The sequence below is a fragment of the Nyctereutes procyonoides genome, unplaced genomic scaffold, assembly GCF_905146905.1.
Source record: "Nyctereutes procyonoides isolate TBG_1078 unplaced genomic scaffold, NYPRO_anot_genome, whole genome shotgun sequence".
Classification (NCBI taxonomy): domain Eukaryota; kingdom Metazoa; phylum Chordata; class Mammalia; order Carnivora; family Canidae; genus Nyctereutes; species Nyctereutes procyonoides.
Window position 1 is genome coordinate 32811740 of NW_026575126.1, and position 72089 is coordinate 32883828.

Here is a 72089-nt window from a genome sequence, read left to right on the forward strand (position 1 = left end):
CAAAAGTCATCTGAATTTAGAAATGCTATATTATTTTAATATCCCCTAGTGGCTTTCTGATAAGATTGGGGGTTTGCTTGGCAAATTTAAACTGTAAGTCTAAAGAAATATATTTTCTTCTCAGAATAAAGCATCTATTCCATTTATTCCAACCAGGAAAAAAAAAAAGATAAAAGAAAATGTTTATCCTTATGACATACTAACTTCTTAAAGCAATTTTCCTTCAAACTATACAATAGCTGAGATTGACTTCAAAAATGAGAAAATAAAATTTGCCATCTAAATAGCACCACTTATGGATTTCCCTCTGACACTAATCTGAAAACAGTAATGTAATAAACTATTTTTTTCTCTTATGAAAGTGTAAGATTCGGGAAAAAAAGGTAAAAGTCCCTCAGTAACAGGGATTTGGAGACTTTTCATCCATAGACAGTACTTTTCTCCACCACATAATTATATAAAATTGATAAGAGAGACATTGTCTTTTCTAGTTTACATTTGGATGATCTATGGTACAAAGTCATTAAGAGAAAGTCTGGGGCTGAGTCAGGACTTTGAGTTATCCTGTTTGCTAACCTCTTGTTACTTACACTTAACCATGGTCCCAATTTTTTTCCATCGGAGCAGTTATGCATCTTTCAGACTCTATGTTAATTGACTGATATTTATGATAAACTCAGTGGGTTTATCTACCTTTCTCTCTGTGGTGCTTGAAGATACATGGTTAGAGCTGACCTCCTCACTTTTGTGTGCTAGCAAAAGGGAAATCTGTAATCTGCAGCCTTACTACAAGAGAGAGCTAAGAATATAAATCTTGATTCCAGTCCTACATACCTTGGAATATTTAATTCCAAGCATTTTTAATCTGACCCCACATTCTTGGGATCTGTAGGCACTTGCTAAAAATGTCAACTACGAATTCACATCCAATTCTCACTAATATATAAAGAGGTGTTTGAAAAAAAAATAAAACTTTTAAACAAATCCAAACAACAATATAATCTGTCTGCACAATTTCAAAAGGCGCTCTTATAGAAGACCCTGAAAATGTTAGTGGCATGCTTTCCAATACATCTCCTGCCCTTTTAGAAAGAATGAGACAGAAATGTTACATGTTCAGAGCTTCAGTAAGATAGGTAAGTATTTAGCTGGGGAGAAAAAGCTAATTTCTTTCACCCTTAGTGGTAGAATGAGTGGGCATTTCGTTCAGCTGATTTGGTTTTATGCACTTGTATGCTCAAGTTGAAAAATATAAATGTATAATAATAAAGTAATGATAACAGTCATGTTCCATTTTCCTTTTCTATCTTAATAGCTCCAGGTAGGTAATTTTACTGTGTATATAAATCATTAGTCTTCAGCAGCCACTCTGTTCTCTAGTTATTCTTAGGCTCCAAAGCAGTTTTATTTTGCTAAGAGCCATTTCCGATTGTCTCTGGAGTAATGGCAGGGGTGAGGGAAAATTCAAATTAGCTTCAAGGTACATTTACTTCTATTACTGAGGACTAATACCCCCATGACATATAGACCATTCCCTAGTCAAATACTAATTTACGGTTGTCCTGTATCAGTGTAACCAGCAGGTACTGCTAGATCTTTTCTGACTAGGTTTGATTTCAGGGGTAGAAACAGAACACTGTTGATAGTTCCAGGCTTCCTAGTGAAAAACAAAAACAACAAAACAACAATAATTTTAGAGCTGGGAGGGATTTAAAATTTAAAAGATAACCAAGAAAAGGCTTCAGGGAGAAGTCCAGCAGGAAAATCTATGTAATAAATAGAATTCCCCAAATGGAGCCAAATGAAATGCCAACTGAACTTCAAGGTTTAATTGATTTACTAAACCACTTCAGTCAGAGAAGTTATGAAAAGAAAATTAATTGTAATCAATAGATCCTGTACAAGCCCTTTAAAGATTCTGGGTCTAAATTCATATTAGGAATCCCTGGTTTACTAAGGTTTAATGTTAGTGTTTTCATAACTTTTGTGTTCTTACAAATGTATATTGTAAATACTTAGGTTAAAATTAAATCTAGAACAGTTTTTTTTAAGGAATAATGGAATCAATAGGATAAAAGAATAGTATGTTGTTCTTTTTGGGACTTTCTTGATCTTTGTTATTTTTAGTATATAAAAGTGCATAAATATAATGTGATGGTAAATTGGGAGAAGGGGCATTCTGTGTTCTTCTATTTCCCTCCCAGCTCTAAAAAACGATACTGCTACTGTGCAAACAAGAACAAATAAATAATGTAACTTCTGTGTCTAGCACATAATAGGCACTTGATAAATATTTATTGAATTGACACTAGCACCTAGTGGGCAAAACTTGAGAATTAAAATAACAAAAGGAATAAGAAGGTAAAGCACAGGCATAAGTAGCCATAAGGTAAGTCGGAATTGGGACCCTGGGTGTCTCAGTAGTTAGGAATCTGCCTTGGGCTCGGTTCATGATCCTGGGGTCCTGGGATCGAGTCCCACATTGGGCTCCCTGTGGGGAGCCTGCTTCTCTCTCTGCCTCCCTCTCTCTGTGTCTTTCATAAATAAATAAATAAAATCTTAACAACAATAACAAAAAAGGTAGGTCAGAATTGCCTCATTTCAAGTAGTCCCCAGTTTCTGCAAGTTAGGCGAGCAGTCCCTCCTCTAGGTAGCCCTCAATCTTCTGTGGCCTCAGATTGTCTCTTACCAGCTCCAGCTCTACCAGAGATGGGAGCTCTTGCAGAGCAGTACCTGTTGGGCCTAGCTTTGTATACCACGTTTGTCCAACTTGTGGATCTACCAGTTATTCTTTGAGCACTCATCATAGGGAATGTTTCAGTGGCTGAGGTAGCTTTTGTACCTCTCCCATGGTGTCTGAGCTCTCATGAAATCCTGCCTGTGTTTGGAGAGCTAGTTAATTCCTGCATGGTAAGAGGTGGGAGGGTGGGGTGTGCTAGGCAGTTAAGGGATTTGGCATTTTCACATTGTGGCCAGTTGCAATCACATCACTCCTATCATCTGACCGGCTTTTAGAATCTGCCTGCAAATGGAGGGTAAGCCTGAGCCAAGCCTTTCACGGACTTTCTGAGCCTTCTATGAAGAAATGTAGATTATCAGTCCTCCCTTCCCGGACAACCTTGTCTGGCCCCTTCCTCCCCTCTTCCTCTAGCACTTGAGGCCAGCACCCAAGCATGTGTCACAACTGAGAACAACTGATGTTTGACCTGACACATTCCTCTGCCAATGCTCCTACCCCCTTAGGAGGTGCTAAGTGGTTGTAATTTGCATTCTTGAAATCTACTGTATCTTGAAAGGTTCCTTTTAGAAATTTTTGGTTGTTTTTCAAATGCCCATAGTTAAATGAGGAGAAAAACAACTAGTAATTAAAAGCATGGTCTTTCACTAGAGTTGACAGATCTTTCTCACCAAATTTGTGTTTTATTTCATAATTAAATTTTCCTCTTGGTAAACGAGGCTCCAGTTCATAGATTTCAATCAAACGACATTACACCTGCCTCAGAAGGATTAAAGATAACCCTGACACAGCAAAGGCTTCTCTCATCTCCATTCAGCTTTTTCCTCGTCTACCAACAAGATCCATCAATCATACAAGATTGCATCTCCAAATCTCAGAAAAATGGAAGATACACATCCTAGACTGAAAGTACCTTTTGTTACTAATTTACATCTCTTTCCTTCCACTGAGTATATAGAACATGGCATACATATAATAGTTAATAAAACATTAAATTACATAACTTCAATTTCAGTAATCACCCTGTGCTAAATGTTTTGCATTAAGTTTCTTATTTGATATCCAAAATACACATGTGAGGAAAATATTATCCAGATTTTACAAAAGAAAAATTAAAGCTTTATGAGATAAAGTAATCAGTTTAAAATTATCCCAGTTAATTAATACAGGACCAAAGGGTCAAATCTAGTTTCACTGCTTTTAAAGGCCATAATGTTAAAGAAAACTAAAACTTTATCTTCCAATTTTAATTTTTAAGTATTTACATTGAACATTACCCTGGGAAGAAAGCAAAATTTGTTCTACAAAAGAAAATTACAGATTTAGCAAAGGTCTTTGTCTTTTTTTTTTATGATAGTCACACACACACACACACACAGAGAGAGAGAGAGAGAGAGAGAGACAGAGACATAGGCAGAGGGAGAAGCAGGCTCCATGCACCGGGAGCCCGACGTGGGATTCGATCCTGGGTCTCCAGGATCGCGCTCTGGGCCAAAGGCAGGCGCTAAACCGTTGTGCCACCCAGGGATCCCTGGTCTTTGTCTTAATAAGAAAAAAAATAATGTTTTTATTATTATTTTGAGGGGGGAGAGTGTAATGATTATAAAGTACTCACAGCTATTATTTGGGAATAAAGTACAAGTTTCCCTGTTGTCTATTTTGTGATTTCTAGGAGGTGAATAGAAAATGAAAGGGTTCTCACCTGGTGTCATTTTGCTGTATTCCCTGTCACTCTCAGAGGCCAGGTTCTCAGGTAGGAGATCCACTTTGAATCTGGTCTATCACTTCTTCAACAAGAGAAAAAGCCTTGCACTCAGGGCCACTGACAAAACCTGTCCTTATATTTCCATCTGCTTTCTTGTTCTGAGCGCCCTCCTGACTCCTTAGTGAGCTTCAGGATTCACAAGGAAAGTTCAGGGTAACAGTGGTCAATGAAAGAGCTGTTCCTCCAGCCATTTCAACCAGCCCAATGAACTCTGGGCCACCCAGCCTAGGCTGATGCCATCACATCTGAGATAGACTCTGGGTAGGATTATCAACTCTTAAAGTAAGGACAGACTTTATTCATCATCTTTCTAACTTTTAATTAACAGAGGATGAAATTGAGGACCTGAGAATTTATATTAATGGTCTGTGAGATTTATATTCTAATCCTGGGTTTTTGGACTCCCAGACAAATGCTCTTTCTATCATACTACCTACCTAAAACAAACATCCAAACCCAGGCTAACTTAGAAGTTTTTTTTTTCATGAGCACACACACACACACACACACACACACACATCTATTAAACCATGAGCTGCAATAGGCAAGCACAGCGCTTATTTACTGTTGCATTCTTAATATAGGCTCGTGCATCAAAATCTAGCTAAAATTCAGACTCCAAAAGAGAGACCTCAACCCCTCAGACCCGCAGTTTTGCATCTGCATGTTTGGGGACGTGTCAGCCCCTCAGATGGCGTGGTCAGGAGCTAAACTCCAAGTCTTGTGGTTTTGCTTGTATGACCTGTTAGACCTCTGCCATCACCGAGTGCTCCAGTTGGGGATGAATCATTCCTGTGCCTGCTGTGATCTGGGGCTGGGGTCAGAGACTTGAGCCTGACAAATCTGGTACCTGAGCAGCGAGGGGCTTCTAGTCCTCATCTGCCACCTCAGCATTCTGTCTGGGCCTGTTGCCTTAAGCATTTGACCAGTTTCCTTGGAGTAGATTTCAGTGCTTTGCAGGAGGCTAACCCTTTCTCTGAGAAGCTAGCCTAGGGAGACCGTCTCCATCGAGGAATCCTGTTCTTCCCACAACACACACTTATTATCATTAGCTATTTGGCAGACATCCAGCAGCGATAGGAGAATGAACAGGGTTATTTGATTCTGAATATAAGTGGCCTCACATATTTTTTTTCAACACTAATATTCATGTTTGGCATTTCAATTAAATGGTAAGTGCCAAAGTTTCCACAATTACATCTCCTTGTTTTTTAGGATCTTCTTAGGCATAAAATACGGACCTATATGTGTTTTTAATTTGGGATTCGTATGAATCCAAATGTCTTTCTATGGGGTGCTACCACTAAAACTATTTAGTGCAGTTCCTGGTATTAATGTAGGGCTTAGTTAAAAGATGTATTGTTGGAGCAACAGTTGGTAATCCTGCCTGCATATTAGAATCATCAGGGAGGTTTTAAAAATCCAGATGTCAAGACACATCCTAGACTAATCAAATCAGTATTTCTTGACTTGGACTTTAGTCATCAATATTTTTTAAACTTCCCAGATAATTTCAACACAAAGTCAAGGCTAAAAGGCTGTTTTATGTCTCTTGTGAGTCATACAATAGCACAATAGCACATATTGTATGACTGGAAAAATGATAGCATGATTTGTGTGTGTGTATACATATATATATACAAATATATACATTATATTTATATTTTTATATGCTACACACGTGCCTGCACTTGTGTGCACTTCTTGCTAATAAAATAGAGACTTGAAAAGATTTTACATTGTCAATCACAAATGTGTCTAATACAAAGAAGCAAGTAGCAATTTATTTTTCTTTTTTTTCAATTTATTTTTCTACAGGCAGTCAACATATTAAGTTTATACTTTTCAAAGCTAACTTAGAGTATTTGCATTATCCTGATGGAAATCCAGTATCTGGATATTTTGGGATCACCTCTATTTAAAGATTTCAACAAGGGAATAACCTCCAAATTTCACATTAATCAATTCTTGAATATTTTCTGCTGTTACATGATACCTAGGAAGCTGATTTAGATAAAAATAGATGCTAACCAATGGATTTGCTTGCTGCCTTTTAAAAAGACATATATCAGCGGCCACAAAAGCACTATCATCAAATCATGGGAATTAATCAATTATTTCAGGCCACTATGTTGCAGACTCAAATTTGAAGGCATGTTAATGGAAATATATTCTCCTTGGAGCTAATTTGGGTTTTCTCCTCTGAAGTTACTTCTTTGGGGTGTACCACAAGGACTTGATTATTCATCAATTATTGAATCAAAAACTTGTGAAGTCTACACTTTGTGTTAGGCCTTTTATATGTGATGTTTGGGTTTAAAATAAGTAAAGAAAAAGCATTTCTGTTTTGCATAAAACACTTCGGATCTAGCAAAAGAGCTCATAGCTATTTTTGTAAGTATGTTTCTGCTTCTACTAAGATGCTAAGTCTTCAGTATGGGGGGGTGAGCTCTAAGATGATTCTGTATTAACTAGAAGTGCAGCACTCCCTTTCTGTTGCCCTAGAGCTACCCAGTCACTAGTGAAAATAAAAGATGAGTATTTCATTATTTGTGTATGTGAATAACCCCTTAAAGAAAGCTGCTAACTGTATTAACTTTTAAGATAAAAGGAATTATAAATGTTTATTGGTTACAACTCTTTAAAAAAAATCTAACATGGAGGAATGACTTGGAATTGATTGAATTAAAAGCAAGCTGGTTTTTAACTTTATTTGAAAAGCAATCTACTTAATTAAGTCATCAGCACCTTCTCAGCCTACATTTCTACAAAAAGCAGGAAAGATTCTCACAGTGAATAAAATTCTCTGAAGTGTCAAAATATGTAATACCAGTGTCACAAGCAGGGAATTTAAAAATTAAGGTAAATAGATCTGAGTTAGGGCAAGGAGGATTTATTAAATTAAATTGTAGTTTTTAATTATGATATATAATTTGCTTTTACCTTGAATGTCTTTAATCATAACAATCACTAAAACTTTTGAACATAAAATTTGAAAGGAAGCATGTTATGATTGTGTTGTCCAGTTAAGGAAAACTTTTGAAATAAACATTTAGGTAATTTGTCATGCATCACATAGACAAGAAGTGGTGGGTCTAATAAGAGGGAGTTGACCAAGCCCTCACCTATAAAAAATATCCAGGAAGGATAATAAATGACATGAGTCATATTCCAGAAGTCCTAGGATGGCGATCCTTTTTAAGATTTATTTATTTATTTATTTATTTATTTATTTATTATTATTTATTTATTTTATTTGAGAGAGAGGGAAAGAGAGAGAGCATGAGCAGGGGAGGGGAGCAGAGGGAGAGGGGAAATAAACTCCCTCCCCACAACTTTAAGTTCAGCTCTGACTCACAACCCCGATGTCATGACCTGAGCCAAAATCAAGAGTCAGATACTCAACACACTAAGCCACCCAGGCACCCCCCTTTTATCTTGTAAATAAGTTCTTTTAAGGTCCATTTTCTTTCTTTCTTAAGATTTATTTGTTTGTTTGTTTGTTTATGAGACACAGAGAGAGAGAGACCTAGAGACACAGGCAGAGGGAGAAGGGAGAAGCAGGCTGCATGCAGGGAGCCTATGTGGGACTCAATTCTGGGACTCCAGGATCAATCCCTGAGCCAAAGGTAGGCACTCAACCACCAAGCCACCCGGGTCACCCAGGTGTCCCTTTGGGGATCCTTTGGGGATCTCATGACTCTTATGATAACCATCACCACTTTCAATGTGTTAATTCTCATAGATTAATACACACACACACACACATATATAGGCAGTAGAGAACACATCCCATGACTGTAATGAAAGATGGGCATTTTCTAAAATTTAAAATACTCTAAAAGACACTTCTGTTGGGAGAAAGGCTGCAGACTTTGGAGACTATCTGTGAACATTACAGAAAAAAATATTAACTATTTTTCCTAAAAGGTTTTCTTCATCCTTAGTTCACACTACTAGTCTCCCTACCCAGCCTCTCCCTAAGCCTATTACACTTTGTTTCAGACGTGGAGGTGAAGACTTTTAGATGAATTTAATAGTGATGTAAGCAACTGTCACATCAATAGAGGTCAAAAAAAAAAAAAAAAGCAATAACTATTAGTTTTAAGGTCTAAAGAGAAAGCAGAGCATATGGCAACCACTTTTAACCTTTTTCATGCATCAAATGAAAAGCAGGATGGGGACTAAGAGGAAAAGTTCAATGTAGCACATGTATGTATGTGTCTATAACTCACAGTTAGAGGCCTACTCTAGACCAGCTAACTATAAGGACAGAAAGAGTAGAGCTCAAGGAAGGAATCAAAATGCCCTTTAGTTTGTTTTTCTGAAGGGATTCTTCTGCAACTGACATTTTGTATCTCCTCAGAAACTTAAGAATGGCTCAGTTAAAATAGTAGTCCCTTTGATGAGGCTGAGCGGGAGATTAGGAAAGGTTGAAGTAAGAAGAGTGTATGGGGCTCAGAGCAGTGCTTCCTGAATGTTAAGATGCCTATGAATGTCCTGGAATCTTGTTTAAAATGCAGTTTCTGGATTAGTAGGTCTGAACTGGGCCTCAGACTCTGCCTTTCTAACAAGTTCCTGGAGATACCAATGCTGCTGGTGTTTGGTTATTGATTAGCTCAGTAGAGCATCAGACAACCTGAAACACAAGACGGGGGGCCATAATATGTCCCCAAAAGCAGTGCTGTAGTTTCGGGTTAAAAAAAAGAAAAGTTCTTTATAGGATTAGCAACTCCTCCAAAAAGAGAGTTCTGTCATTTGTTAATTAATAACAAGTGCGGTTTTTTTTAAAGATTTAATTTATTCATGAGATGGGATCCCTGGGTGGCGCAGCGGTTTGGTGACTGCCTTTGGCCCAGGGCGCGATCCTGGAGACCTGGGATCGAATCCCACGTCGGGCTCCCGGTGCATGGAGCCTGCTTCTCCCTCTGCCTGTGTCTCTGCCTCTCTCTCTCTCTGTATGACTATCGTAAATAAAATTAAAAAAAAAAAAAGAGATGTAATTTATTCATGAGAGAGAGAAAAAGAGAAAGAGAGAGCATGTGCTCATGAGTAGGGGGAGGGGCAGAGGGACAGGAAGAGGCAGGCTCTCTGCAGGGCCAGAGCCCAGCTCCCGGCTGGATCCCAGGACCCAAGGACCCATGACCCCAACCTAACCAATTTAGCCACCAAGCCACCGCAAAATTAAGTGTTTCTCTTCTGCATTTTAAAAGAAACATTATTTTTAAAACAGTAACTCTTCCTACAGATGGGTTTCTACAAGTATGAACAACAAGAATATCAAGTGGTCACAAATGCATTTTCTTTCTTTCTTGTTCTAGTCAACCAATTATCGACATGTGAATTATCTATTTTCTTATAATTATGGGTTTTCCAAGACCAATTGCTTATCCCATACAAGCTTTCCGAAAATAGTGCATTCTTGAGCCTCAGTCCTGCCAGTGTGTGCACGCAGCAAACACAGATACAGTAATAACATGAGCCCAGTGAATATACAATTAGAAAGGAAGGTTTTGAGAGAAGGAAATAACTATATTGAAAGATAAAATTATATACACATACATATATGTAAAACACACACACACACACACACACACACACACACACTATAATAGACTGAGACTCCAGGCAGCTCTGTTTCAGGGTTCCCTTTATCAACCAACCACATAACGACTCTTGGCAAGTCTGAGCATCTTTAGACCTTCCTTTCCTTATCTGTAAAATGAAGGATCTGAGATACATTATCTTAATTTTCCTTCTGGTTGTAAAATTCGATGGATAAAAAACAAGTGACTATCAAGGAAAAGGCTTCTCTTCTGAGGTTGCCTCCCTTTCCCTTAGGAGACAAATACTGTTAATTTCTGTCCAGTAGGACACTCTGACCCCAGTCTCTCATCAGTAGTAGAACATTTCCGTAAAAAAAAAAAAAAAAAATTGCTGACAATGACTTTGAGGCCTGGTTTAGTTTGTGTTGTCAAGATAAAAATGCTCATCAGTCCTTTTAATTGAAAGTAAATGGTATTAGGAAAGTGATTACTACAGGGGAAGGGGAAGGGTGGCCCTGCTTATGGGCTTCACCATCGATATTGTTTCTTTAAAGGGCCCATTCAATAGAGAGATGCCTGGTGGGCAGAAAACAAGCAGAAATAAGATATTAGCTTCTATTGTTAAGTGAGTCCCTTACTGCCTCATTTACCCAAATAATAAAATGGAAAATTAGCTCAAATTCCTTTAAGAAAAGTACCACTGACGCAAGAAACTCAATATCCCCCTGAAACATCACCAAGTTATCTGCCGAGCGTACCTTTGATTCTTATATGAAATTAAGACTCATTGGGCATATGTGAGGGACAGCACTGGATGTTGGCGTTATATAGATGAATAAATAGCACTTCCTGTCCTGCAGGAATTCATTTATAGCTGTGACAGAGACAGAAACCTAAAGGGAAAATGACATTTATTTAGTGTCTGCCACATGCCAGCCATTGCTGGGCCAGGTATATATTAGATTATTTTAGCTTCACTGCAACAACCCGGCGGAGTAGGTATATGTGTCCTTTTGCCCAGTAAGGAACTTCGACTCCGAGAGATTAAGCAGAAGGCCAAATAATATAATAGTGAGTACAGCTAGGCTTTGCCCTCATGTTTTTCTGACTTCCAGACTTTGACTTGCTCAGTATAGCACTGCTCAGCCAAACAAATTAATTAAAATACTCCATGATACTGAGGACAATGAAGCCAAGAAAGAGATGAAACTAAATCTGCTTTGAGAAAGCAAAGAAGACTTGACATCGTAGAGAACACGTGAGCTATACCTCAAGGAGTAAGGAGTTCGCCTGGAGGAAAGGGGCCCTACAAGCAACAAGAACAGTATCATTTATTCAGCTTCTGGTGACGACCAGAGCTTTCAGGATACCACAGGAATGCCTGACAAAAACGCATTCAGCTTCATAAAACCTTTTGTTGCGTTGACAGTGACCTTTTTTTTTTCCTTTGCTTAATCACGTTGGCTACTGTAACAAAATACCATAACCTGGATGGCTTACAAAGGCAGAAACTTATTTCTCATAGTCCTAGAGGCTGGAAGTCTAAGATCTGAGCGCCAGCAGGGTGGAGTGCTGGTCAGAGGCCTCTTTAAGGTGGTAGATTAGCAAATTCTCCTTGTATTCTCACATGTGAGCATGCAGAGCAAAGGAAGGAAGCTCTCTTAGAATTGATAAGAATACCTTCATGATTTCATCTAACTCTAATCACCTCCCCAAAGCACCATTTCTCAGAACCATCACTGGTGGGGGTGGGAGGAGCACCTGGGGGCTCAGTCGGTTAAGCCTCCAGCTCTGGATTTCAGCTCAGGTCCTGTTCTCAGGGTCCTGGGATCGAGCCCCACAGTGTCCAGCTACATGCAGTGGGAGTCTGCTTGAGATTTTCTCTCTCCTGTCCCCCTGCCCCTCCCTTCTCATGTGCTCTCTTTCTCTTTCAAATAAATAAAGAAATCTTAAAAAAAATAATAATACCATCACACTGGGGGATAGAGTTTCAACAGAGGAATTTGAGGGAGGGGAGCATAAATATTCAGCCCATTACACCTTTAAAGAGTAAAGGTGTATGTGTTTAACAAAATACAGATTTATTTTTTAAATTTTTTTAAAAAGACTTTATTTATTTGTGAGAGAGAGAGAGAGAGAGAACAGAGGGAGAGGGAGAAGCAGACTCCCTGCTGAGTGGAAGAGTCAGATACAGGGCTGCATCCCAGGAATCTGAGACGAAGGCAAACACTTAACAAGCTGAGCCACTCAGGCACCCCACAAAATACAGATTTAAAAGACAACAGCATTTTGAAAGATAGACCATAAGACCTACTTTGCAAAATATATCTAATCATTTAATAAATACTTAACCTTGTTCAAATCATGACAGTTTAATGAAATCTTGCATTTGTGCAAGCATTCGTCATTTCAAAATACTGCTTTATTATAGTCAGAACCAGCTAGAAGATCATTTTAGCTACCGTGACACCTCTAATCTCAAGGTTCTTACCGACTCAGTAACAACACATAATTGGAGAACAAACATATAGTATGACAAAAAGCAGGTTATTGAAATTAGAAGCTAGTAAGAACATAATTTTGATCCGTTTTCCATTACATACAAATAAAATACAAATAAAAATATCCAAGGTTTTCTGTGCAGCACTTTTGAAATCACAATAAAACTTTGCCTGAAAAAAAAAAAAAGAGGAAAATTTTCCTTATACAGGATGGAGGAGAGAATGGAATGGGTTGGTGACAATGTGTTTTGTAATATAAATGGTCTTACTGTTTACAAAATTCTATAGGATTTTTAGATTTGTCAATCAATGCTTACAGAGGTGAAAAATCAGTACTTCTTGTTATTGGTCTAGCTCTTTAAACAATAACTTGTTAGCATGTGTATGCTTGAGAATCCTAACTTCATAACATTTTTCACTAAAAAAAAAAGAAAAAAAATAACGTTTTTCACTGAACTTAAGAAGAGTCACCTACCACATTATAATTTCTTTTTTTTTAAGATCTTATTTATTTATTCATGAGAGACACAGAAAGAGGGAGAAGCAGGCTCCTTGCAAGGATCCCAGTGTGGGACTCCATCCCCGGACTCCAGGATCATGCCCTGAGCCAAAGGCAGATGCTCAACCACTGAATCACCCAGGCGTCTCTATAATTTCATTTTGTAAACTGCATAGTGGCTCATATGACACATTCCCATTTAGTAGCACATGGCTTGTTTTAGAATACAATAAGGTTATATAGTATAAATAAAGCACCCATTGTTCATCTGAATTTTGTAATATATTCAAAATCTTGATTAAAATCTTTTTTCCTTTATCAGGAAATACTATGTACTTATCATTTGTCACCATGTTTCTATCATTTCATCAGATGTACGGTGCCCCATGCTCATGGAGTTGCTAACTCAATGCCAAAACAGGAAAAATATAGGGAATGATGAAGAAAATATATCACATAAAGAAGCCATCATACAGTATACAAACTATATATGAAATTGGATTGGTTTTGGAAGAGTCATTATACTGTGGGGTTGGAGAACGATGGGACAAGCAGAGTGTAAAAGGAATGGACTTCGGATCCAAATTTGCCTAGAGTCAGACATTGACGCTACCATTTACTAACTATAAAGCCAGTTGGAGTATTAAACTCTCTGGGGAGCTGATGATAAGATGAAATGAGCTTTTCTTGAAGTCTTTTCTGATTCTATGTCTTTCTCTACCACCATCTTCACCAGACTGCCAAGCTCTTATAGAACTGTATTTCTATTTCTATTTTAATATTCACCGTCTCATCTTTTATATTTGTTGCATGGCAAGTTTCATAAGCCTTTATGTTTATCATAAGTACTTAGCATAATTACAGACTTACAATAGAGTAAAAATTCAAAAGGGTTCACTGAGTCAATGAAAATTGGAGCAGACCATGATTTTAGAGTCACTATCATAATAAACTTTTCCAGAAGAAGGCCTTGTATTTAAAAAGAAAAACAATGATTTTTAAAAACTATCAAATAAACACTAGGAAATTCACCTATATACAAAATCTCAGTATCTTTCATTTCCTAGGGGCATGCAATTCATAGAAAATATAAATATCTTATAAGAAACAAGATTATTTCTTGCTGAAACAAATCAAATGGTATCAGCACAGATGTACCAATTTCTATACGACAGAATTTAAGATTTAGTTGATTATATACATCCTTTAGGAAAACAGTCTTATTTTAAGTAAACAGATGCATGATTTCCTTTAATTTATGTGTGCATCACCATTTTTATCTAAGACATGTTTCTTGAGCCCCAACAATATAGTCAGCACGGTAGGAGGCACTTGGGGAGACAAAAAAAAAGAGAGAGAGAGAGAGAGAGAATACAATTCAATTCTTGCCTTTGAAGCTCTCTGCCCAGTGACAGAAACAAAGATGTAAATAACCATCACAGCACAAACTGGCGAGTGTTATCATAGAGCTAAGTACATTCTATTATGGAGGCAGAAATGCTGGAGTAACTGTAAAATGTCTTTTTTTTTTTTTTTTTTTTTGCTTATTTGGAACTGGAAAATAATTGTGAATTATGCTAATAATGAAATGTAGGTCCCTGCTATTATAGCTGTCTTCCCTTTGAAATGCCTTTATACTTTAATGGCTTTGTGAAATAAAGACTGTGACTATTGTAGATAAGCCCTGAAAAGCAAACACTGATTTTAAAAAGAAAATGCATCACAGGGACATGGGCAACGCCAGTGCATTTAAACTGATTTTAGCAAATATTGAAACTTTATCTGACACCACAAGGATCTAAACAAAATTATAATAAAATTACCTGTAATTAGAGAGTGAAATTTTGCATGGAAAGCTTTCATTTGGGGCCTCTGGAAACAATAGAGTTTTCATTTCTGCCTGGCAGAGTTATGATCTTTGTTTGGATAAATGTTGTGTGGCATTTAAATGAGATCCTCTTTCCAGAACAGCCAATGGGGAATTGAAGGGGGAAAGAACAATTAGTCTGGCACAGACTAACCCACATTAGTCTGCTTATATTTTATCACAGACAGCCCCTTAAATCTCTGTCTAGGACAGCATATAGTGAAAACTTGGAATGTATTTGTTTTTGTCGAGAACACATCAGGTTTCGCTGCTGTCTCAACAATACAAAGTAATCTTTATATTACTTTATATAATCTTTAGATTGGAAAACACAAACTGCCATCTTTAAGGAAGTCCGTTTCTGACCCTCACTTTTTCTCATATGTAAAATGGGATAATGAGGCTAAAAGCAGTGTCTCCTGAGGGAAGTCATTTCTGAGACATCTCTTCTCTTTTCCCTGTCCATACATTCCACATTTTGATGTTTTCAGGATACTTTGGTTATACCTTTCCTTCCTTGCTCTACCCAGTGTAACAATGGAGAAATTTTATCAGCAGCCCGGGGCAGTTCTCAGCCTTCTTCCTCAATCCCCTTCATCCCACAAAAATCATGTCTAGGGGGACAATTTCCTGAATTATTAACCACTATTATTCGCATAGTCTCATGTTTTCCTATCCTCCTATTACTTAATCAAGTGCATTTATTACTTCAGGAAGCTCAATAAATGGATTTCAGTTTTAAAAACTTAGGTATTTAGATTTTTCTAAATTTAGGACCAGGAGCTATCAGGATATAAATATAAGGCATTGAAATCATAAATTAATGTCTTCTGTCCTGAAAGCAAAAAGTGGAAGGGAAGAGAAGAACTGAATTAGACATGGTCTACATTCTCCAGGATGTATCTGAGGCCAGGGCTGACCTGTAAAGGCCATCTGCTCTCCCAAGTAAACCCTGGGTAAGTGGTAGGAACTTTCACGAGAGCAGAAGAAATGGTTGAGTGTACGTGTAAGCAATGACTTTGAGATGGTCTCCCCTGGCCCCAGAAAAGAAGGACAACACTTTGGCTTCATCACATAGTGGCACAGATGTGGCTCTGGAATCTGTGGGGCTCTAAAGTCCTGACATCTGGACCCAGAGGACACAGAAATGACTAATTTCCCCCTCTCTGCATCTTATCTTTTGTCTTCCCTGCCTTCTGGGTGCAGCTCAATGCCTCCCTTCTTAAGTGAGGATGCCAACCCAGCAGGCAGCAAGTAGACTGTTGCTCTTTGAAATATTCTCCTTGAGAACTTGTTACCTTTTCTCCCTGAGAACATTATAAATTCCTTAAAGGCAGATTCAGATTTTATTTTTGTATCCTCAGTGCCCAACATAGGATAGACATACAATGAGTCCTCAATAAATATTTGTTGAAAAATTAATCTGTCTATATTTAATCATAAATTAGAAAATAGCCCTGATGGGAAATATGAAAATGAGGGAAAGTTACTGAAACCAGGTGAAATTGAAAGACATGTTTGAATGGTGATAATGTAAAAATCAAACAAAGGGAATAAAAGTCAACTTCGTACCCAAATTCCCGTGGTCTGTGAATATAACCATGACAGAAGTAATCTTTCCTTTCTCACATACTTAAAGAACACCAAAAAAAAAAAAAATCAATATTATTAGCCTAAGTAAAATTTCACCCTGACATCGCCTCCCCAATGGCCATGAGAGAATACTAATGGTCTTGTTGTGGTATTTGGATAACCTGAAATGTCAATATAAATTAATTCTGCTTTTCCTGCTTGCCAGCTTCTATCTGCAACCAATTCATAACTTTGCTTCTCAAACTTGTGCCCAAATAGACCACTTCCCTGGCAAACACTCAGCTATCCCTTCTCAGGCTCTTACATCTCTATGATCTCTCTGACAGCCTTCAGAGAATGCCCTGTCTCTCACAAATTTCCTTCTACACAAATGTGAAGAAAAACTCTTTTCTTCCCAAGGAAGCTAAAAATCTCTTTTTCTCCCTTTGAAGCATAAAAGAAAAGGCTTATTCCCATCAGACTAAGTAAATAAGCAATAAAGCTTGAATCAAAAGTCCAAGAAGAGTTTTCAATCCTGCCTTAAGAATGTTTATATATGTTGGTTAATTCCTTAGAGAAATGATTTATTGAGTAAAATATTTATCTTCTGCAAAAGTAGTGGCTAAAAATACAGTCATGATATTTTTTGTGCAGATGCGAGAGAAAGACTCAACAGATCATTGTGGGAAGATGTCTAAAGCTTTTACACATTATAGACACTTTACTTGGAAATAATACAATCAAGGTAAGTAAATATAGGGAGGGGTTCATTCATTCATTCATTCATTCATTATTCATTCATGTAACAGCTTTTAAAAATCACCTGTCGATTATGGGTATGTGTAATTCCTAGATATGTTCTTCTGTCTCATTAAAAGATAAACCAAAACACTGTAATCCTCAAATCAATGGTTCTCTATTGAGGCCAGAGTCAGAGGAGGATTCTGGGCAAATACTTCTTTAATTGAGAGGCCTGATAGTTATCTTCAATAAGAAGCCAGACTTGATTTATGCACATAAAGACCATACAAAATAATTGCAAAACCTGTACGCAGGTCTTTCTGAAGAGGGAGAGACTGAAGTGTGAGAAATAACAAGTTATTTTACAGACCAGTGAAAAACTTAAGTGACTCTCAGAAATATATGAAGAGTATTTAATGAGTGAAAACAAACCACAGACTACAACACTAATCAGCCAAAGGAAAAGGAGAAAAAGAAGGTAAAGAATTGCTGAGGCAACATTCAAAGGAATTTAAGTTTCACTAGCTCTAATTATGTGGCAGACATTTTTCTTCTCTGTGATTGCATTTTATTCAAAGTTTTAGTTACTTCTCAGCAAATCCTAAACCATTAAAATGTCCCTCTTAAGAGAAAAAGGTGCTAACCAAGGCAGAATGATGAATAAAACTTTTTATCTTATATTTTCTTTAACCTGAGTGTCTAATAATATTGAACGTTTGATGCACAACTAAGCCATCAACAGATCTATCCTTCCTTTAAGTTAAACTGAATTCAAAGTAAAATTTAGCAGCATGTAATTGGTCCTTATACCTCTTTTTATTCTCTGTCTCTTCTCTTTCTTTCTCTTTGACCATTTGCCAAGTTTACCTTGATGCTTTTCATATTTTCATTGCTGTTGGGAAGAGAGAATTTCAAAACCTATAAAAAAAAAGGCTAATGGGCAATTTTGGCTTGTATTTGAAATTTTCTTACACATACCATGTTTATATTTGTTATGATAAAATAAGAATCATAGTGAATAGTTAAAATATTAGCAGTAGGCAAGATACCTTAATGGTTGAGCACATTGTAGGTGGACTATGTATATTAAAAATCCCAGGCCTGAAACATACTAGCTGCGTGAATTTGAACAAATTCTTTAATCTCTCTGTGGCTCCATTGTTAAATCTAGAAAATGGGCTTGATAATGATAGTACCTGCCTCTTGGAGGCATTGGGAGGAATAAATAAGTTAAAACATGTAAAATACTTAGAAAAATGTCTTCCATAAATTAAATGAAATATAAGTATCCAGTATTATAATTAGGGATTACCAATTTAAAGCAATTTCAGGCTTCTCTTCTGAGTCATCACCTTGAGGGTCTGGTCACCAAATAAGTGTGCCAGTTTGGGGCTTTATAGCAGCAGTAAATGAACTTCTACTGTGTTTGTTATATCAGCTAGCATTCATTTACCTAATTCAGTTGTCATGCATAGTTTCTGCAACCATAAAGTATAAATGCGATTCACCCTTTGGTTGAAAATTCTATAAATACTAAATGGCAAATTTCCCTCTACATTTTTTTTAATATCCATTCACATTTAAACATGTAGATCTAATTAATTCATGTTTATTGTAAATAAGTACCTTTTTTGCATAAATGTTCATCTGTTCTGCTAGTGATGAGTTTTGAATTGGTTTCTAGTTTTCTGTAATAAAAACTGCTCCAGCTAACATCCACTTATATCTTCTAGAGATGTAATAAAATTTTCCTATGACAAATGTTTAGAAGTGAATTTTTTTAATCATTTGGGATATGCTTTTTCAATTTTAATTGATAGTTCCAAATTGTGCTACAAAGTACACTTATCAATATATTGAATTATCATATTTAAGATAACTTTATCAATCTGATATGCATGGAATATATTTTATTTTATTGTTTTTTGCATTTTCTTTACTATTAGTAAAATTGAGCATGTCTTCTAGCCATTTAGGCTTCTTCTTCTATTTGCCTAATCAAAGCCTTCATTTGTCTTTCTACTTGAATGAATATCCCTTCTTTATTAGTTTACAGATCCTTCTGGAGTATTCTCAATATTAATATTTTTATGTATTTTAGATGTTATGAATACACTTTTAGTTGTGATTTATCTTTTTAATATAATTTATGAAGATTTAGTTCACTCCAGTGATATTTAGGTTATTGCATGCTAATTTATCAATCTTTTCCTTTACTATTTCTGTTTTTTGTGTCTTTTTAAGGAAAACTTTTCAAACCCATTATCCTTGGAGAAAATGCCTCATGTTTTCTTCTACATGTTTTATAAATCAAAAGTGTGTTGGTTTCTTTAAACATAAAATATAGTTGATAGTTTTATTTCATGAAAGTGTTTTGAAGACTTTTGAAGAATTAACATCCAGGGCTTAACTCAAAGCCTGACACTTACCTGGTAAGTTTCCAATAAATGTAAGTCACCATTTCATTCCATTGCCTGTAGATCCAAATTAATTGGAGTTAATTCTGTGGTTTAGAGCACTGGAAGAGAAAAAGAACCTGAGAATACCTTTGGGGGAAGTCTATTTGAAAAAATTTGATATGAATCCAAATTTGAGTTTTCTCCCTCCTGCCTCTACCAAATGTCTGAAGCTCCAAATAGCAGACATGATGCAGTATGCTTGGGTCAAAGAAGAAAGCAAAAGCATTTGATTTACAAGATGCTCACTGAATCGGGTAAAACTGGAAACTTTCTGACTGAGTCTCTTCAAAACAATAGTAAATTTACCATGGGAATCTAGGAAAGTTGCTGAAAGGGATATCTAATTTAAGAGAATTTACATGAGTTATAATCTCAAACAGTGAGTGAAGGGTAAATAAAGATCTGGGAATTTGGTGATTAAAGACTTGAATCAAACAGGGCTTAAATATCGGGAAGCAAGTACTAGATGTGAACTTTCAGCTAACAAATGTGAAGATATTTAATTTCACCTTTCATTTTGAAATGACAGTAGTTTATTTTATACTGACATATATATAAGGGAAAAGTAAATATTTCTGTCAAAAGACCGTACGAGTTTTATCTGTCCTAGCAAAACTGGTCATTAATATTCATTCACACCACCATCATTGGAGCAGGGAGTCACATGACTGTGACTTGTGTTTCAAATATATTCATTATAAATCCTTCAGTGGGGCTTTTAAAAAGAAATAGCTGGCATCCCTTGTCAAATGGAAATAAATCTATTTTTGAAGTGTTTATACTCTTTTTGAAGGATTTTTTTTTGCCATTTTCTTATTTGAAAAAAATTCAAGGTAGCTGAGATCCAATTACTGGCAATTCTGATATCACAGAAAGCATTTATTGTACATAGTTCATAGATTATGAGGATAAAATATATAATTAGCCATATTGAAAAGTATAAACAAAGTATAGAGATATAGGTGGAAAGATGAATTTCATTTCTAAACTAATGTGTTTTTATTTTAATTTATGGAATGAGAAACTATGACTTTGCTACCTTGACCCCCCTTCCCCTCACTTTGCCCATCTTCTGCAGACATAGTTCTGTGCACCACCTGAGCCAATCCTAACAAATCTTGAAAGAATATTCAGAACATTATCCACCAAAAGAGGCAGGAATTTGAAGTCTGATATCTAGGGAGTCTGGGCCATTACTCCAAGTGATCTGCTTATTTATCAAAATACACTCTTTTCTTCATATATGCTTTCCTTGTACCCATACAGTTGGATTTCCTTCCCAGCTCATGATTGATTTAACTGCAATTTCTTTACCCACTTTGGAAATATGAGGAGCAAATTCTTGCCTAGAGTTTCCTATCTTTCTTCTTTTTTGAAGGGTGACTCTTTACTATGCCTCTGAATATAGTCTGAGCTCCAGTGTATCTAGACCTGAACCAACTAGCTTCAGAAATACTCAACAGTCTTCTGGACATCACCCTTCTCTCCATCCTTCTCCTCCACTTATGCCTATTGTAAAGTACCTGCACGTCAGACCACTTTTGTTAGTGTTCAACTTGAAACCTTAATATGTTCTTGATCGCTATAGGTTTATGCCCAGGAGAATTTGTTCTCAGATACAATCTCATATCCCAGGGCTCACATGATTTAGGTCGTTCCTCATTGTTTGTTATTGTTATTATGTTAAATTGTTCTATTTATCTTGTTTTCTTCTTTCCCTTTGGGTTTCACTGGAGACAGATGTCCAACTATATTTGGAATAGATTTATAATGAACCAATTTAAAAATATATTTCTGATGCACTTTCTTTAATTTGTGTAAATCACTCTCCAAATCATTTCACTTCAGTTGTTTTAAAGCCCTTTTTAGAATGTAGTGAAATCTAAATATTAATTCAAATTAAATTATTTTAAAAATATACAAATGGATTCTGCTTTTAATAATAATAGGTTAGATAATTTTTCTTGGCTTTCCCAGTGAGGGCAACTTGGAAAAAAAAAAGTCTATGTGAAGGTCTCAGAGAGCTAACATGATAATGAAAAATAAATGGATCAGATTCCAGTAGAGTAGAGGCCCTTGGAGGTATGTTCAGCTTCAGAGATTTTTTGCCTCCTAAAACATTTGCCAGCTCTAGAAAGGATGACTTCGTAGAAGAAAGACTAAGTAGTGTTTTTGACAACCTGAAGTGTCCAGGAAGACAGGTGATGGATTCCAGGAATGACATGGTGAGATCCTGCTGAAACTCTCTTTATTTGGGTTGAGACCTGAAAGAGAAGCACCTTCCGAATAAAGGAAACCAAAAATAAGTAATACTTTGCTGGGACTACATCTCAGTCAGGGAGTTGCATATCCTTTTAAACTTAAAAAACTCTGGCTAGTTCTATACTGCAATGCTATTACTTTACAGCTGTGTGACACTAAACAACTCACATCATTTCCTTGCTTCAGTTTCCTCAATGAAATGGGAATAATAATCACTTCAATCCTGATCCTATTAATCCTATCAATACAGATAGGCTTACATGAGAATAGAATGAGTTAGTATAATCATAGTACTCAGAATATATAGTTCCTGGAATATATTTCATACAACTGAGTATTAGGTTTTATCTATTAACTACCATAGTTTTTTCTCTACTTGAATTTTTTTTCTTCTCATCTTTCATTTATATTTTCATACAAATTAAATATCATTAATTTCAATGAGGCCAAAATACAAAGTCTTTATACAATTCATTTCTCTTTTCTTTTGTAAGGGATATATTTATCCTGTTTTAAATTATGAGTTCTGCTTCTTTCCTTTGGTGAATCTTAATATGGGTCCCTTACTAAATGATAAAAATTCTGTCCAGCCCAGTATTTGTCCCAGAAAAAGAATGAGACCATTCATGTAATCTACATGTAATAGTTAAGAGCATAACCTCAATTTTCTTTTTTTTTAAATCTTTATTTTTATTTTATGATAGTCACAGAGAGAGAGAGAGAGAGAGAGAGAGAGAGAGAGGCAGAGACATAGGCAGAGGGAGAAGCAGGCTCCATGCACAGGGAGCCCGATGTGGGATTCGATCCCGGGTCTCCAGGATCGCGCCCTGGGCCAAAGGCAGGCGCCAAACCGCTGCGCCACCCAGGGATCCCAACCTCAATTTTCTTATTTGTAGAATAGGAATCTTAAAATTTCTTTATAGTGTTTTTCCTAGAAATAAATAATATGATGTATATAAAGTACTAAATGCAATACCTTGCATGTTTTTAAAAAATAAATATTATGTTTTACTTATTATTATTTTAGGTAGCCCCTTTAAATTTTAGGTTTGATGTCATTATATGATAATAATCTAGTATTGTGAAAATGAGAATGGTGAAGAAAGTCCTAACTTCTTAGAGGATCTTAGCAGAGAAAATATTTTTTCTTCAAGATTTCTGCTCTGTTAGGTAAACTTTGTTCAAATCTCATGGCATGATTGGTATCCTTCCTGATATTCCATATCTTCAATAATGAGAGCCACATGTTTTAGAAGAAGAACTGACATTTCAGGCCTACAGTTAACAGAATTCCAAGTTTTCCCCTCTTCCAATTCATACTGAGTAGAGCTGTTCATACAGTTATTCTGACCAATTGGGATATTGTTGAGAGACAGAATCAGATGTATGCATGTAGATCAAATTATCTTCACATCCAGACTAGATAAGACCATGACTCAGAAAGGAGGTGAAAAAGAAATTCTAATTGAAGTAGAAGGAATGATGAAGGTAAAGCTTGTAAGTACCACAGTCCTCAAGATGGGAGGGGGAAGATGCACTCAGCCATTACAAAGACAAGCTTGTGATGCTTGTAGAACAGAAAAATCTGAGTGTGGAAACCACCTACTCACAGCTGTCTTGACTTGTCAATAACCTATGGATGACATATAAGCCTTGGACATTGCTAATTCCATAAAGCAGTCAATGTGGGACTTGTACTCTTGGTGTGAGAGTGGAAAAAATTCACAGCATGACAAAAGTGGACCTGAGTAATGACAGGTGAGAATTTTTCTATAGTCCTGAGCAGCAATAGATACAGATTACTGTTTGGCCAGTACTTTCTTCTTTTTTAAAATGATATAATTGGTGAGAAAGAGTAGCATTATGGCCCAGGGACAGCCAGTCAACGGAGTTTACATTTATATATTAATATTATATTTATAAATATGTTTATATATTATAAAATATTATATTATATATATTTGCATATAGTGATGTAAAGGTTCATAAATGGTTCATAATGGTACCATTTCCAAAACTTTTGTATCCTATACATTCTTGATTTCCTGTCAAAGCATAGTATTTGAGGCAAATTAAAAATAATATGTGCTTTTCAAAATAATAATGATAATTCATACTCTCTAAAGTCAGATTCTGATGCCTTGCTTGATACACGGTCATAATGATTTAAAACTATTTTAAGAAATAACTTTTTCAAGTTATTTCTGCAGGAAGCAGAAAGTTATACAATTATATACAATCATATATGTTATAGGTAATATATGACTATAACTATGTTACAGTTTAGCAATAGGTCCATAGCAAATAAGTAATTTTAAAGTACATATTTGGTCATTATTTAGATTTTCTTAAAGCTGAGAATGTAATATCATATTGAAAAATTAAAGCATATGGAACAAACATTATACCATATATCAAGTAGCAATGTGAGAGAGAGAAATTTATTAAAGTGATTAAATACTTAATTGTACAAACTTTAATTTCTTAAAAGCTACTCTGAGGATGCATTAGATAGGAGATTTTTTATTATTTCTTTTGATTGTTTGATACCCAATGATAATGTTTCATCAATGATAGAAAAGGAGATAATAAAACTCTTTTTGAGATTGCTTTTGAGTGGAATGCTAAATGAAGAAGATAGTTCTTGATAGATATCTATAAGACAGAGATTATTTCCAGAATGTAGTCTAATCCTAATTGGAAGTCTTCGGAGGGTTTTTAATCAGTATGAGTAAGGTAATGTAATTTATTCCTTAAAAAAAAAAAGTTGCTCTTAGTGTCAAACCGAGGAGTAAAAGTGACACCAAAGAGTCTATACAAGCCTGGTATCATCAGCTACAGGACAGAAGTGTGACATAGACCATGGCAGTAATAAAGGCAGTGGTATGGAGATGCCAAAGAGATCATGGAGATGAGAAAACTTGCTGATGGATAGGAAGTGGCACTGGAAAAAAAGGGAGGAATCAAGGATGACTTCATAGTTTTGAGTCAAGAATTACTGAGTGAATTGTGGTGCCATAAATTGTGAGGGAGAGGACTGGGGAGGGAAGGACTTTGAGTAATAAAAGAGGTCCGAGTTCTCTTTTGAAGACGTTGCCTTTGAGATAGCCTGTGAAATATCCCACATATATTGTAGGCATCAAGATGGATCAAGAAGAATGTCCGGAGATGAATCAAATATGGTATTCTCTAACATCAACTGCAAATGACTCTAAGATTCATTAGAATTACGTAGTGATTCACATAAAACTCTTTTATAACTCAAGAAAAAAATAACAGAAGCAAGTTTCCAGTTAAACATTTACAGTGCAATCCATTACTAGTTCACAAGGTTAATTTTTCCTACTAAACCGTGTTCTCAGCCTAGCAAATAAGAAATTACAAGAAGAAAAAAAATGCAGGCCCAAAAGGGCCTCTATTATTTAACACCAGACTCAGTCCCTTACAACACTTAAATTATTAACATTATCATCAAAGTCAATGTCCAGAGACTACATTCTGCTTGCAACCTCATTTCATTATTCAGTTCAACTCTGAAGAAGTGCTTCCAGCACAAAATGAACAACCTAGATTATCTTCCTCCCAGGCCCCAAATCATCCCTTCCTTCCATCTCCAGGGAGGTTAAGAGGAGAGTGAGGTTGAGAGGTCTGCGTGCTTGCCAGAGGGTGTCTCCTAGTCAGTTAAATGGCCTTTGAGAATCTGCCCCCTCCTTTCCTGAGGCTTGCAGGCCACAAGTTTCTCCCTCTCTGAGAACAAATGGAAAAATGAATATGTCACCTGATATGTTTCATTCTAGAAAACAACTTATACAAAAAAAAAAAAAAAAATTCTGAGAACATCCTTCTGTAATAAAAGTAGTGGAAAAAATCAACAAAATGGTAATTTTGATTTTTTTAAAAAAACAAGAGATTAATAAAGTCAGATTCAATTATTTTAGAAGATTCAACATTCAGTAGTTTTAATTATATAAATATCTACTTTGATATTATTATGAATAATTGATGCAAGAATGTTTTATCATCGGAAGGGCAATTTAGTGTAGTAGTTACCAGCTGTCTCCGGAATCCAACACCTTGGCTTTGCATCCTGACTGTGCTTCCTACCAGCTGCATAATGTCAAACTGGTTTTACAATTCTCTATGCCTTCCTTTCTACGTATGTAAAATTATTATTATATTAGTAAAAACTTCCTCAGAGGGCTGTGTGGGGTACTGAATACTTAAATGATTTAATAGAAGTAAAGTACTCACTGGGGTGCCTGGGTGGCTCAGTCCATTAAGCAGTGGACTCTTGATTTCACCCCAGGTCATGATCTCACAGCCCTAAGATTGAGCCCACCTCCAGTCCATGCTGGGCCTAGAGCCTGATTAAGATTCTCTCTCTCCCTCTCTTTCTGCCCCTCCCCTTCCCCCCAACTCACATACACATTGTCTCTCTCTCATAAAAAAAAGAGAGATAGAGAAATATTCAGAACAGGGAATGACACAGAGTATTCCTTTTGCCAGCTAAGCTTATATATTGCTATTATTAATTCTCTTTCCCATTCTCACCCTAATTTGCATCTCACTCCAGATGATAGTACTCCTTGTATCATTACATGGTCCATATAGATCCTAAAACCAAGAATTCCTCAACTAGAGGCACAGAATACTGCATTGAAATGTTCCTCCTACATACAATGATAGCAATGTAATTATGCAGATTTTGTAAAGAGGGTAGGAAACACTCTTAATTTTTCTTTGAAACCATAAAAATTATCATTTTGTTACCTATTTGTTTGTTATAGATGTTTTGATTATAAATAATATCTAAAGACCATTTTGAGTGCCCAGTAAAATTGTGCATGTGTGTATATCCATTCTATCCAACCACTATGCTGAGTGTTATTTATACACACACTCACATATATATATTACATATATAATATATATAATTCAGTTTTCATAACAACCCTATAAAGATACATTATTTGCCTCATTTTTCAAATAAACAGGCTCATGAAGATAAATATGTGCCCTAAGTCCTATCAATGACAGACATGACACTGGAATTTGACTCCAAAATCCATGTCTAAGCATGGTAATAATAATGAAAAAATATAAATATAAGAAAATCACACTATACATTGCTTTATTAAAGATTCTAAAGGGCTTTGCGCTCAACCCAGAGTCTACTGGGATTCTCTCTCCCTTTCCCTCTGCCCTTCCACCCCACACTTGCTCTCTATTTCTCTCTCAAATAAATAAATACATCTTTAAAATAAAATTTCTAGAGTTATAGGAAACCAATATCTCATTGGGTTTGCAAATACACATGGAGATTTTTCTCCACAAGATGGATATTTTTTACCTCATTCATTAAGAGAGACTATTTGAATTGAATGTAAGATAGAACACAGTGTATTGTGGGACAAATGGCTCTCAACGGAAGGATATGAGACCTTATGGTTTATGGGGATTTCAGGATAATTTTTTAAACTTGAAAAGGCCTCAGTTTCCTCAATTTGAAAGCAGAATGCTAGACACATTTGTTTCATACTGTTCAGGTGATGATGCACAGGAAATATGGCTCAGTGGATTTGTTTTACATATTAGTCTTGTAATTCTGTAAAATATTTTTCAAAATGCTGCTTAACTTTTGGAGTAGATAATTTATACAGGCTCAATTACCTCTAAGGGCAAAGGACACTTCTCTAAGCCAGGATGCTGAACTTTTTATGGTAATCTCCTTGTATAACATTCCCTGAAATCATGGTGGGTATTTATTATTATTCCAATTTTCTTGAAAGGCAACAGAAGTCGAAGAAGTAAACTAAATGTCCAAGGTGCAGAGCTAATAATACACAGTGGATTCAGGTTTCAGAACCAAGTTTGTCAGAATCCACGTCATTTCCATAACACTTACTGTGCCCTTCTGCAGCTATTAAAAAAAGCCAGAGAGTTGAGTTAGAGTTAATCCTATTGACAAAAGTCCTGTTGACAGAGGTGCCTTACTTAGTGAAAGAACCCCAGACAGGAACCTACTGTTTCATGGAGATATACATTTTTTAAATCTTGGGACATCCACTATTATTGCTGACTATTCATAGCATTTTCCTTTGAAATGCTACTATCCTAGTCATTTCCTTAGCAATTACTGAGTATAATCTTATTGTTTGTCTGGCATCTCCAAGGGGTACTCACTCAAGTACCAGCAGCTATATCAGGAAGACAGGATTTAGTGGGCTACCAAATGGACACAAATGGTGACAGTCTTGAACGCAAGCTCCACAGTGGAAAAACTCCATGTGAACTAACATAAATATGTGATCCTTCCTGTGTCTACTCACTCTGCTGATAGCTAAATCCTATCTTTTCAGGGATATGGTTACGTGATTAAAATGATTCTGTGAGTTTTCTAATTTGCAGAGTTTTACTCCCTCCATACGTGAGATTTTTGTATCTCCAATAATAATGACTGTATTCTCTTTACCTGAAAAATATACTGTCCTCCCACACAGAGGCGAAGGAGATGTAGTAAGTCTTAGGAAATTTTAGTTAAAAAAAAAAATCTTTTTATAAATTTGGAACAAAAAGTTCTTCTTAACTACAAAATTAACTACATCTGCCTTAATTGTCACTAATAAACTTCTTAAGGGGCCTATATCAGCTGTCAAACTTCTTAAGTCTTAGACTTTATTAAAGAGCTTATTTGCTGTAGCATCTTAGAATTGTGTCTGTATCTAATCTTATCTGACTGTCAAAATCCAAGGCCCCTGCTAATTTTTTGAAAAGTTAGTTAACTACCTCTAAGAGTGAAAATCAGGGTAAAGAAAACATAACGTGTGGCTTTCTGTTTGCTACTAAGGCATTACGCCCTTTAATCTAAGATGCATGATTACTGCTGAAAACAAGACAACATGCCAAAAATGGAATCACTTATTCTAAGTACCACATGACCAAACTTGGGCTGAGGTACATACAATTTCGCCTCTCCCAGAAATGGAATCTTAAACTCATCAATCAGGAATTGCGAGATCAGCACTAGTTAGGTCATCTGCCTAATAGACCCCTGCCACCCCCTGAAGGAATGTGACCTTGCAACAACCAACGTGCTTATTTGTCTAATATAACCTCCTAGTTCCCACTCCCTCCTGGCTATAAAGTCTTTCATTTGGTACAGCTTCTTGGAGCTCCGTTCTGTCTGCTAGATTGGATGCTGCCTGATTCAAATAGATTTTTGCTCAAATAAACTCTTAAAAAATTTTAATACACTGGAGTTTATATTTTAATGATACTCTCAAGAGCTCTTTAAAGTTAAGTCTCTCCAAGTGGCCTTACAGGTGGACATGGACCTCTAGGTTTCCTCGAGATTGTAAGGATCTTCTTTACACAATACATGCCATACAGAGGGACTTCGCTTTGGTGTCTTTCCCTCTTAAAAAAAGATTTCCAGATCTCCTCTCCTCTAGAAATACATTTCTCTGCTTTGCCCCAAATCTGGGTTTACAGACTTTTAAGACAAAAAATACTTCTGAAGTGTTTCCCCAAGCTCTAAGAAATGATCTTTTTAAAAAATTCGCTTTCAAATATGGAAGCTGTGAAACATTTAGAACGGCATTACATGTACTCCTTTCCCATTTCTATTTTTTAAATTCTGGAACTTTTCTCACTTTCCTGAATGAAAAAGGACTCTCAATAGGAAAAAAATAGAATAAAATAATATATAACACATGGTACATGGCATGGAAAGTCACTATGTCACTCAAATGCCTCTCAATCCTAAACCATGTCTCTTATCATGGCTCACTCTGTTCTCTTGAGGGACTCCTCTTGCCTTTGTCCCTTTGCCTTCTAACAATCCCCAAAGCCAATTACCCAGATATTTCTCCCAGTGTGTGTGTTTAGGTGTGTGTATATGTACAAGTCTTTGGAAGGTCATTATATCACTTTAGCTATTAGTTACCAATTCCTGACTTTCAAAACAATTTCTGTGTTGAAGTAAAATAATTAACACAAACTGTATAGATCCTGTGGCTGTTCCATGAGAGTTTTAGCCTCAAAAAAGATAATGATAAAGATAGATAAAGTTAAAGATAAAGATGATAAAGATAAAGATAGATAAAGATAATTCTTCTAGCTCTATAGCAACAATTTTAAGAACATCTTTGCGACAAGTTCTGTTATCCTGGGAAAGACAAAGGTCATAGGAACTATGCTACTGTTTGTGTGTACTGTTGTCTACCATATTGTACTCTTTGTTGTATTTTGTGTGAGTATATGTATATACGTATGTGTGTATGTGCATATGTGTGTGAATATGCATACATACATATTTAGTACTGAGTTTAAGATGGAACATCTAACCAAAGTACATAGTAATCCCCACCATATTTCAAGAACAGGGGCAGCCCCAGTGGTGCAGCGGATTAGCGCCGCCTGCAGCCCAGGGCATGATCCTGGAGACCCTGGATCAAGTCACACGTCAGGCTCTCTGCATGGAGCCTGCTTCTCCCTCTGCCTGTGTCTCTGCCTCTCTCTCATTCTGTGTGTCTCTATGAATAAAAAAATAAAATCTTAAAAAAAAAAAAAAGAACAGTCCACATGCAGAACTGCTCCAGCTTGGCTGTATTTCAGATTTTTTGAAGGAATCATTGCTAATTTGGATATTATCAGCAACAACTGCAAGATTTTGAACATAAAATTCTGAAACACTGTCTCTCCTTTAGAGAATGTTGCCAAACTGCCTTATGTATCCACTGGTTACATGAATTTCTTACTTAAACTTTAGATCAGAAAATCCTGTTTTATCGACCCAAGAGGAGTCTATATTTGAACTGATTTATAGTACATTTCTACTAATGTTTGTCAATAGATCTTTCTCACATGTCAAAATAACAGCAAGGAAGACCATTAAGTATCCCTGGAAGGCTGTGATAAGACTGTACATGGTAGCTATTCCTAGGATAAAAATTGTGCTTACTTTTGTGTGTTCAAAATTTTCATTTGGTCACAAAAACATCAACAACATATATTAAATGACCACTATCTAAATATTATTGAGTATTGATGATAAAAAAATGAATAAGATAAATTTCTATCTTTAAATCCAGTAGTCTAAACATGAAAGATATTTAACAAATACCATATATTGGTAAGTAGTACTTTTTTTATAGAAAAATATGGCATCTTGTAGCAAGGAGAATATGCACACAGAAGTTTCTCTTACTTTAGTGTAAATTGGTGAATAACATCTATGTGTAGAAAAGTCTGAAGGGCTAAACCTGTGATAATGAGACTTTTTACTTCCTCAGTATACTATTTCCCTCATCTTTAGCAATGAGTTTCAAATTTTGAGCTGAGTAAATGGCTATCCAGAGTAAACATTACATTTCCCATCTCCAGTTACCACCATGTAATCATATGCTGCCCAATAGGATAGAAGAAATGATGTAAGTAAATTATAAGACCAGTCTATAGAGGGAGGGAGAAAATACGACCTCCTCTGCCTTTTCCTTTGTGCTAACTGGAATATAGACAAAAACCCTGAAGCTTGAGGAAACTTCTCATTTCATGAAAAGAAAGCACACTGAAAACTGTGAAGTAAAAAACTGAAGGTACATGGATCCCCAGTGATGGTGGCAACACTAGATTAGCCCTAATTTCGCTATATATTTAGATTTATTTGAATGATTTTTCTACCTTCCTATTTTTTATTGTACTTTTTTTCTTTAAAGAAATATAATCCTTTCTTTAGGTGTAACTTACATACAATGAATCACACCCATTTTAAACAGAGTTTGATAAGTTTTGACAAGTGATTTTGCAGTCAATCCCACATATTCTCCCCACAAACTTCCTCCCACGGCAAATACAAATTTGCTTTCTGTCAAGAAAGATTACTGTTTATTTTCTGGGATTTTGTGGAAGAGAATAATAAACTTTGTAGTCTTTTGTGCCTGGCTTCTTTCACTCAACACTATGAAGCTTCATACATCAGTAGTATGCCTCTTTTAGCCCTGAAGAGTATTTCATTATGTGGATATACTACAATTTAGTTATCTGTTCCCCTGTTGACGGACTGGCTACATCTGGGTTTAGGCTATTGTGAATAAAACTCTTATGAAAATTCCAAGTACAGTTCTTTGAACAGACATACATTTTGCTTTCTCTGTATAAATAGGAGTGAGCCACTTATGCTTAGTGTATGCTTAACTTTCTATTGATGTTAAGAAACCATCCAGTTGTTTTCCAATGTGGTTATACTATTTTACATTTCCATCAACAATGTTTGAAAGTTCCAGTTGTTCCATATCCTTACCAACATTTGGAATGGTTAATCTTCATTTTTGCCATTGTAATGGAATTTCATTGTTACTGCAGTTTAGTTATGCTATTTTCTCACTGTGGCTTTTATTTGCATTTCCTTGACGATTAACAATGATAACATCTTTTATGTATTTAATGGCCATTCACAGATTTTGGTAAAGTGTCCACTGTTTTGACCATTTTTAAGTTTCTTTCTTATTGAATTATCAGAGTTGTTTATTTTTTACAAAAGTTTCTTGTCACATCTAAGTAACACAAATGTATTCTCCCAGGCTGTAACTCTATATTTTTAGTAATGTTCTTTCAATGAGCAGAGTAAGAGTTGTGTTTTTTTTTTTTTTTTTGTCCTGTGTAGGAAAGCTTTGCATACCCCAAGTTTACAAAGGTTTTCTCCTATATTTACTTTTAGAATTTTTATAGTTTTAGTTTTTATATTTATGTTTATGATCCTTTTGAAGATTTGTAGATTGTGTGAGATGAGTCAATGTTCATTTTTTCCATACCCATATCCAGTAGTTTCAACACTATTTATTGAAAAGCCTTTACTTTCTCTCATTGAATTGCCTCGATTCCTTAGATAAAAATTAATTGATCACATAAGTGGGTTTATTTTTCGACTCTATTCTGTTCTGTTGATCTATAATAGGACTCTTTTGCAGATATTGCATTGTCTTCATTACTGTAATTTTATAATAAGTGCTGAAATCTGGTATTGTTAAATCTCTAGTTTGTTCTTTGCTTTCACTATTGCTTTGCTATCCCAGGTCATTTGCATTTTCATATAAATTTTAGTCACCTTGTGAATTTCCTCAAAAACGCTCACAATAATTTTGATGACTATTAAATCTAAAGAGCTAAAGATTAATTTTGAAAAAATAACATCTTAATAATATTCTGTTTCTGATTCCAAAAAAAATGGTATATCTTTCCATTTTCTTAGGTCTTTATTTTATCAATATTTTATGGTTTTCAATGTATAATATCTATTCTGTTTTGTTAAATATATATTTAAATATTTTATGTTTTGGAATGCTACTGCATGTGGAAATGTATTTTTATTTCCTATCATAGTGGTTTAATGTTAATAGATTGACACAATTATTTTGTATATTAACTTCATGTGCTGTGATTTTGCTAAACTTAGTTATTCATTCTGGTACTTTTTCTGGTAGATTGTGTAGTGTTTTCTAGGTATAAGTTCATGTCATCTGCAATTGAAGATGGTTTAGCTTCTTCCTTTATAATATGTATTCCTTTTTCTTTTATTGCCCTGGCTTGAATCTTTTATATAATAATTTGAATAGAAATGATGGAAAAGAATATCACATCTTCTGATTTGAAGAAAAAAAGCATTAAGTCTTTTTCACTAAGAGTGATCACTGTGGGTTTTGGTGGATGCCCCTTAACATGATGAGGAAGTTTCCTTTATTCTAATTTGCTAAAAGTTTTTTTTAATCATGAATGTGTGTTAAATTTTGTCAAATAATTTGCCTATCTCTGTTGAGATGGTCATATGGCTTTCCTAATTTATTCTTTAAATGTGATAGATTGTATCAATCGGTCTTTTTATGCTAAAGTAATGTTTTATTCCTGGGATAAACCCTAACTGGTCATATTTATTATCCAACTTATATATTTTTGAATTCAATTTGTTAGTATTTTATTAAGAATTTTCGCGTCCGTATTCATGAGAGACATTGGTTAACTGTGTTTTCTTATTATTATTAATCTGTATGGTTATTTGGCAAATATTTCCTTAAAAATGAGTGAATCAAGCCTCTCATTTCAAAGAAAATAACTGATAAATTTTGTTGCTAAAGATCAACACTGAGTTTCTGAAAACATACTTGCTGTGATCAGCTTAACAACATCCTCCTATTATTTAAAGTCTTTCCTGATGAAACCAATGGATCATATTAATAAATTTGATTTTTTAATGTCATGTAATAAAATGTGTTAACATTTGAAAAATTTACATCATTCATTGACTATGTATATTCCAAATCACAAATACATGTTGCTACAAAGCATGCATGTGTTAAAATACTTAAAGTGCAGGGATGTGTGGGTGGCTCAATAGTTGAGCATCTGCCTTTGGTTCAGGTCCTGATCCTGGTGTCCTGGGATCTTGTTTCCTCATTAGGCTTCCCACAGGGAGCCTGCTTCTCCCTCTGCCTATGTCTCTGCCTCTTTCAGTGTCTCTCATGAATAAATGAATGAAATCTTTTAAAAAAATTTAAAGTGAAAAATAGACCAATGGATTTTGAAAATTCATTATATGATTTCATATTTGATAATGCAATGAATTTTTAAGTCATTGCCTTTGAATCTTTAATTCACTGTGGAATTTTGGTTTTGTATCAAAAAAGAATATTAAAAATAACATGAAAAGGCTGATAAAATAGTTATCTTTTCTAACTACCTGAAACAATATTTTCTTCATACAGTTCAAACCAGTCTATTGCATTGTAAGAAATTGAATGTATAACCACATTTGAAAATTCAGAGTACCTTTATTTAACAAAATAAGAAAAATGCAAAACAATATCATTCTTCTCTTATATTTTAGTTATAGAAACTTTAGTTTCTCATTGGTAACCCATATTTTCGTGTTAGCAATTAATGTGTTTATTATTGCTATTTTGAAATAAATTGATAAGTATGTTTTGAAATCCTGAATTTTAATTTCTAGTAGGCTAATTTGGTATATTTAAGCCACATAAACAAAGCTTCTTCAGGTTCTCTATAATATCTAAGATTATAAAGAAATCTTGTATAAAAACATCTAGGTACTATAATACCTAGACCATTGGACTAGGTATTATAATAAATATCTTACTGAGAGTTATTATGGATTTTTTTCAGGTAAAATATAGGAAACCTCCATTTATTCTCATCCTTAGTGCTAATGTTGCTAGATATATCTATATATGTTACAAACCTAATAATATGGTGTAATATATTTTTCCTTATACACTCTAATCAATATGTTAAAGAAATTAATACATAATAAAAAACAATTTCATATAGACATAATATTTTTCTTGAGGTAAAATTCATATAATGTAAACTATTTTTAATTGAACAATTTAGTGGCATTTAGTACATTTATAATATTTAAAAACCACCAACTATATTCCAAACATTTTTATCGCACCCAAAGGAATTCTCATATCCATTAAGCAATTGCTTTCACACCTTTGCCCTCACAAGACCTTGACAATCAGTGATCTGTCTTCTGTTTTTATGGGTGCACTTATTCTGGCTATTTCATATAGAGTCATCCAATGAGTGGCCTGTTTTCCCTGACTTTTCTTGCCTAGTAAAATATTTTTGAAGTCAATTCACATTGTAGTATGTATCTGTACTCCATTTCATTTTCTGGATGCATAATATCCCATTATAGATGTATACTACAATTTATTTACCCATTCGTCCATTGATGGACATATAGATTATTTCCACCTTTTGGCTATTGCAAGTAGTGCTAGGTTAAACATGTATATACATGTACTGGTTGGAGCAACTGTTTCAGTTCTTTAGGGGTATACAGCTAGAAGAAGAACTCTAGGTTATATGTTAATTCTTTAACTTTTTGAAGAACTACCAATCTGTTTTCTTAGATATACCTTTGCATACTTGCTCATGAATTTCTAGTATTTCTCATCCCTTCCTTGAAAATATGGGTCACTATTGGTTCCCAGTTTCCTTGAACCTGAAAAATATCTTTTAGGACTTCACAGGGCTATCTACAACATTTTTTTCTATTTTTGTTTACCTGAAAATGCCTTTTTTAAATCTTCATTTTGAAGGCTAGTTCCACTGGATATTGAAATTTTTGTTGACAATCTTTCTTTCCATTACCACTATTTTAAATATGTTCTAATATCTTTGGCCTCCACTGATTCTGAAGAAAATCATTTTTCAAAAATCATCTACTGTTACATAAATGCTTTCTTTATCTGCTTTTGAGAATATCTCATTATCTTTGCTTCTCAGTAGTTTAACTCTGATGTACTTAGGAAGATTTTGCTTTAATGATGATATTGGTAAGCGTTGATTCAATTTCTGGATTCTGTAAATTAACGTTTTCAATCTTATTTGACAAATTTCCACGTATTATTCCTACGTATTTTTCCCCTGCTTTTTTTCTCTTTTCTTTCCTTCCAGGACTCTAATTACATGTATGTTACATTGCTTGGTATTACTCTTCAGATTTCTGTGGTTCTGTGTACTTTTTTACCAATATTTTTATTTTCATTCTTTGGACTAGGTAATTTTTATTTATCTAACTTCAACTGTACTGTTTCTGACAACTCCAGCCTCCTGCTGAGGTCACTCTATAAGTTTTTATTTAAGTTGTACTTTTAACCTTTAAAATTTCCATTTTTAAAATATTATTTATTTATTCATGAGAGAGAGAGAGAGAGGCACAGACACAGGCAGAAGCAGGCTCCATGCAGGGAGCCCGATGTGAGACTGGATCCCGGGTCTCCAAGGTCACACCATGGGCCAAACACTGCCCTAAACTGCTGAGCCACGCGGGCTGCCCTAAAATTAACATTTTAAAAAAAGTTTTGATTTCTTTAATGGAATTTCCATCTGTTTCCTTATTGGAGCCATTTTAAAAAATTATTCAAACATAATACAGTAGTTGCCTTAAAGTTATTTTTACTTATTTTTAATAAGCATCACATCTTCTTGGTTTTCTTTTTTGGTATGTCTAGTAATTCTTGGATGAAAACTGTATATTTCAGGTAATATAGTGACTGGATCCTACTTTAGTGGAGAGTTGGCTTTTTGGTTATTATTATTATTATTATTGAAATTAATTTGCATAGGATCAAGGTAGAAATTTTCTCCCACAAAGTGTAGAGTAGCTGATATCTCTGAACAATTCTTATAGTTTAGTTGCTAATTTATTTTCTTTTATTTACTCTGGCTCCTTGGTGATCTCTGTTAGGTTTGCATAATTTGAGGTCCATCAAGGATTTGGGCAGATGGTACACTCATATTTCAGATCTTATCCTGTCTGATTTTCATACTTCTTGGAAATCTACTGCAATTTTCCAGTGCTTAGCAGCTTTTGCTTTTGTCTTCCTATACCTCAAGAAAGTAAGATTTCTTCAACTTTATTTTAACCAACCTGCAAACGGCTTGGGAATGCATTCAGTCAAAAAGAAAAAAATGAGGAAGAAAAACAACGGAACAATTTCACTAATTTAAAGTCATATCTTTTCTGATCCTTTCCTGTCTGTTTATCCATTTGTCCTTACCCCATTCTCTTACTTTCGGATATCTCTCTTAACTTTCCACATGTTTTTTCAGCCTTAAAATTCATTTCTGCTTCCTCAGGTGGAGTAAGTAAGTCTTTGGGTTTTGTCCACTGTAGCCATGAGTGCTAGGGAGTGCCCTTGGGCAAGAAAACTGCAAACTTGCATTATGTATCTTTTCTAGTTCAGATGTTTCAGAGGTAAACTGTTCTAGCTTCTGTATGTTTTCAAATACTTTCTCATGCCTTTTTACAGCTGTTATTAACAATTTATATTTCTTAAGATTTCTTCTGTTATCTGTGGAGGATCTGACTAAACTTCTTCATTTTACTACTTTTCTGTTACAGAAGTTCATCTTTGGCTTTTTTATAGAGGAATAATATTCTCTTTTGTTTAAACTACAGTTATTTGAGTTTCTGTTGCTCACATATGGGACCATTAAATGAATTGATACCAATAATTTGCTTAGAACAATGTTTAGCATCTAGTAAGTGATCAATATGTTATCTACCATAATCATCATTAATATTATTGCCATTTGTCCAAGCCCAAGCACCACTCCTGCTCTACAAAGCCCAGAATGCTCTTGTTTATTATGTAACAGGTAGTAACTTCAAGGATTTCCATACATTGTCAAAATAGAACCACAAAGATAAGAAGAGAGAAAATCTGCCTGCCTGCAACAGCTTGGATTAAAAGAAAAAAATTTTATAAATGGTAATAATATGATAAGATAACTCATAAAACAGAGGTACTAAGGGAAGGATTCTCATGGAAGGTAGCATTTCATCTGAAATTTGAAGGATAAAAGGAGTTTTACATGGGGTTGAAGAGAAATACTGTCATATCCAGTATCTTCTTTTTATCATAACCATCTAGTACAGTGTACAGCTGAATATTTAAAGTTCCCTTTTATACTCTCTGCAAATCATCCTTGCTATGGGGATTATAATTAATTTTGTTAGATTTTCTTTTCATTTATAATACTTTTTAATATGCCCCAAACACTTTGTTAGGGCTTCAGAAATCCCAAATCAACTCAGTTTTTATGCTTTGGTGAACTGAACAGCTGGCTGATATCATTGATTACACTCTGAGAAGGTGACATCATTTCTATATTCTGAGAATATTTATAATATTGAAATCTATGATTATGTTCTTCTTCCTTGTACCCAATATAAACTACTTTCTACTCTTTTGATTCCAAGCATCCACACACAAAAAACATTTGTAAAATCAAAAGTACTCTAATTTCCAAGGTTTTATCCTTCAAATGTTACTATCTCTTGTCATTTTGACTTGATCTTAAGAGTTCTATGCATTTAATTTCAAATAATGCTGTTGGGAGGTGAAATTAGATTTTTCCATTCTCCTCCCTCGTATCCCACATCACATTTTAGGCAAACCATCTCTGGCTTACACTCAGGGAGTACTTTTCTGTTTACTCCTAGGGCAAATATAAATGCTAGGATGGCATTTCTCAAGTCATCTTTGATTAAGAGATATTATGACTTTTTAGTATCCAATCCAGCTCATTCCAAAACGTTTGTAAAATGCTAAAAAATAATTATTAGAGAAATATATATATATGTATATATATATAGATAGATAGATGGTATAACAATGTCAAATAGTTATGAAAGTATCTAAATGCTTACTCGAAATGTCAGTACTTAGCTGGTGTAAGAAACACACGTTAGGTATCATTGGTTTTATACCCACAGAAACTGGTCAAAAGGAGTAGGAAAAAAAACATTTACTTCAGTGAGGGTCCCATAATCAGTGCCACGTGGTAAACACTGTTTCTGACATAGCTTTTATCTGGCATCCTGACATATGGTCTCACTGTAACCAAACTTAACATCATTGAATTTGTTGCTATCCATCTGACAGAGATGATGTTAAATCAATCCAAATTCATCTTATAATTAGACTGACCTTTGAGGCTTGTGTTGATCTTCTGAGTGTTTGAGAAGCCTGTGGGAAATATGCATATTTTTTGAAAATCAATATGTGGGGTATTCTGGTTTGGCTTTCATATTTATTAAGTGCAGAGTGGTATTTTGCAGCGATATTTTATGATCACAGTATGAGAAACATTTCATTAAGCTATATTTGCATTAATTTAGTGGTTAATGGCATCTCAAATCAAGAGAGCTGGATGAGCTGAGACCTCAGAGGTCTTTTTTTTCCCCCATTAGCAATGACATCTCCATTTCCGTGCTATAAAAATTCACTATAGAAAAGCATGTTCTCATTAAAATAAATATATCTTCCCATTGGTTTCCAGGTTGGGATGCAGAGGCCTATGAAAATAATCAATTTGGAAGAATTCCCCTAGTTCCTGTTACCACTGTATATTGTTAAATATAATCCTCTTGTTTAATGTGCAAACTCAAGCCAAAATGGGTAGATAATTTCATACCATGGCTGTCTCAAACATACTATAACAAACATCTTTAGAGTTAAATTCAAAGTCAAGACATATCCAGGAAGCAGACATGAATTTTTAGTTCTGACTTGATTCATAAGGGCAAAAACCAGAAGGAATTTTTGTTTCAGCTACTGTTTCAATATGAATGCTTTTTGCACCACATTTGAACACATTTTAAGCATTCATTGATATTTCAGAGATTTACCAAAGTTAAATTCACCTCTGCTTCTGTAAGTCCCCAAATATAAGATATATTCAAAATAACTTTCAGATTTTTCAGACCAAAACCAAAAAAGAATAATTCGTTTTTTCATGATTTTTCTTTACTATGGACTTAAAATGTATGAATCCTGAATATCCTGAATATTGTCAGAATAAGTGAGTAGATGTTAGATTTGAAGACCTGAGATAGGGTGGAGGGTGTTTTTAGTTGGTTCTCTAGTATAGTTGGTCTTACTCTACTGTAGTTCATTTGCATATGTTTTGATACATCATTTTCAGTATGGATAAGTTCAAGTGAATCTTCTAGGGCGCTTCATTCTTTGAAAAATGTTTCCTGAGCACCTAATGTACAGCAAGAACTGGATATATATACAACAGTGAAAAAAATAAGAACAAAAAATACCATGGCCCCCATCCCTGGCTTGTGGAATTCACATTCTTTTTTTTTTTTTTTTAAGATTTATTTATTTATTTTAGAGAGAGATCAAACAGAGGGGAGGAGCAGAGGGAGAGGGAGAGAGAAACCCAAGCAGACTCTACACTGAGTGTTGAGTGCAAGGCAGGGCTCTATCCATCTCACAACCTCAAGATCAGGGTCTGAGCTGAGAACATGAGGCAAATGTTTAACCACCTGCATCATCCAGGTACTCCCCTAGCTCATGTTCTAAGAGGGGTTAATAGACAACAAACAAATCAATACGTGCTGAGGAGAAAAATGATATAGGGAAGGAGAACTAGACATCTGAGTGTGAGGGACTGTTAGAGTCATAATGTTTTACAACTTTTGAGACTCCTTTGACTTTTTTTCTTACTAATGTTCTACTTCCAATTTGCCACTTCTCTGTCTTGGATAAAACTTCAGAATGTGGCACTGGTTTATTGAGCAATATTCTAAGGAAACAGTTGGTACAATCCTTAGACACTGGGGAGCAAGAAACTCTTTGGGCATGTTTTGACAGGGAAGTGGGAAAGAGATGGGCATGTAATCCCACCTTCTGTCTCATTTTTATGGACTACTCTGATAGTCTCTCCTAAAGACCTTTCAGAAGACAAGTCTTCCATACCAAATGTATTTGTCTCTTCTAGGCTCACCATGAAGACAAACATATTAGAAAAAGAAAAACAAACAAAACTTCTCTGTTTACTCTATAAATGTCTCTATTTCCCATTTCTGTTCTTTACTTCAGAATGAATTTTCCCAAAATAATGCTCACAAATGCTGAATTCAATTTTTCCCTTCTCTCTTGAACTGATTCTAGCCTTATTCCTGCCATCCACCAAGACCAACCTTGTCAAAATCACCAGTTGAGCAGGAATATTGATGATGCAGGAGAGAGAGGAAGAAATTACTGGAATTTATAGAATCCCCTTTCCTGAAAGCCTCTGAAAATAAGATAAATTTTAAACACCATGTGTTAGCTTAAAAATGAGTCTCTGTGAAGATGAATGGTGGCATATGTAAGCACTCTTATTCTTTGTATAAAGTGGACCACGACACAAATGAAGAAAAATTATTTTAGTAATCATTTAGTTCACACATCATTTGTAGACTCAACTTCAAGGATCATTCAAGTCCTATATTCCATTAGTCATTACACTTATAAAGGGAAAGAATGCTTTCCTCATGCATTAATTCAGTAAAGCAATAAAATGTCATTTTCTGAGTTCTAAGCAGATAGCTAAATGTGTAAAATAAAGGAGCAGGGGGAGAGGACTTAAGATGATGGAGCTGTAGGGGTACCTTATGCTTGCCTCGTCCCTCAAACACAGCTAGATAAATATCAAATCATTCCAAACACCCAAGAAATTAATCTGAATGCTGAGAGAACAAACTGCATAACTAGGGGGAGAAAAGAAGCCACACTGTGGAAGGTAAGAGGTGAAGAGAGGTGAAAAGGATTGTGGGTGCTGTGGGAGAGAGAGGGCTTTGATCCCAGAGAGTGGAGAGAGAGAGAGAGAGAGAGAGAGAGAAGTGCACATGGGATTGCACAAGATAAACACTTCACCAAAACCACTGACTGGGAAAAATAGAGTGGCTGGTTATCTCAAGTCTTTATAAGTAGCTGAGCTCAAAGTCTGAAGTTTTAGACATCAGCACTGCCCCTGGGTGAAGACTGGCAGGCATAGTGGTGCTCCTGTGGGGATGGAGGACTGAGGCCCGGGAGTGGACAGCATGGTCTGAGGATCCCTGTGTTGCACGGGAGAGATGTTTCCACTTCCTGGAGTGCATTTGGGAGAGGTGGCATGGTCTTCCAGGGGACAAAAGACCTAGTGGGCACCAACCTGCTGCCCCATTCATTAGCATAGGAACAGAGACACCTGCGGAGGGCAAGCAAACCTTACTGCTGGCTTTTGTGATTTATCATAAACTCCAAACCCCTGCATGATCACGTGCCTAGTTTTCTGGGACATACCGGCACTGGCCACAGCAAGTAAGACCCTCCCTCAGAAGATCCGAGCAGGTCTGTGTCACAGTGAGTTGTTAAAATTTGGAGTTTGGAAACCCAGCCCTTGCTCGAGATAAAACACAGGAGTACTGTGCCCCCTGGTGGGAAGACAGCTCAGACACAGACAGGGTGAAAGCAGGGATCTGATGGAACAGACACAAGAGGGGAGATTGTGTGCTCCTGAGGGATTTCTGAACAGTGGCAGGCACAAACTCCCTCCTCTGGGGATGAGAGAGCAAGGCAATGCCATTTTTCCCAGTCCATCAGCACAGATGCACGCAGTGAGCAACACAGCACCCCCAGTGGAGGCTGGAGCCACTTATACCATGCCTCACACTCCTGCCTCTGCAGGTGCATCTTTATTATGGGCAAATCATCCTGAAAACCAACACAGCAGGCTATGCCCATAGAAGACCCATAAAACCACTCACATGCACCAAGTCTACTGATTATAGAGTACTGCAAAGCTTAAGCTCTAGTGGAAATAGGAGCAGGCTTATTTTAACAAGCAGACCAAAACACACCTAGTTAAAACATCACATACTAATACAAAAATTCCACACAGTCCCCATTGTAGACAAGGAGAAACTGCAGAGGACTGACCTGAGGGAAGGAGCAGCCAAAGCACAGCAGCAGAATGTACACTCTGAAATACTTCCTGAAGCACCAGGCCTTGGACAGGCCAGGACCTCTCTTTAACATATCCATTACTATCAGGAACAGAAAACATAACAAGCTTTCCCATTCCCTAGACAAAATGACAAAATAGAGGAATTCACTTCAAAAGAAAGAACAAGAGGAGATCATGGTCAGGGATATAATTAAAACAGATAGAAGTAATATGTCTGAGCCAGAATTTAAAACAACCACCATAATGATACTAGTTGGAGTTGAGAAAAGTATAGAAGACACTAGAAAATACCTTACTGTAGAGATAAAAGACCCCAAAACTAGTCAGGACAAAATAAAAAATGCTATAACTGAAATACAAAGCTGATCTAGGGGATCCCTGGGTGGCTCAGTGGTTTAGCACTTGCCTTCGGCCCAGGGCATTCCTGGAGCCCCGGGATCGAATCCCACATCAGGCTCCTTGCATGGAGCCTGCTTCTCCCTCTGCCTGTGTCTCTGCCTCTCTATCTCTCTCTCTGTCTGTCTCTCATGAATAAATAAAATCTTTAAAAAACAAAACAAAAAAACAAACAAAGCTGATCAAATGTAATGACAAGGATGGATGAATCAAAACAATGAATTAGTGATAGAGAAGATAAAATTATGGGAAAAAAGGAAGCTGAAAAGAAGAGGGAAAGAGAAGTATTGGATCATGAATATAGACTTGGGAACTCAACAACTCCATAAAGTATAATAACATTCATATCATGGGAGTCTTAGAAGAAGAAGAGAGGGGGAAAAAGGCACAGACGGCTTATTTGAAAAAATTATAACTGAAAACTTCCCTAATATGGGGAAGGAAACAGACATCCAAATCCAGAAGGCACATAGAACTTCCATCAAATTCAACAAAAGCCAGTCAACACCAAGACATAGTAAAATATGTTAAATATTGAGATAAAGAAAGAATCCTGAAAGCAGCAAGGGAAAAATCCTTAACCTACAAGGTAACACAAACCATGTTAGCAACAGATCTCACCATAGAAACCTGGCAAGCCAGTGAGAGAGTCATAATATATTCAACATGCTGAAGGGGAAAAATATGCAACCAAGAATACTTTATCCAGAAAGGCTGTCATTCAGAATACAAAAAAAAAAAAAAAAAAAAAAAAAAAGGTAATTTCTCAGACAAACAAAAAGTAGGAGAGTTCCTGACCACTAAACCAGCCCTGCAAGAAATATTAATGGGGACCCTTTGAGTGGGAAAGAAAGACCAAAAGCAACAAAGACTAGAAAGGAACAGAAAAAATCTCCAGAAATAGCAACTTTACAGGTAGCACAATGGCACTAATTTCCTATCAATCAATAATTACTTTGAATGTAAATGGACTAAATGCTCCAATCAAAAGACATAGGGTAACAGAAAGGATAAAAAAAACAAGACCCATCCACTGCTTATAAAACTCATTTTAGATCTAAAGACACTTGCATATTGAAAGTGGGGAGATGGAGAACCATTTATCATGCTAATGGATATCAAAAGAAAGCCAGAGCACCCATACTTATAATCAAACTAACAAAGTTTTAAACCAAACACTAAGGAGAGATGAAGGGCACTGTATCATAATTAAGGGGTCTATTCGATAAGAAGATCTATTAGTTGTAATATTTATGCCCCCAACTTGGGAGACCCAAATATATAATTCAATTAATAACAAACATAAAGAAACTCATTGATAATAATATAATAATAATATAGGGGACTTTAACACCACACTTACAGCAATGGGCAGATCATCTAAACAGAATACCAACAAGGAAACAATGGCTTTGAATGACACATTAGACCAGATAGATTTAATAGACATATTCAGAACATTTCATCCCAGAGCAGCGAAATACACATTCTCTTTAAGGGCACAGGGAACATTCTCCAGAACAGATCACACACTGGGTCACAAATCAGCCTTCAATAAGGACAAAAATATTGAGATCATACCATGCATATTTTCAGACCACAATTCTATGAAACTTGAAGAAAACCACAAGACAAAATTTGGAAAGATCACAAATACATGGAAGTTAAGGAATATCTTACTAAAGAATGAAGAGATTAATCAGGATATTAAAGATGAAATTTAAAAAATACATGGAAGCAAATGAAAATGAAAACACGAAAGTTCAAAAGCTTTGGGATGCAGCAGAAGCAGTCCTAAGAGGGAAGTATATAGAAATAAAGCCTACCTGAAGAATCAAGAAAAGTCTCCAAAACACAGCCCTACATATAAAATAGTTAGAAAAGGAACAGCAAATAAAGCCTAAAGCCAGCAGAAGAAGGGAAAGAATAAAAATTAGAGCAGAAATAAATGATATAGAAACAAGCAAACAGATGAAACACATCAGAACAGATCAATGAAGCTAAGAGCTGGTTCTCTGAGAGAATTAACAAGGTTGATAAACCCCTGGCCAGACTTACCAAAAAGAAAAGAGAAAGGACCCAAATAAATGAAATCACAAATGAAAGAGGAGAGTTCACAACCAACACCACAGAAAAACAAATAATTGTAAGAAGCTATTATGAAAAAAATATATGCCAATGAACTGGACAGTCTAGAAGAATGGATAAATTTCTAGAAATATACAAACTAACAAAACTGAAGCAGGAAGAAATAGAAAATTTGACCAGACCCATAACCAGCAAATAAATTGAATCAGTCATCAAAAATCTCCCAACAAAGTTCAGGGCCAGATGGCATTCCAGGGGGATTCTACTAGACATTTAAAGAAAAGTCAATACCTATTCTTCTGAAACTGTTCCAAAAAATAGAAATGGAGGGAAAACTCCCAAACTCATTCTACAAGCCTGCATTTTCTTGATTTCAAAACCTAAGACCTCACTAAAAAGGAGAATTAAGACCAGTATACCTGATGAACCTGGATGCAAAAATTCTCAACAATATACTTGCAAATTGTATCCAACAGTACATTAAAAGAGTGATTCATCACAGTCAAGTGGGATTTACTCCTGGGCTGCAGGGGGGTTCAGTATTTGCAAATCAATCAACATGATTCACAGCATTAGTAAAAGAAAGGAGAAGAATCATATGATTCTCTCAATAGATGCATTAAAAGCATTTGATAAATTACAGCATCCATTCTTGATAAAAGCCCTCAGCAGAGTAAGGATAGAGGGAACATACCTCAACATCATAAAGGCCATATACAAAAGACCACAGCTATTATCTTCCCTGAAGGGGAAAAAACAGAGAGCTTTTTCTCTACAGTCAGAAACAAGACAGGGATATCCACTCTCACCTTTGTTATTTAATCTGGTACTGGAAGTTTTAGCTTCAGCAATCAGACAACAAAAAGAAATAAAAGGCATCCAAGTCAGCAAGGAAGGAGTCAAACTTTCACTATTCACAGATGTCACAATACACCACGTAGGAAAACCTAAGAGATCCCATGAAAAAAATTACAGAACTGATACATGAATTCCACAAAGTCCTGGGATATAAAGTCAATGTACAGAAATCTGTTTCATTTCTATACATGAACAGTGAAGAAGCAGAAAGAGAAGTCAAGGAATTGATCCCATTTATAATTTCACCAAAAAACATACAATACCTAGGAATAAACCTAACCAAAGAGGTAAAAGATTTGTACTCTGAAAACTAAAGTACACTCATGAAAGAAACTGAAGAAGATACACAGAAATGGGAAAATATTCCATGCTCATGGATTGGGAGAACAAATATTGTTAAAGTTTCTCTATACCACCCAAAGCAATCTATACATTTAATGCGATCTCTATCAAAACATGACCAGAATTTTTCACAGAGGAATAAACAATCCTAAAACCTGTATGGAATCACAAAAGACCTCAAATACCCAAAGCAATTTGAAAAAAAAGAGCAAAGATAGAGGTATCACAATTCTGGACTTCAAACTGTACTACAAAGCTGTGGTCTTCAAGACAGTGTGGTACTGGCACAAAAACAGACACATAGATCAATGGAACAGAATGGAGAACCCAGAAACGGACCTTCAACTCAATGGTCAACTAATCTTCAATGAAGCGGGAAATGATATCCAATGGTAAAAGGACAGTCTCTTCAACAAATGGTGTTGGGAAAATTGGACAGCCGCAGGCAAAAGAATGAAACTGTACCACTTTCTTATACCATACACAAAAATATATTCAAAATGGGTGAAACCTAAATGTGAGACAGGAATCCACCAAAATCTTAGAGAACACAGGCAGCAACCTCTTTGACCTCAGCCAGAGCAACTTTTACGTGACACATCACCAGAGGCAAAGGAAAGAAAAGCAAAGATGAACTATTGGAACTTCATCAAGATAAGAAGGTTCTGCACAGTGAAGGAAGCAATGAATAAAACTAAAAGGCAACCTATGGAATCCAAAAAATATTTGCAAATGACGTATCTGATAAAGTCTTAGTATCCAAAATCTATGATGAACTTCTCAAACTTAACACCCAAAAACCAAATAATCCACATAAGGAAAGGCAAAAGATGTGACTAGACATTTTCCAAAAAAGAAATCCATAGACACACGAAAAGATGCTCAAATCACTCATTGTCAGGGAAATACAAATCAAAACCACGATGATTTGTCTCCCTCTCTGATTTTGTCTTGTTTTATTTTTTCCTTTCTTTCCCTATGATCGTCTGTTTGTTTCTTAAATTCCACATGAGTGAAATCATATGATAATTGTCTTTCTCTGAATAACTTATTTTGCTTAGCATAATATCCTCTAGTTCCATATATATACATATATATAGTTAAAGATAGAGCTACCCTATTACCCAGCAATTGGACTCCTGGATATTTACCCCAAAGATACAAATGCAGTGATCTGAAGGGGCACCTGCATTATAGCATCATTATCAACAATAGCTAAATTATGGAAAGAGCCCAAGCGTCCATTGACTGATGACTGGACAAAGAAGGTGTGGTATGCATATACAATGGAATATTATACATCCTAAAGAATGAAATCTTGCCATTTACAGCAATGTGGTTGCAGCTAGACTGTATTATGCTAAGTGAAAGGAGTCAGTCAGAGAAAGACAAATATATGATTTCACTCACATGTGGAATTTAAGAAACAAAACAAGTAAGCTTAGGGGAAAAGGAAAAGAGAGAGAGAGAGAGAGAGAGAGAGAAGCAAACTGTAAGGGACTCCTAACTATAGAAAATAAACTGAGGTTAAAAGAGGAGAGATGGGGCAGCCCAGGTGGCGCAGCCGTTTAGTGCCACCTTCAGCCCAGGGCGTGATCCTGGAGACCGGGGATCGAGTCCCACGTCCGGCTCCCTGCATGGAGCCTGCTTCTCCCTCTGCCTGTGTCTCTGCCTCTCTCTCTCTCTCTCTATCTCTCATGAATAAATAAATAAAATCTTAAAAAAATAAAAAGAGGGGAGGTGGAAGGGGGATGGGCTAAATGGGTGACAGGTATTAAGGAGGGCACTTGTGATGAACACTGGGTGTTATAAGTGATGAGTCACCAAATTTCTACTTCTGAAGCCATTATTACACTATATGTTAACTAACTAGAATTTAAATAAAAATTCGAAAGAAAGAAACAAGCAGGTTAATAAATCAGTAATATAGTAGTAATAGTACATAGTAGAAATATTAATAACAATAATAATAGTTTATACTCACTGTTTATTATATCACACATATGGTCATATGTTTGACTGTCTACCCATCCACCTATCTAATCTATCTAATTTATCTTCACAATAAAACCTTTTGAGGATTATTAGCATTTTGCACATCTGAAGCATAGAGAGATTGATTACTTAGCCAGTCAGAGACATTATTTATACATTTTTTGGCATGTTTCCTCTCAAAAGTCTCCATTTAGATTTAGTAGTTCTAAAGTTTTATCAGATATTTTGCACTAACAACTCCTAAGTGGGAAGGGGCACTGCTCTCTCTTGCTAACTGAGAAAAGTGCAATAAAATAAATTTAATCCATTTCTAAAGAAATGTTGCATGCTAAAATCTAGCTCTTATGCATAACTTGGCCTAACTCCATACTAATTGTTTTAATCACTGTGACTTCAAGTTATATGAACTACTTGGCCATAATGAAATAATATGACATGACAAGCAGTCCCTTTCAGGATGATTACAGGATATTATAATTTCATAATAAACTCCAATGATGTTCTATCTTAATTATACACATTAATAGATTCTGTACACATTTAATTATCTTCTACATTGATATTCCCATAACTTTTAAACAGTTCTGCTTGAATATAACCAGTTCTCAAACATAGATTCACTAATAGGGCATAACGAACAAGTTATCACTGCACTTTAAGATGGAAACCACTCCTTGATGTATGTGATTTTTTTCATAGTTATACAGGTATAAAATTAAGTGATTAACTCTTATAGCTACATTATATATATATTATATATATGTTATATATGTACATATAGTGGCAGAAAATAAAGCTATGAATAAAATAACCATATATATAAATAAATACACTTTATTTGCTTTCTTTTCAGAGAATGGATTACTTTTACGTATAATAAAGCCTGGATTTAAAGAGTTTATTAAATATTAGAAGAGATTTGTTTTAAAAGTTTCAACTATAGAAAGTTAAAAAAAAAAACGTGTGGAATCTCTTTTTCATTCACTCACTCCAAAACATCTCTAGAAATTTGTATCAAATTCTCAAATGTCTCTATTTGGAGAAGTGTTAAAAGGTAAACCTTGGTCTTGGTAAATATTTTTTTCAAAACTAGCCTAATAGATCTTTCTCCTTTCAAATCATTTTCACTCCCCTCTCCTATTCCAAATACCCATCAGTATCATCCATTCTTCCTTATTAATACTTTGAAAACATCCAGTCTTGTTGTTTACCAGCTCCCCTCCCCAATTTTACTGCCTCATTACTAGTTGAATTTTTTTAAAAATCTTTTTACAGATAACTGCTTGCAATAACTTCCTGACACTAGTGGCTTCTTTTTCACACTTTTCAAATTTATCAGCTACACTGAAGGCTATTTGATGTAAGCCAGGTTTGTGTTATCTTGTATCCTTACATCTCTCCACATCTCTCTATTCCCCAGAAACACTAAACACATATACATATACATTTGTTAGTCGCCTGTGTGTTCTAAAGAAAGGCTTTCCCACCCCCATTTATTTATTTTTATTGGATGATGTGTAGGTTGATTGATGTCAGTAGGAGCTTTCAGATTCCTCCTCACAGAGCTTCTATGAATTTGCAGAGCCACCAGAAACTACATGTGAAGGCCTGGTTCCCCACAGACTTGCCAATAGAAAGTGTTGTCATTTTTAAAAAATGTGGATCAATTTGATAGGCATGACATTACAGTGTTTTAGCTTGTATTTTTCTGATTATGAGTGATCTAAAGGCCTTTTTAATATATTTTTGTGTATGTATGTCTATTTTTAGGCTTTCTCTTCTCTTTTTTCTCTTCTGTTCTAATGCAGTTTGTCCATTCAAACACCAGAACAACATTTTAATTAAGGAAATTATACTATATTTTAATATCTAGAAGATTAAATCTTAAATCTCCTTATAGTTTCTTTTTCCAGTGTTTCCCTGTCTTTACTTGCAAGTTAAAAAAAGACAAGTTGTTGGTATTTTTATTTGGACTGTGTAAAACTTATGAATTAAGCAGAACACAAATTTTATGATGCTTGGCATACCATCCAAAACCAGAAAATGTCTTTATGTTTGTTCAATTTTCATTTTGTATCTTTCACAAGTTTAAAACATTTCCTCACATAGATTTATGGAGTTTTTGTACATTTCTTGTTCCATTTAATTCTTAAATATTCTATTTTTGTTGCTATTATAAATGAGGTTCTTTTTATCTTTATATGTTCTGACAAGTTATTAATTGTGTGTATGAAAGATACCGATTTTTGTATGTGAATTTTATATCCTACCCTATTTTACTGTATTCTTACATTACTTGAATTAGTTCTATAATAGATTTGTTTTTCAGGTTGATATCATCCGCAAAAAGAGATAACTTTGATTCTTTTCCGGTTAATCATTTCTCTAACTGATTTCTCTTGTTTAATTGTATTAGCTAATACTTCCAGTACAGTATTGAGTAGTAGTGGAGGTTGTTCCTAATCTTAGTGGAAAACTATTCATTCCGTGTTACATAAGGTACTGGTTTCAGGACTAAGGGGTATTTTAGCATATCTATATTTTCTACTTTTTTTCTCTCGTAGTTAGTAGTAGGCATATTTTGTTAATTAAAAAAACTAGAATTTGATTTGTTATATGATTTTGTACTCTCTACCTTATTATTTTCTATCATCTTTACTAATTCCATATACATTATTTTGCTCTTCCTTTCTAAATTTTTGTTGAGGAAATTATTTTATTTATTTTTACTTTTAAATCTTAATAATATGAGTGCTTGAAGCTATTATTTTTCCTCTGATCAGTGAGTTCAGTGAATTTCATGAGTGATGATATGGATGTTTTTATTATCATTCTTAAAGGAATTTTAAAGTTAAAATTTTAATTTAAAATTTTTACATTTTTGTGTTTCTCGTTTTAATCAGATTTTGTTTAATAAGCTTTTAAAAATATTCTGAGTTGGAAGGACTTTTTTATTGTGTTAATAATTTCTAGCCTATTGCTTTGTCATCAGTTACTATTGTTGAAAATATTTCTAATATGTGGAAATTATTCATGTTTCCATAGTTACCTACAAACTATCAAATTTTTTCAGGTTGCTTATTGGCTTGAGAAGAAGGTGTTTTCTATCATCACACCCCATTACCAGTGTGTAAAATTCATTACGTATTCATATGCTCTACCTTATTGATGAAGTCTAAGCCTTCCATAACTTGTCTTAGTTTTGTCAACTTGAACTATCTTCTGTTGAAAGTGATCCATTAAATACTTCTATTATCATGCTTCTATTTCTGTCTTCATGAATATCTTTAAATTTTTTCCTTATAAAGTAGCTGTTTTGTTACTTAGCGGAGACATACTTATGTGTTGTATTTTTATTGTGAAGTGTGGCTTTTAGGCTTAAAAATTGTTTATCTTTTAGAGTAATGAGCATGATAACATGGTAGGAAAAATTCTGAGATGTCTGCGAAGATCCCCACCCCTGTTGAACATACCCTGCATAATATCCTGTTCTGGAGTGTGGGAAGGGCTTTTGAATATTATGGGATATCACTCACAAATTATGTTTTGTGGAAAAAGGTATTTTGTATCTATAATCGAGGTTTCTACTGAAAGTAGAATTTCTGATTAACCACCTGAATGGACCCAACATAATCAGGCAAGACTTTAAGAGAAACAGACAGATACTCTTCTGCTAGCCTAGAAGAAGCAAACTAACATGTTTCCAAGATGGTCACATGGCCAGGAAGAATGGGTAACCTATAAGAGCTGACAATGTCTCCCAACTGATGACCTATACTATGAAGGGCACCTTAGTTGTATAACTGCAAGAAACTGAGTTAATCCAACAACGAATGAGCTTTCCCCAGCGAGATCATGGTCTTAGGCAATAACATTATTTCAGTCATGGGAGACCCTAACCCGAGAATTTTAACCCATAGAATTGTGTTACAATTAAGGTATATATTGTGTTCACTTAATTGTGACAAAATATAAATAGATAAAACGTACCATTTTAACCATTTTAAGTGTATAGTTCAGCGGTATTAAATATATTCACACTGTTGGGAATCACCACTATGCATTTCAAGAAACTTTTAATCATCTCATACTGCCACCTCTATGCTGAATAAACAATAACTCCCCATTATTCCCTTCACCCAACCCCCAGTAATCATTATTCTACTTTCTGTCTCTCTGAATTTAACTATGCTAGGCACTTCATATAAGTGGAATTATGTAATATTTGTCCTTTTGTGTCTGACTTATTTCACTTAGCATAATGCCTTCACAGTTTGTCCATGCTGTAGCATATGTCAGAGTTTCATCTTTATAAGGCTGGATAATATTTCATTGTATGAGTATATCACATCTTGTTTATCCACTCATTTGTTAATAGACATGTGGATTCTTTCTACCTTTGAGCTATTGTGAATAACGTTGCTTTCAACATTGATATACAAATATCTGTTTGCTTTCATATCTTTTGGGTATATGTCCAGAACTGGAATTGCTGGATCACATACTATTTCTATGTTTAATTTTTGAGTTTTCTGTGTTTAATTGTTTTCCATAGTAGGTGCATCATTTTATATTCCTACCAGCAATGCATAAGAGTCCTAATTTCTCCACATTCTGGCCAACAGTGGTTTCTTTCCTTTTTTGTTTTTGTTATTCTTTTTTCAGTAATAGTAATCCTAATGAGTGTAAAGTATAATCTCATTATAGTTTTGATTTGCATTTCCTAATGACTACTGATGTTGAACATCTTTTCATTTACTTATTGGCCATTTATATATCTTCCTTGATATAATGTCTATCCAAATCCTTTACCCATTTCAAAATTAAGTTATTTTCTTATTCTTGTGGTGTAGGTGCTCCTTATATATTCTGAATGTTAATCCCCTAGCAGATTTAAGATTTGCAATTTTTTTTCTCATTTTGTGGGTTTCCCTCATACTCTCTTGATAATGTCCTTTGCTGCAAAAAGTTTTAAATTTTGATGTAGTCCAATTTATCTGTTTTTTTCCTTTGTTGCCTGTCTTTTTGGTCATATCCAAGGAATCATTTCCAAATCTGATGTCATGAAGATTTTCTCTTATGGTTCTTCTGTTTCTTCTAATAGTTTTATAGTTTTAGCTCTTACATTGAGGTTCTTTGATCCACTTTTTGTATATGATATAGGTAAGGGCCCAACTTCATTATTTTAAAAAATATTTTATTTATTTGAGAGAAAAAGAGATAGAGAGAGAGTACACAGGAGAAGGAGGAGGGTCAGAGGAAGAAGCAGACTCCCTACCGAGCAGGGAGCCTCCTGCAGGACTTGATCCCAGAACTCTGGGATCATGACCTAAGCTAAAGGCAGATGCTTTTGCCAGATGCTTAACCAATTGAGCCACCTAGGTGCCCTCAACTACATTATTTTGAAACTGTGTATATCTAGTTTCCTCAACACCGTTTGCTAAGAAGACTGCCCTGTCCCCATTGAATGTCCTTGGCAACCTTGTCAAAAATCATTTGACAAAATACATGAAGATTTATTTCTATTCTGTTCATTGGTCTAAATGTCTATCTTTATGCTAGTACCATATAATTTGGATTTCTAGGCTTTGTAGTAAGTTTCGAAATTAGGAAGTATAAGATCTCTACCTTTGTTCTTTTTCAAGATTATTTTGGATTTGGGGTTCCCTTGAGATTCCATGCATCTTAGGATGGGTTTTTCTACCTATTTTTGCAAAAATCATCATTGAGGTTTCAATAGGTATAATATTGAACCCGTACATAGCTTTGAGAAGTATCAACATTTAACAGCATTATATCTTTCAATCCATGAGCACAGTATATCTTTTCATTTATTTGTGTCTTATTTAATTTCTTGCAGCAGCATTTTGTAGTTAGCAGTGTACAAATCTTTTGCTTCCTTGGTTAAGTTAATTCCTAAGTATTTTATTCTTCTTCACACTATTGTAAATGAAATAATTTTTAAAGTTTTCTTTTCAGGTTGCCCATTGTTAATATGTAAAAACAAATTATTTTGTTCATTTTGTATCCTGCAACCTGTTGAATTTATGATGTCTTCTGGTTTTTCTACACATAAGATCATGTTATGTGGGAACAGAGATTATTTTATTTCTTTGTTTCTAATTTAGATGCTTTTATTTCTTTTTTTTGATTCATTGCTCTGGCTAAGACTTCTAATACTATGCTGAACAAAGTATCAAAGAATGGACATCTTTGTCTTTTTTTTTACCTTAGAAGAAAAACTTTCAGCCTTTCATATTGAGTATGATGTTAGCTGTGAGTTTTTCACATATGACAATGTTGATTACTTTAATCTGTCAAGTTTGTGGTAATTTGTATGCAGAAATATAAAACTGATATAATAAAGAAGAAAACACTATTAAAATAAACTAAAACATAGAGCTGGAGACTGTGTGTCTATTATCTCTTGTTTAGAAAATCTAAAGAAAAATTTAGATGAAGTGATGTCACAAAATACTAAGTTTATCAAGGGAAATAAATTTACTTTTACATATAAGGATCAACTTCCTCTTGGTACTCAATAGAACATGTAAGTGCAGCCTATGTATTATGCTTTCCAAGTAGGTCAGTTTAGATAAAATATCTTACAAAAGTATAATTCTATCATCTTGGCCATTCTACTCAGCATCTCTACCTAGAAGGTAGGAAAAGGATGTCCTCACTCTTGGAACACTATGTATGTTGGGCTGGGTTTGGCCATACAGACAGTTATTTTTAACAATTTCCTGTTTTTCCTATCTCTCAAAGAGGTTAGTTGGATAGGACAGAGTTTAACAGCATAATGTCTACATACTCACACATATATATTAGTCTCCCTGTGAAAATGCAAAATGTATTACAAGTGCATAGACAGGCTTAAGAAAGGATTTATGCTTGCACATTCTCTCTTTCTCTCTCCTTCGTCTCTTGATTTAACACTTCATCTTCTTCCTAGTCATCCATCAGAAGATTTATGTCATGCTATTGGTCTGTTGAAGATTCCTTCTTTATCAAGATCTGATGAGGATCCAGGAAGTATTTTTTTTTTCTTCTCACTAATAAATATAATGTGTTCTCTTTTTTTTAAAGATTTTATTTATTTGTTCATGAGAGACATAGAGAGAGAGAGGCAGAGACAGAGGCAGAGGGAGAAGCAGGCTCCATGCAGGGAGCCCGATGTGGGACTGGATCCCAGAACCCCGGGATCACGCCCTGGGCTGAAGGCAGATGCTCAACCACTGATCCACCCAGGGGTCCCTATAATGGGCTTTTTAGAAAAGGACAACCGTTTGACTACATATATATGGAATAGAGGAAAAGTGTTATGATGACTCAGGAAAAATATAACTACAATATAAGATTTATCAACTAAATCCTAGGCTTTCTTTCTTGTCTTGTTTATTACACCTGCTTTTTAAAATTTATAGTCTTTAATGTCTGAAGGCACAGCCTTTTGTCTCTAACCTCATCACCCTTAAGAACAAGGACGCTGGACCCTGATTCTGGGCTCAGATCCTGGATACATTATGTATTGTTTTTTTGGGGTTTTTTTTTTAAACTTTGTATGAGTTCCTTAACCTATCTGCCACTCTCAGTCATGTGAGATTTCAAATTGAATCTAGAATCTCTGCTTTCGAATATCCATATCAACAAATTTAACTAAGTCCTACATTTTATGCCTTTTAATCTGATCCAACATCCATAAGGATCTATTCTCATACCTGTTCCCTAAGTTTATGACAATACAAATTGGCAAAATTTTCAACTACTTCGGTATGGTTTCTACTTACACCTAGGTAATTTTTATTTATTTATTTATTTATTTATTTATTTATTTATTTATTTACCTTACTCTCTTGAGTAAGAGTCTGATTTTAGGTCTGGAAACAATGGGAGGTTATGGAGCATGTTTTGAAAAGGATTACCAATCCCCTGCAATTCAAGGACTTCAAGAAAAGCCATTACAGATTCCTTAGGTAGGAGATTAACTTTTTCAGATAAGCGAGTTAAAGGTGTTTCTATAGGCAAAGGAGGCTCAGAAGTACTTAGGAATCAAGTTGCTCAGCTCTATTAGGATCTGGTCTGTATAATCCCACCCATATTTTCAGATAAAGCCTCCTTGCTATAGAGTGTCCTAACTTTAACATAAGAGATCTTGTGAAGTTGTAAATTTAATTAAGTTTTAATTTAGCCAAAAACAGTTTTAGACTTCGGTTTTAGACTTGGTTTTCAGAAATCCCAATCCTATAAATATAGGACATAAAGGTTCATTTCAGGGCAGATATAGATAGAAGTAGTTTCCTGTCTTATCCTTGACTGGGAAGTACAAATTCTGAAACCATTGTTCACTTTCTAGGCAAGGTCCTCTGGTACACTTAGAAACCACGAACCAAACTTACCATCCTTCCTTATGTTTGCATAATATCCTGTGGCAAAAATTACCCAGTCACCCAAAACCATTCCTTCTATAGACATTTGATTACAGGTGTTTACAGGTGATATTTTAAGTAATGTTTTTGCCATGTATTAACCATGTGTACATTACCACTGTTCCTCGGGTCACTAATGTCTTGAAATAGAAGACCATCGAGTAACAAAGTCCAGGTAGCCCAGAGGCATTGCAGTGTACTCTTTCAAAAGGTTCTGTTCCCCTAGAGCCTTTCTGGAATGAATTCTTCTATAATTTAAGGTTCAGTCAGAGTAGCACAACAGTTGAGAGTGGTATCATAACAGACCCATTATAGGGAATACACTGTGTGCGATTATGGGCGCTAAGGAAGGTGCTGACTCTGTATCTTAGAAGAGCATGAAATCACTGTAGGGTGCGTCGAGAAGAAACGCGAGGCCAAACTGAAGCCCACCGCTACCCACTCCCCACCCCCCACCCCACCCCACCCCACCCCCGGCCTCCCGTCTTAATGGTGCAAAAGAACTGGATGCTCCTTATCTGGCGGCGCACAATTTGAAGAAAGTAAGAAGTGGACACAGGGGGGTTCGGAGTGTCTGCAGTCCCACCCGCTGCCCCCCCCATCTTCGGTAAGACTGAAGGTCAGCCACAGGGTGCGCGGGCTGCGGGGTGCCTGCCCTCTCCACCGCTGCCTCTTCTCCTGGCTTGCAAATCGCACACGAATCTCCCTCTCCTGTGGCAAAACCTAAATTGAAAAGGAAAACGAGGAAAGTTCTTCCACTTAATTAAGTTGATGACGTGCAAAGCAGGTAGATATTATTATGAGAAGCTACGGAATTCAGCAATTCTTTGAACAGTTTGGGGCAGCCCGGGGGGCCCAGGGCTGACCCCGGGTCCTGGGATCGAGTCCCCTGTCGGGCTCACTTCAGGGACCCTGCTTCTCCCTCTGCCTGTGTCGCTGCCTGTCTCTAATAAATAAATAAAATCTTAAAAAAAATTCTTTGAACAGTTTGTAAATCAATCATATTCCATCCTAATTATTTTATTTTGACCCATTATCTCAGCCCTTAGGTCTTCAGTTTGTAGAGTTATATTGCATTTTGACCTGTTGCTTAAAACTGCTAAGAATTCATACGTTATGTGTGGGTTTAATTTCCATTAAATTTGTTATTATTTCTCTAGGTCAGTTTCCATAGTGCCTGGATTTGATAGCATGTTTGTTTGAATATCATACATCCCAAATACAGGGAAAGTGTGAAAAAGAGGAGATATGAGTAAAAATCAAAGTGTGGACTATATAATTTACTGACAGTTTCACTTATGTCAATTAAGTTCCAAAATTAGGGCTTTTCATCACTGGTGCTCCATGACTCAATCCCATAATAACTAACAGCTCATGAAGTCTGACAAATTTTTTTTGGGGGGGTGGTTCCATAATTTTGCAAAATCTGAAGGCTCCATCATTGGAAGAAGTTCTTTTTTTTTTTTTTTTTTTTGGAAGAAGTTCTTGAAAGAGAAAATATGTATTATCTAATACCAGTATATATTGGACATAAAAATTGACATTTAAGAACTTGCTCTGCTAGTATAATTTTTATGGAAATAAACAGAATGGGAAGAAATCAGAGAGGGAGACAAACCATGAGAGACTTTTCACTATAGAAAATGAAGTGAGGGTTGCTGGAGGGGAGGTGGGAGGGGTAAATTGGGTGATGGACATTAAGAAGGACACTTGATATGATGAGCACTGAGTGTTATATGCAACTGATTATTATTGAACTCTACATCTGAAACTAATGATGTTGGCTAATAGAATTTAACTTAAAAAAAGAAATAACAAATAATATTGTAGCAGGGAACATTCTCTGTCTTTAATCTTATTTAACATGAAAGCTGTGTTTTAAAGGAAGTCATATCTTGTCCCAATTGTTGTCAGCAATTCCTGCCAGTACTACATATCCAGTATTCTGCATGAGTTTATTTAATGCAGGAACTATGATGTTGCTGACTGTAAAATGCTAATTAATTTTTTATAGCATATCCAACCAGCCATTTACAAAATCTCTATGCTGATCTAAAGGGTTTAAGGCCTGTATGTATTTTAACTTGTATTCTACGTAATTTCACCTATGTGATAATTAGTTATTATCACAGAATTAACAAAGAGACTGAAATACTATGCTGAAAAAGAAGTTATTGATTCTAGTTATTGATTTCTGTGTTTAGAAAAGTAAGTCAGAATCATTACATACATTTATTTATTTTTAAAGATTTTATTTATTTATTCACAAGAAACACACAGAGTGAGAGAGAGAGAGGCAGAGACACAGGCAGAGGGAGAAGCAGGCTCCACGCAGGGAGCCCATGTGGGACTCCATCCCAAGACTCCAGGATCACACCCTGGGCCAAAGGCAGACAGACGCTCAACTACTGAGTCACCCAGGCAACCCTACATACATTTCAATAAGACCCTATCCCATAGCCAAATCTTCAATATCTTTCAAGAGTAAGAATTTTAAAATTCTAAAGAGCATCCTATCAGAATAGTCATTTTCAGTGCTTTTTAAAATAATTTTTTAAAAAACTCCTTTAAAGTCTTTCTTCCATCTTTTTATTTCCATTAGAGTTATTTTCCTTTTTCTTTTAGATTCTTTTTCTCCTTGGTATGCTAACTTGCACTCATTTTTTCTTCTGTTTTCTTATATAATTTTTACTTCAATTGTCAAAACACATTAAATATTATTCTCCACCTCTCTTCATTCTTATTCAACTCCAGGTAGAAATGAACATTCCCTTCTTTGTTCTCTACTGTGCATATATTTCTATGACAGGCTCTATAATAATTTATTCCTCTTATTTCTTTACATGTCTGTCACCTCCACTATCCTAAAAGCTCTCTGGAGTCAGAGACTATGTTTTACTTTAAATCCCCAATGTCAAGCACATGATCAGTAAAGCAGGCGGTGACTGAAGGATGGATCAGTGGATGAGTGAATAATAAAATCAAAGTACCTTAGGAATCAGAGACTGTTTTTCTCAATGCAGGAATAGTGTCATCAAAGATGTATTTGAGCATCCATGAAGCAGAGTACAGCAATGTTTGCACAATGATTGGGAATAAAGTGCAAGAGAATGATGGCTCTGTGTGACCAATGCCTTAGGTGTCCTGGTATTGGTGCAACTGTTCATACTCTGTGTGAATGTGAGACAGAGGAACAGACATCACCTTGAATAAGCAGCACGTTTTTGTAGGGTTGATTTAATATTTATCTCCTGAAGCTGTTCCCTTCTGTTCACTGGGAATGAGCCATCTTCTCTATGAGTTAAGGAAAAAAAATCATACAAAAGTTTAAGAATCACTGCTCCATGGTTTAAAACCAAGCATAAGTTAAAATATAAATAAACTGTACACGAGACCAATTTAAAAACATATTGCCCGTGATTCATTGTCTGGCTTCTGCTCCCAAGGCTGACGGATGTTTATATCGAAGTGGGGAAGAATGGACATGTGCTCACATAGTACTTTCTGATCTTTCCAGGCTCCTGGTGAGACCTTCAGGCATATACATAGTAAGAGTATGCATGTAAAGGCGTTTCCCGATTACTTCCTAGAATAGCCATGGCTGCAAATGTTTGGGCCATTTTTTGTTTCTCTTTTAATATGTGGCTAAATTGAGAAATATGTTAAGAAGGGCTTCTTTTCTTCATTCACTCATCAGTATTGTAAAGCAGTTTTTGTCTCAGCTGCCTATTGTAGCAAACAAAATTTCTTAATTTCATTTTTCTTAATTTTATTGCTATCTTTCTATTGGTGATTCTCACTATCGCTTGAAAAATCCAAGGACTTTATGTTGTATCTCTCGGAGATGGATTAAGCCAACCAAAAATGTATACATTGTTTTGTAACTTAGAAATACATCTAAAATTAAAATTGACTTGGGTAGAGGAAGAATGTCTCCAAGAGGCCTTGTGGTTTTCATTATGCAAAGGTAGGATGAAATTGGTATTTTGATTTTAAATAGGATACACACACACACAGACACAATGTGATTTGCAATTCCATCCTTTTCCTGAGAATGGTTCAAATTTCTAATATGAAAGAGGCATTAAGAAGTATGTTTTAAAAAACCCTCACATATAAAAATAAATATATGATTCTTGACCTAATCACCCTCAATAATTTCAGACTTGATTTATCTTATTGTTTGCTACTTGATTTTGTGCATATGAATAAATGATTTAATAGGGGGCCAGTGTGAATTCCTCAAATTGTTTCCATAGACAAATGTATCTAATGCAAAATCTTTTTGGCACAAAGCCCATCTAGGCAAAGGCTAAGTTAAATCTATTTTAAGGAGAATTCTGGTCTACAGAGACTCTATTACATTGAAGTTACTATGCATTTTTAATTAAAAATAATTTTCAAATTTTTATGATATCCGTAGGGTGCTATAAAACCAGGATTTGTAATCACCAAGATAGACACTTTACCATATGGTTTCACATAGTATTATGGCTTTGTAAGTAACAGTTTTAGCTTTAAATATATGTTTGTCAAATATGCTGAAAGGACATTATGTGCTTTTTGCGGGTTTAAAGAAAGGAAAACCATGTTAATTCAACACTTTTTACATATCTATATCTGTTTCTTGTAATCCCTGATCCTCATTAATGGAATGCCCCGAGGGGCACTTAAAAGCAACTAAGCATCAGTTGAAAATGCATTATGACTTTATTTTCTTCCCAGAAAAAAAAAAAAGTCTCGATCCATTTCCATCCTTATAAATTATAAAGTGCTGCTGCCCTTCGCCGAGGTTTTAACGGCACTGAGGCAGAGTTCTCGGCTTGTCAGGTATTAATAATGGCTCTGCCTGTCTGCCCTTCAGCTGAGACATTAAACTGAGGTCTCATCCGCTTGCCTCTAGTGGCTGCTCAGGTGGAGTTAAAGATCACATCACGCTTTTCTGAAAGAAGCTGGGGCAACCTCAGAGCCTTGACCTTCATTTTCAAAACATGTAATACACAAGGCTGGGGGTAAGTTATTGCTTCATATCGGAGGCTGCCAACTTGATTTTCATGGGCTGAGGAATCCTCAGAATCAAAACAATGAGTTTGAATTTTATTTTAGACTATTTTGAAATTATGAAAGAATGCGATTTCTTTTCATTCTGATTTTCCAATGCCGTAAGGGGAATAGGCATATTGGTAATTTGATGAGGAACAGCTCTTCCGTTATAGCTAAATTTTAGATGTGTACAAAAATGCTCTTAGAGAACGCATTACCTAAGTAATATAGACTATGTAGGGAGGACGCAGAAAAGACCCCATTGGTTAGAGACCAGGTGTATATTTCATAAACCACATTAAACCAGAAGCCTTAGAAGCAGGCGAAATGGTCCGAAATCCAAAGGAACATTCCCATGTCATTTCGCATGAATTTTGATTATTTCTATACTACTTGAAACAAGCAAATGTACTCACTTAAATTTTACTTGAGTATGTAGTAGTATCCATTATAAAAGTAACTGATGGAAACAACCCAAATTTCTATCAAGGGACAATAACAACAACAACAATAATAATAAACCAAATGTGGTATACACATTGTATATGTGGTCATACAATGGAGTATTGTTCAGCCATAAAAAATGATTACAGATACATGCTATCAGGTAGATAAACCTTAAAGACTTTAATACTAAATGAAAGAAGCCAGACACAAAAGGCCGGAGAGTAGATGATTCCCTTTAAAGACATATCCAGAATAGGCAAATCTAGAAAGCAGAAAGCAGCTTCATGGCAGTCCGGGGCAGGGGGCAAAGGAGCATGAGGAATGATTGCTTAATGGGCCTGCATGCTGAGGCTGGTGTGGAACTAGGCAGTGGTGCTGGTTGCACAACATTGTGAAGGCTAAATGGCATTAAACCATATGTTTAAAATGGTTAAAATAGTAAATTTCGTGTTATGTGTATTTTACCACAATAAATAAAGGGTGTTAACATAGGGTCAAAAAATAACTGGAATAGACAATTTGCTTTTGAAAATTAGAGTGAAAGAGGAATTACCAAAATAACTCAAAGCACACTCACTTGGATTACATGAAGAGTATTTCACCTTCCCAGAATATAAATTAGATTTAATTTTCTTGACTACTGAAAGTGAGAAACTAAATGCTATTGCATGATTGTATGACATGAAACAAAAATGGAAGTGATCACCAACTCTATCTTACCTGCAACTTCAATAAATACCTTGAAAACAGGTGCCTTTCCATTTCATGCTCTCCTCACCTCCCGCCCGGCCACGTCCAACAAAGTTCTCACCACATGTTGTTCGAGCGAGGAATGTTAAAGGTACAGGAAGGAATGAAAGGGAGACACTACCATTTTAAAAAGAACAACTCTATCATTTTAAAGAGTCCTCTTTTAAATACAACTCCAAAGGCATGGAATCATAAAATCAAAGAAAGATAGATTTCTCCAAATACTCATGATCTCAGAAAGACATACCATCAGACTCCTTGAGGTATCTCAGGAGAAATACTTCACTGATCTATATCAAGTAATATACTACACTTTTCTTTGTCACCCAGTACAGCAAGAAATATAAAACATTGTTTTCAACTTGATAGAACAACACGTTTCAGAAGCCACTGAAGGAAAGTGTGTATGTTTTAAGAATTTCTTCCTTAATACCATTGTCCTTACCGTGGCTTCATAAAGAAGTCAACCAGCTTAAATTTATGACTCATGTAGCCTTCCAGGCCACTTCATTAAACTCTGTTACACGATCACCATGCAAGAGATGGATCCCACTGGAACTTTGGACACGAAAGGAATGAAAGGTTGGTTGAAATAATTCAAAGACAGTAGACATAGGAGGAGGACAGAAAGATATAAAAGTTGTCATGTCTGGTTGTCTCTAGATGTCTGTGCAACATTTGATTTGGAAGCTATGAATTGCATTGAATTCTTCTAGCTTCTGTGTTAAAATTTTATTTTTATTTTTATTATTTTTTAAATTTTATAATCATATGACCAGTAACATGTTTTCTCTTCTCCAAGGACCAGACCTGGATGATTCTGAGCAGAAAGAAGGAAATAATTACCAAACATTTTTAGAATGATTTCCTCAAGGGGAAGGAGTAGGGAAAGGATATGAGAAGACCACCTCTGTAAAACTTGGACTTAGCTTCTGGAATTGAAGTGATAACTTTGACAGCCAGGTAGCTATTTCCAGTACATCACAGCTCTCCATAAAACTCCCTGTGTAACTGTTCAAGGTGAGAGGCTGAATAAAAATCTATGATAAAAAATAAAGCTAGACGAAGGGAAAAAAAACTTTCTGTACAAACACATTTTAAGTACACTTATTAGGGTAAAGTAATTTTTACTGTAAATATTTCATGCTGAGTCAGATTTTTCCAATATATGATCTCCTACCTGGAAATAAATTAGAAATTTTTGAAGGCTGCATGAATATGTTCAAGCCACTGGCAGAAAAATGTGCTAATGGTGCTTTAAGAGACTGAATAACTGGCAATTTTCACAAATGCTTAATTCAGGCTGGGTGTACAAAGTGCCGACTCTATCCAGTCAATGCAATCATCAGGTAAAAAGAAAAAAAAATCAATTACATTTATTAAAAACATTTTAAAAGGTAAAATTGATTACTTTGGCATCACATAACCAAATGTATTAGCAAACCAATGAAATTCCCTGTTTTCCCTATTTTCAAAAACGTTGGGAAATACATAACATGTATAATATGTTACCCATGTTTACACAAATACAAAAATATAAATACGTACATCTAAACTAGTATGATGAAAATCACCCAAAAGTCATATGGAAATGTGGAAACTGTGGTAAAACGAAGTTAATTAATAAATTAATAAGGAGCATAGTTACTTTTCTAGAACGCCGTTAGCACAAGGGAATGACGTAAGATGCTAGGCACTTCCTTATTCTCTTTGAATATATGATAGCAAATGTAATAGCCAGTGTGTATTGATTAACTATAAGTGTACCGCCTCACTTAATCTTTAAAACAGACCAAGGCACAGAGACATAAGTTGTCTTGCTGGAAGTCGGGGAATCTAGCAATGTCAGAACATGGATTTGAACCTGCATTGTCTGAAGTCTGAACCTGTGCTCTGAGCTTTTATTCCACCCCTATGAGATAGTTCTAAAAATACGAAGCTAGATGTGTAAAGAATTTGCAATACATTTAACCCAAGTTCCTAACTGACTCAAGTGATGGGGCTGATTACTAAAAAAAAAATCACACTTTTTGTCTTTTCCACAGCCTCCCCTAAAAATTTATAAACTTAAACATACGATATATGTGATCAGGGTTCAAAGTTTTATTGGTTGAGGATATTTAAAATGAGGCCTCAGTCTCAGACAAGTCAGGGGCCCCTTTCTAATCAAATCCCAAAATGAAGATAGAAACATTTCATTTCTTTTCAAAGTGTTCAATGAGAACACAGTGTCTTTGTGGTGCTGGCCTCAAACTGGTACCCACAGATCACCTCACGCTGAGCGGGCAAGAAGAGGTGTGAGAAACACAGGCTTGAAAAGGAATAAACCCATCCTGCTCCCCAGGATGCATGAATGTCATCTGATATTAAATTGATGCCAGATCCTCTTTCTTTCTACTTCTTCATTTTTTTCACCTTCTCCATTGCTTCATTATCCTCCAATCCAGGAGGAGCCAGGACACAACAGCCGTTAAATGTCTGAGGTCTATATGTTGAAGACTAATAAAACTGGGAGAGAATTGGTTGTTGAAATAAAAAATCTAAGTGTTATTCTTGATTTCACCACCTCTATCTTGCTTTGATTCCTTGGGAAATCTTTGAATCTCTCCAAGACTCTTTCTTTCTTTTGAAAATGACAGTAATTGTACCCACTCTGAGTTTATGTGAGAATCTAATGAGATAATGTGTGAGGAAATGCTTTGTGGATTGTCCAAGCTGCTCTTTTGGTGAAAAGGTTTGGTGACAACAAACCCCTTCTAAATACGATCATAAATCCAAAAAGCCAGGAAAACCTTGAAAAATAGTGTATTTTGATTTTCTTGATCTTATTACCAGTCTAAGAAAGTTGTGAACCCAAGTGAGAAGCATGAAAGAGACAGACACAGAGGTCAGGGTTAGGGTCTAGCCTCGGGAGGACCAGGCCTGAACCAAAAGGAGGAAGGTTAGTGAGGATGGAATATCCCATGATCGCTGACTCGGCAGGCCTGTCTGGCATGCTGGGATATCTTACATAGATAGAAAAGTCATTTTTCCATTTCTTTAAAGGTTCTGAATTTCTGACACTTCAGATATGAACATATTTAATTATGCATTTCAAAGGTAAATTTGAATGTTTTGAGTAGGTTAGTCATTCTTTTTTTCTTAAGATTTATTTATTTATTCATTCATGAGAGACACGGGGGGGGGGGGGATAGGGCAGAGACACAGGCAGAGGGAGAAGCAGGCTCCATGCAGGGAGCCCGACGTGGGACTCGATCCCGGGTCTCCAGGGTCAGGCCCTGGGCTGAAGGCGGTGCTAAGCCTCTGAGCCACCCGGGCTGCCCGGTTAGGCATTCTTACAATTTTTATCTATTATGAATGCACTAAAAACTATCTCTTCTATAGCAATTTTCAAATGAGTTACTATATTTCTACAAGTACATACACAAATTTCTCAAATACACAATCATTGTATTAACATTAAAAAAATATTTAAAAAATCAGAATGTTTCATCGATGACTTGTCAAGTTTCTCCATGAATTTTTTTTTCTTCAATGGCCTGTATACCACCAAAACATACATGTGTAAGAACATGAGGAAACAGTAAGACTAGTTCATCCACAAATTCATCTAGCAACCATACTAACCATTCCTCTAAGAACTGTGACTAAGAAAAATCAGAAAAAGTTCTAACTTTCAAAAGGTTTAAATATGAGTATTCATTTCACTCCTAACAATGAGTAAAGGTCTGGCCACTATTTTATTAGAAAGGAAAGACATAATGCCTATGACATAGATTTAAGAAAGGAACAAAATGAGGAAAATATATAGCAGTTAAACAAAGCACAGGAGAATTGGAGCTGTGATTCCATATTTCATTTTCAAAAAAAGAAGACCGAATATCCTTTCAAGTTTTGTTCCCCTAGGGTCTCCAAAATAGGACACTGTATTGAAATCAGCAGGTCATGCACAAGAAGACGGTTTAACTGCTAATTAACACTAGATGATATACTGAGAATTACATGCTAATTAATTCTCCGTAGGTCTAAATGCCCTTTCTTCTATGTCATTTTCAATGAACATATTAATATGAAGACTAAGGTAGCATGTCTGTCACATGAATTAGTAATCAATGAAAATTGTGTGTCAAAAAATTAGACATATTAGAAATTTTTTTTATAGAGATGGCCAAAATGTAGAAAATTGCTCACTGGTAAAAAGCTCACAGACATTAATATAAATGATAGTGTGGATATTTTGTAAAACATAAACGCATAATCATAAGAAAAAGGAATGAAATTGAGAAAGGAATTTAAAATCTAAAAGATCCCTTTTTGTAAACCTTTAATTAAAACAGAGTTGGACAGTCTACAGCCAGAGCATTGTGTCAGTGTGTCAGTGTGACCCAACTATGCTTCTGTGAGTGGTTTCATGAAATCCCTTTAAGAGTGCTTCCTACAGCAGCCCCTTTCAGTCGCCCCCAGGGTTGAAGACATGGGTGAGGCTGAGTGGCCTGTCGGAAGAACATGATTTCCTCTGGGGTAAGTAAAGGATGTCCAGATAAGTTGGGTTTTGGGGAGTAGCCAAAGGTTGAGTAGTTTCAGTATATATTCCTTCCAGAAAGCTCAGTATTTTTAATTGTGGTCATCATGTCTCGCTGGTTTGCTGATACCCTCCACCACTGCTTCCTCTGTATTCTTCTGAGGGTAAAGAGGTTCACCTGTTTAAGAATCTCCCCACCACAAATAAACACTATCAAACAGATTTTAAAACCTCTGTGGTCGATCCTTTTGTAAAAGGCCTCACTATCCATCGGTCTTTAGATGTGATTTGTCTACTTATTTATTTATTGCTTTCATACATTATTCTATTTGGTCTCCAACATTTAAAAAATACCTAAATATTTTACAATCATTAAAGCCGGCTGGAGAGCTTTAAAAAAAACATTGTTGCAAGAGAGTTTCTAGCGAAAGGCTCCCTTTTGGTGATGTAAGGTTGAAATGTGACTGAATATAACAATTATAATTTTTCACTTGCAAAATAATTCATCTCTTGAGTAAACATTAGCTGTGCATACATTTTTTAATAAGGAGAAAATATGCATAGCAACTCAGAAATGATAATGTGCACCCAATAATGCATATCACACAAGGGAATGTAATTGTTTTGCTCTGTATTGACAAGTTTTTTTTTTAATAGCAATTTAACTTAGAAAGGTCAAATTAAATCTCCACAAATGAACATACATTTTATTTTAACTAACAGAATTGGTACATATTCAAAATCAAAGTGAATTTTCATTGGTAATATTTATAAAAATCGTCAAGGTACATAATGATAGAAGGCCTTTGAAGGTTGAAAGAGCAAAGTTTTATGACTAACACTGCAATGTAATTGTTTTGTGATATTGCTTAAGTTTCTAAACTTCTGTCCTTAAGATTCCACATATGCAAAATAGACATAATAATACTTGCTATAATACAGTGGTCTTGTGAGAATTAAGTAAGAAAATGTAAGTCAATTATCTAGCATATTGCCTGTCATATAGAAGACAACAAAGGTTAGAAAATAGTGACTATGATAAAAATAAACGTATTTTTTTCTTTGGTCAATGGTCCCATATATTTAATTCCACATTAGGTTTGACCCAGGGGTAACTGATACCATTACAGAAAAGTAATAAATAAATAACACTAACATGCAAGGCTAGTGCCATGAAAAGAATCACAGGTCCTAGTCAGTAGCTGTGAAATCTCAATCAGTGTTTAATATAATTAGTCATGGCTAAGAAATCTTAGTTTAGTCCTGGTGTGTCAATAAAAGTCTACATCTTTGGGTGTTTGTTCCCATCGAGAAAGGAAATGTATAATTGTTAAATGCATATGCATAGGTTTTTTGGGCCAAACTGTAGATTCTAGTCCTAGCTTTAACATCAATATCGTATAACCTGGAGCAAATCACCTGTTTCTCTGTCTCTCAGTTTCCTTAGTGATAATAAAGGTAGTGTATGCTTCATAGGATTTTTGAGGGTATTAAATTAATAGGATTTTTGAGGGTAATAAACATTTAGAATAGTATCTGGCATGAAGTAAGAAGTTGATTTATTATTATCTATAAAATAAAGGTAAGCTGTAGGTATCAAAAGTTTCCTCTAGCTCTGAGCTTCTATAATCACATGATTTGAATTGTATTCTCACCCTTACCCACTAACATGAATTTTCCTGAATCTTAGAGCCCTCTTATCATTTTATTTCCTTTCACATTATTCTCTTTCTAAGCCTGAGGATAAGTATTAGACATAACTGGTCTCCCAATTTCTATCTTAACATACATATTGTAGAACTAAATATGTATATGCTATTCCTGAAAATTGCCATGATTTATGTATAATCAGCCTATTGTTTTTAAAGCATCAGTTTTACTACCACAAAATTTAAATATACCTCTACCAGCAAAATAGAATAGTACATTATTTCATTCTCCTCTCTGTGACATTGAACGAACTAACATGGAATCAAGAGAAGGAGTACTAGCTGTTTCAGGAAATTTAATAGCTCCTTAGTGTATCCAAATGCCCCTTACATTTGTTATATTCCCATGCATATTAACTTTTCCCTAAAATTTTATCTTGACAAAGTTTTCTTTTAGTCTTAGCAACCTATTTCACCATTGAATAGGAGATTTGTGCATTGCAGGGAATAGAGGATATCTCAGAGAAATTTGGGGACAGGTATGAAACAAAGGAGTGATATTTGGAAGAACTTGCTAGTAGCATAGTGTCAGCAATGGTGACTATGAATTTAATAATCGCATTAAGCTTTTTCCTAAGAGTGATTGATCAAGTCATGCTGTTTTCTATATTCCATATTAGAAGCCATTGGCATCAAGATTCTCCGTGTGTTTTGTACTCCTTTCCACTCACTTCATCCATTCTGATAAGACTTGTCGTCCGATTTTCTTGCAATTTGCCCTCCTTGGTGGCCCATTTCTCATCTTTTGCCCAAATATATTTTGACATATGTCAGGTTATATCATTCATTATCACCACAGCAAAGGTCTCACTCCATGCCCCTATGAAACCTTCATTAAATAGTTTGGAAAAGGTAAAGCAGAAAAATGATGGAGGCTTTCATTTTATGAATCATAGATTACACAGCCACGTGTACACATGATGCTAATTATATGTCCAGTATGTCCTTTCTTATATATTTCAGTATCTTACCTGCATATGTGCTAAGAAATATAAAAAGTTTTAAAGCTTACATTCCTTTTTACATTTATATGTACTCTCTCCTAAAGTTCCACTAACACAAGAGTAAAGACAAAATTAAATTATAAACATATAAATCTATCCACAGGGGAAAATGAGTGAGTAGAGGAAAAAAACAAAACAAAACAAAACAGTGGATAAAGTATTTAAAGACATGTTCACAGGTTAGAAAGCAGATGGAGGAATGGAAAATGCCTCATGATAGAGGAGGACGCTGCACTATAATTACCCATAGAGGAATGTAACTGTGAGAAAAGAATCAACTTGCAGCTAGAACCCTAGTAAGGCAAGAAATAGTTATGAAGCTCAGAACAGAAAGCTGGTAAAAAATGTAGGTAGAGTCAGGTAATTAATACACCCACCTATGCCTCACCTCTCAAAATATACATACACAACACAGTGTTTTGTTCCTGGAAAGAAAAATTACACTGACTTTTTGGTCTCAAGGCTTCCAGGCTCAGTAGAGCGTTGAGGTACGGGGCCGAAAGGAAAATACATAAAGATCTGGTACTGAGCAGCCCCTCTCAATGTACACCCTCTGTCCTACATATCAGAATGCCCACTTCAGTATAATCTCAAGCAGAAGTTTGAAGAATTCCTATCTTGAGAAACAAGTATTCCAAGTATCAGTATTGGAGACTCTGACCAATGGTCAAGTTTGCTCATCCCTGAATCATCCATGGTAACAATGAATAAGCCCCGGTCATTGAAGGAAGAATTTAGCCTAAAAGCCAGAGGCCAGAGGACACAATAGAGGAAAGAAACTTTGGGGAAATAGAAACAAAGTAGGGAGCAGGAAACTTAAGTGTATAATTAGTATCTTCAAAAAAAGAAGATATTCCAACCATGAAATGAATACAGGGTGCTATTAATTTAAGAGAAACCATGAGGCAACAAGAAATGGCCCCTGAAAATTAAAAACAAGATCACTGAAATTAAATATTACTACTACTGATAATGGCAATAGAAAGATTAGGAGATTCATAGAATCCCCCTAAAAGAAGAATAAAACCAGTTTTTAAATGTTAAAAGCAAAATTAAGAGATGTTTTAAGTATTTAAGCAGAGTATCTAAAATCCAACTAATAGAATAAAAAAAATACAGAAAAACAATCATACAACAAAGTTTCTCATAATTGAAGGTTTTCTCCTCTGAAAGTCCAAATACTTATTACCCAACACTGGAAAAGAGACGGATGGTATGGTGGTTATGCACATGGAGTCTAGC